Below are 72,089 nucleotides of genomic sequence, written 5' to 3' on the forward strand. Positions count from 1 at the left end.
TTAGGTGGGACAAAGTTGCTAAGCTTCTTAAACTTTGGTGTTCTAGTAACGTTATTGTCTGTCAATTCACTATCAGTTTTATCATGAAATAGCAGTTTAAGCATAAGGTTTCGACAGAAAAGTCTCATGTCTACTACAGTGTCCGTAAAGTTACTGTGTGCACTTGGTATAAAGTTTAGGCCTTTACATAATAATTTCTCATCACATTCAGTCAACAAATATCCTGAGATGTTATGTATCATAGAATCTGCTGGTATCAAAATTTCAGCTGTATCTAATTTACTTTGTTCTTCCACATCTTCTTTATTGTCTGATGTGGTACATACTCTTCTGATAATTTGCGTTTCTGTCTCCCCCTGCTCATAGAGCGTCCCCTTGTTATATTCTTGTCCTTTCGGACTGGGAGGGGAAAAGGGAGCTCACTTACTACTCCTGTAGTGATGGTGATATGTACTTTGTGAGGTAACTTAGAGCTCACTATGCCATCATCTACTGACAACCTCTTATTTATCGGTCCCTTCACAACATGTACTGCTGGATATAAGTTAGTTCTGTCTGCAGTATTATTCACAGTAATAGGCTGACTAACTTCTTTAGTATTTGTATTAATAGAGCTAGATCCACTCTCAATATGTAAAATAGTAATTATATCATCAGTATCATTGGAAGTAGTAGTATTATTAATGTTAGCTATATTTTGTACCCTATTACTAGGCGATACATTGTTATGTACACAGTTAGTAATATCCACAGCTTCACAAGCATTATTAACAACATTAACATTTTCAGAACCAATACTAGGTTCGGAACTCAGTTGTCTAACACTAGTATAGTCATTAGGTTTAATGGTAGCAATATAATGTCCATGTTTAGGCCAAATGAAGACTTGTCCTAAATTAAAATCTCTGTGATCTCTAATTATCTTGCTTCTCTTCTGTTGGAGAAGTTTCCACTCTAAGGCTGATATTCCATCCAACAGGCTTTCAAATAGTGGTTCTATTACAGTACTTGGGAAACAAGAAAAAATTCTCTTCTGTTGTTTCTTAATGTTATTAATGAGTTTTTCCTCTTCAGAGGCAAAAAAGTCAATAAGCAACTCCATGTACTGTTTGCTTACCTCCAAGTTCAGGCGCTGCCACCTTGAAAGCAACTCTGTATAATGTTCCCCCTGATTGGGCATGTTTAATATACGTAATACTCTCGGTACAATTTTTGTGTCCAAACAATAACGAAAATGCAAACGCTGTGTTTGCAAATGTTTCAAATGTGCAAAGTCTTTCTCTAGACTGTCTAACAGGCGTTGTAGCTCATCCAAGTCGGGTGTCGCCGTATCCGCGTCATCAAAGCACTCCAAAGCGCCGAATTGCCAGGAAGTGACTGTTGAACAGACGAGATTCTGTTCAAACCTCTTCTGTAGATGAGCGACTGAGCCCAGGTCTACACCTCGGGGCTCGTAGTCTAGCTCAATATCTACAGTTTCACTCTGACTCTGCATAATAGAAAAAATATTGCAAAAGCTCAGTAGCAAATAAAATAGTCAAAAATGGCTGTATGCAGAGTAAAAATACAAACAAAAGTTATGCGCTAAGCAAACGCTATTCACTGGTAGTAGACTCTGCTCCAAAATCAGCGAGAAAAAATAAAGCTAATAAAACAGGAACAAACCACTCGCTGACAAACAGGATAAACACCCAGTGCTCCAGAAAAACTTGAATAATGTTGATGAAACCAAAAGGAGCAACTAGGCTGATGCAGAGTCACAAATATAGATGAAAGGCAAAATCCTCAGGTTAAAATCCAAATGAAAGGCAAAATCCTCAAGTTAAAATCCAACTTTAATTCCACTGCAGGTCAGATAAGCGCTTTCACTCATTCATTTGAGCTTCATCAGATCATGTAACAAAGACCTTCAAGTACATAGGCTACATTTATACAGTTAAAACATCTCCTATTGGTCTATCAAAAGCTGCTCCTTGTTAAACACACGGAGGAATGTACAGTGAGCCGCAACATGCCTAAGTAACACATTGTGTACATATTATACAGTGAGTCTCAGCATGACTAATTAACATAGTGTGTACATTTTACACAGTGAGCCACAGCATGAGTAAGTAACACAGTGTGTACATATTACACAGTGAGCCTCAGCATGACTAAGTAACACAGTGTGTACATATTAGACAGTGAAGCCGTAGCATGACTAAGTAACACAGTGTGTACATATTACACAGTGAGTCTCAGCATGACTAATTAACATAGTGTGTACATTTTACACAGTGAGCCACAGCATGACTAAGTAACACAGTATGTACATATTACACAGTGAGCCTCAGCATGACTAAGTAACACAGTGTGTACATATTAGACAGTGAAGCCGTAGCATGACTAAGTAACACAGTGTGTACATATTACACAGTGAGACACAGCATGACTAAGTAACAGAGTTTGTACATATTACACAGTGAGCGTCTGCATGACTAAGCAACACAGTGTGTACATATTACACAGTGAACCACAGGATGACAAAGTAACAGAGTTTGTAGTTTGTATATATTACACAGTGAGCCGCAGCATGACTAAGTAATGCATTCTGTACATATTACACATGTGAGGTGCGGTATAACTAACAGAGTGTGTACATATTACACAGTGAGCTGCAGTATGACTAAGTAAGACAGTTTGTACATATTACACATTGAGCAACAGTATGACTAAGTAACACAATGTGTATATATTACATAGTGAGCCACAGCATGACTAAGTGACACAGTGAGTACATATTACTCAGTGAGCTGCAAAATCAGCAACACAGTGTGTACATATTACACAGTGAGCCTCTGCATGACTAAACATGACAGTGTGTACATATTACACAGTGAGTCACAACATGACTAAGAAATGCAGTGTTTACATATTACACAGTGAGCCGCAGCATGACTAAACATGGCAGTGTGTACATATTACACAGTGAGCTGCAGCATGACTAAGAAACACAGTGTGTACATATTACACAGTGAGTCTCAGCATGACTAAGTAACACATTGTGTACATATTGCACAAGTGAGTCTCAACATGACTAAGTAAAACAGTGTGTACAATTTACACAGTGAGCTGCAGTATAACTAAGTAACACAGTGTGTTCATATTACACAGTGATCCACAGTATGACTTAGCAATGCAGTTTGTACATATCACACAGTGATCTGCAGCATGACTAAGTAACACAGTGTGTACATATTACACAGTGAGCCGCAGCATGACTAAGCAACACAGTTTGTACATATTACACAGTGAGCCGCAGCATGACTAAGTAACACATTGTGTACATATTACACAATGAACATCAGCTTGACTAAGCAACAGTGTCTACATATTACACAGTGAGCCTCAGCATGACTAACACATTGTGTACATATTACACAGTGAGCCGCAGCATGACTAAGTAATACAGTGTGCACATATTACACAGTGAGCCGCAGCATGACTAACACATTGTGTACATATTACACAGTGAGCCGCAGCATGACTAAGTAACACAGTGTGCACATATTACACAGTGAGCCTCAGCATGGCTAAATAGCACAGTGTGTACATATTACACAGTGAACCGCAGCATGACTAAGTAACACAGTTTGTACATACTACACAGTGAGCCTCAGCATGACTAAACAACAGTGTCCACATATTACACAGTGAGCCTCAGCATGACTAAGTAACACAGTGTGCACATATTACACAGTGAGCCTCAGCATGACTAAGTAATACAGTGTGTACATAGTACACAGTGAGCCATAGCATGACTAAGTAATACAGTGTGTACATAGTTCATAGGTAGGTACTAAAGTATCGGCCCTCGGGCCTATACGAGCCCATCCAAAAAGGTACCTTGGCTTTTGCCACCCAAGAAAATTATTTTCCTATGCCACTGTCAAGCAGAGCAACAGAGGTGATCCCTGGGGTGAATTTCTTACTTCCCATCCAATCATCAAGATGTTTCTTGAAGAGTACTAAAGAGGAGCTTTGATATAGATAGGTAGTTTATTCCAGAGTATGGGAAGTCTCTGGGACAGGAATCTCTCCCTCCGGCATGTTCTGTTTATTGTGGTGACAAGGTTTAAGTCCCTAGAGCATGTAGCTCGGAGGTATTGGGATTTCTTTAAGTGGAGCATGTCCAACAGCTTTGGGTTTGACATAGCTCTTTGTGTTAGGCAGAGATCGCCTCTGAGTAGGCGATATGCAATGGAGTAAAGCTGGTGTTTTTTGAGATGGTCTGCGTAGGGTATCTGTTTGAGTCCAGTAATCCTCTTTGTAAGGTATTTCTGCAGCCTTTCCAGTTGTTGTAGATGTCTTGTGAGGTACATACCAAAAGGGGTGTTGTACTCTATAATGGGTCCAATGAGTGATGAATAGAGGGGAACAATGACCTCTTTTTTTCTGGATGAGAAACCTTTTGTGATGAGGTGTGCCAAGTAGAAGGATTTCCTGACTACTGTGGCAATGTGATTATCAAAGGAGAGACTACTGCCATCTGTGTCACAAGGTCTCTTATCACACTTTTGGTGATAAGTATACTACCGTCAATGTTGTAGTTCAAGGGTACAGAGTTTTTACCAAAGGGGATGACAATGCACCTTTTGGCATTGAGCTTGAGGCCATGGCTTTGACATCAGACATCTGTCTTGGTGAGGCCCTTTTGTCGGCTGTCCACATTGTTAGGAGTTTCGATTGTGGCTCCTAGTTTGCAGACATCTGCGAACTTCATTAGCCAAAGACCTTCTTTGTTCACCTGTACTTCAGAGAAGTAGATACCAAATAGGAGAGGACCTAGGACTGAACCCTGTGGTACTCCACTTGTCACTGGTCTGAAGTTGGATTTGGAGTCTGCTACTTTCACAGTGTGGGTTCTGTCAGTGAGCCAGTTGGCAACCCATCTTGTGACATAGGGATTTATATCTAGTTTAGTGAGTTTATCTATAATTTGAGACTGGGGGATGGTGTTGAAACCCTTGTCAAGATCTAGATAGGCTGTGTGAACCACCTTACCCTCGTCTATGGCTTTGGTGACTGCTTCAAAGAAGTCTATCAGGGTTTGCAGACCTGATCTGCCTTTTACAAACCTGAACTGGGTGGGGTCCAGGGTTTGGAGATTACCACTGTCTTTATTTATTAGTTCCATAATGTTACATTCCATAGCCTTACAGACCAGGCTCGTCAGGCTAATGGGGTGGTAGTTCCTTGGGTCCATGTTGTCTCCCCCTTGTGGAGTGGGATAAGCCTCAGCATGACTAAGTAACACAGTGTGAACATATTACACAGTGAGCTGCAGAATGAATAAATAACACAGTGTATACATATTACAAAGTGAGCCTCAGCATGACTAAGCAATGCAGTGTGTACATATTACAGAGTAAGCTGCAGCATGATTGAGTAACACAGTTTGTACATATTACACAGTGAGCTGCAATATGACTAAGTAAAACATTGTGTACATATTACAGAGTGAGCCTCAGCATAGCTAAGTAACACAGTGTGTACATATTACACAGTGAGCCACAGCATGACAAAGTAACACAGTATGTGCATATTACACAGTGAGCCTCAGCATGGCTAAGTAACACAGTGTGTACATGTTACATATGTGAGCTGCAGCATGACTAAGTAACACATCGTGTACATTTCACATAGTAATCTGTAGTATGACTAAGTAACAGTGTGTATATGTTACACAATGAGCTGCAGTATAACTAACACAGTGTGTACATATTACGCAGTGAGCCTCAGCATAAGTAACACAGTGTGTATATTACACAGGGGGCCGCAGCATGACTAAGGAAGACAGTGTGTACATATTACAAAGTAGCCACAGTATGACTAAGCAACACAGTGTGTACATATTACACAGTGAGCTGCAGCAAGACAAAGTAACAGAGTGTGTACATATTACACAGTGAGCTGCAGCATGACTAAGAAACACAGTGTGTACATATTACACAGTGTGCCGCAGCCGGACTAATACAGCAGGCCACAGCATGTCTAAGTAGTACAATGAGTACATATTACACATGTGAGCCATAGTATGACTAATACCACACTGTGTACATATTACACAGTGAGCCACAGCATGACTAAGTAACACATTGTGTACATATTACACAGTGAGCTGCAGCATGACTAAGAAACACAGTGTGTACATATTACACAGTGTGCCGCAGCTGGACTAATACAGTGTGCACATATTACACAGCAGGCCACAGCATGTCTAAGTAGTACAATGTGTACATATTACACATGTGAGCCATAGCATGACTAATACCACAGTGTGTACATATTACACAGTGAGCCACAGCATGACTAAGTAACACAATGTGTACATATTACACAGTGAGCTGCAGCATGACTAAGTAACACAGTGTGTACATATTACACAGTGAGCCTCAGCATGTCTAAGTAACACAGTGTGTACTTATTACACAGTGAGTAGCAGCATGACTAAGTAACACAGTTTGTACATATTACACAGTGAGCTGCAGTATGACTGAGTAACAGTGTGTACATATTACACAGTGAACCGCTGCATGTCTAAGCAATGCAATGTGTACATATTACACACTGTTCTTCAGCATGAATAAGTACACAGTGTGTACATAATTACACAATGAGCCACAGCCTGACTAATACAGAGTGCACATATTACACAGTAGGCCACAGCATGTCTAAGTAGTACAATGTGTACATATTACACATGTCAGCAGTAGCATGACTGATACCACTGTGTGTACATATTACACAGTGAGCCACAGCATGACTAAGTAACACAGTGTGTACATATTACACAGTGAGCCAAAGTATGACTAAGTAACAGTGTGTACACTGTCAATCCGCCTGTGTGGGACCTCATCATCCCTGTGTCTTTGGCCAGTTTCTACACTCACTGGAGCCAAAGTTGCCACACTTTCCTGTTCAATGTCCCCACCCTCTGACTGTCCAATATCTCTGCCCCCCTTTGACAGGGTATGTGTGGACATACTGACTGTGTGTGATGCCAATGGAATTAGAAGAAGGATACCTACCTCTGGGACATATTCAACCCCCATCACCCCTACCTGTTCCTCACTGTTGCCACCATCATCATCAGAGTCCAAAGAAACACTGACATCAGGTTGTGTTGGGGACAGAGACCAAACCACCCCTGCTCACCTGTGATAAGAAAGAGAAAAAGTGGTACATGAATACCTGCACTACTGTATATGAAAAATCTACAATTACTCATAATAACAAAGACCCAAAACTTGATCAGCGGTCAAAATTTTCCTCTCCACTTTCATCCAAAATGGTCTTCCTCAGAAAAAAATACACATTCAGCTCAAGACCTTTATAACAATCACTTCAAGTAACTCAAGTAAAACATGACCAGTACAATTTACCTTTTAATTAAGCAATATGACAGTATTCTTGATAAAGTGACACATAAAAACTCAGTACACCTATCTTAACAAATATATTAAAATCCATGTTTCACTGCCTAATTTAATGTTATTTCAAACTTTTGTATTTTAAAAGGTGTTTTAAAGTAAATGCCTCATTTAAACCAGGTGGCTTATATTTTTTTAACTGTCACTACCAAAGTGTTTCTATTTGTTCAGCTACACTCCTGTGATTACCCCCTCTAAGATCCTTATGTATCTGTTCCAGAATAGAATATAAAACATTCCACCCTGTTTACACATGACATTATGTTTAAATAGGGAATTATTCTGGCCCTTAACTTTAAAAGAATATAAATATTCCTTAACAAGACAGTTCCATGCTTACCAGGAGCAGGACCATGACCTTGGCCTCTACCTGACAGACCTGTGAAAAGTTGAGAGTGAGGTAATGTCAGCACCAGTGCATGTTGCAGCAAAACAAGATAATACAGCCATACATCTCACAATTACAGTACCTACTGTGTCTGTACTGTACTGCATATCTCTCCTCTCATACATCTATCCTTGTTTATTTATGTTAATGTAGAGTACTTTGTAATACTTTGTAATACTTGCAATACGTTGTAATATATTGTGGACCTTTTCTCCCTGGGCCTCCACTGAAAATGGGTTTCTGCCCCAGTAGACTTTCCCATTCAACAAATGTCAATAAATAAATATCTATCTATCTATATATGGTTCTCCTTCAGAAGGTCGAATGGCTAAAATCTTGAAATGCATATGGTCGAGACCATATGCTCAAAATTTCAGAAGCTCGACCTTCTGAATGGGGATCGGCATACAGCACAGAACAGGAGATTTCCCTTTCTGCGCTGTAGTGTGATTGCGGAGTTGGAATAAATAAGTAGCGGGGGTGTGGGGGTGCAGGGGAGGCTTGCCCCCTGCAGAAACACTGTTTTGTGTTTTTTTTTTTTTTTTTTTTTACTTTCCTTTCAGAAGGTTGTGCTTCTGAAATTCGAGCATATGGCTTCAGCCATATGAATTTCGAGATTTCAGCCATTCGACCTTCTGAAGGGGAACTATATATATATATATATATATATATATATATATATATATACATATATATATATATATATATATATATATATATATATATATATATATATATATATATATATATATTATACATATATATATATATATATATATATATATATATATATATATATATAGGTTCATAGGTAGGTACTAGGCTATCTGCCCGAAGGCATTTATAAGCCTAGCCAGAATGTGTTGGCTTTCACCGCTCCCTTAGATTAGTTCCCTCTGCCTCTGTCCATCAGAGCCACTGAAGTGATCCCCGAGGTAAACTTTCTGTTTCCCATCCACTCGTCAAGGTTCTCTTGAAGAGTGCTAGCGATGAGCTCTGCCTAATGTAGATTGGAATCTTGTTACAAAGCATGGGATGTCTCTGGGACAGGAATCTATCCCTCCAGCACGTCCTATTTATTATTGTGATGAGGTTTAGATCCCTAGAACATGTGGCTCGAGGGGATAAGGTTTTCTTTAGGTGGAGCATCTCCATCATTTCTGGGTTGGACATGGCCTTGTATGTCAGGCAGAGATTACCTTTGAGCAGGCGGTATGCAACTGAGTACAGCTGGAGTTTCTTCAGTCGAGTTGCATAGGGCATCTGTTTGAGGCCAATGATCCTCTTGGTGAGGTACTTCTGTGGTCTTTCCAGCTGTTGCAGGTGTCTTGTAAGGTACATCCCAAATGGGGCATTGTACTCTATGATGGGTCTGATGAGTGTTGAGTAGAGGGGCACAATGACCTCTTTTGAACTGGATGCAAACACTTTTGTGATTAGGCGGGCCACATAGAAGGATTTTCTAACCACTTTGGCAATGTGATTATCACAGGAGAGATTACTACCTACTTGGGTCCCCAGATCCCTTATTATGTTTTCCGTATTTAGGGGACTACCACCTATGTGGTAGTTTGTGGGTACTTTGTTATTTCCAAAGGGAATAACTATGCACTTTTTGGCATTTAGCTTGAGGCCATGTTCTGTAGTTTTTGTGTCAGTAGGTAGGTGGTCAACTATTTTCTTTCCCAGGGAAAAAAATTGCTGAAGAGATCCTTTGGTGAAGTTAACCTTCGATTAAGAGGGTTTGACAAATAGCGATTCGGTAAATAGGGTCTTCAATAAAGTGATATAAACACAGTACCAACATGGGAAAAAGGGTAAATTCCTTCATCCCCACTGCACCACAATCTCAGTCAGAATTGTTCGGTGAACTAAATTGTTGACCATATGGGTTTTGACAATATGGTTCGTCGATCAAATGAAGGGAACTCATATTTGACTATACTTAAATTAATCAAATATGAATACAGTCATCATGATATAGGCAACAAAAAAGGTCTAAACCAAAATGGTCAAGATAAACTAAACACATTCAAAAAAAAATCAACCCCCCAGCCACCCCTCACCCCTTGCTTATTAAATATGCCCACTCTAAGTTTGCATCACAGTGGGGAAAGGGCATATGCCCTTTACTGCTATAGTACCAATTTTGTTGATATTGTGTGTTTGAGAACTTTTTTATCGAGTATTATCATGTATTCATATTAGCTTAATTTAAGTAAATGTGTGTGTGTGTGTGTGTGTGTGTGTGTGTGTGTGTGTGTGTGTGTGTGTGTGTGTGTGTGTGTGTGTGTGTGTGTGTGTGTGTGTGTGTGTGTGTGTCAGGCAGTATAACTAGCTTCTCTCGATTTGGCTTCAGCAGTAACATACACATTATACATATTTTAAAATATTACTTCTTTTCTAACAGTTCCACACTTTCTGTCTACAATGGTGCTGTACCAAAATATGTATAACATTTGTTTAATGTTCATTTTTTTACATAAGAGGGTTTTAAACTTTTATAGATAATTTTGTATTGGCAAAGTTAAGCTAATAAATTCACAACTTCATGTTTAGAGGAACTGTTTCATAATAAAGTGTCAGACTATGTTTATTTATTTGCTAAATGTGTACATGAAGTGGTCATTATGGACCCTCTCAGCTTAGACCCATGTCACTTGGCAGTATATATTCACCTTTTACACTAAGTTATCAGCTAGCATGTTTTAAGGAGGTGGGAAGAAACTGTAATATTTGTTGAAACCCATGCAGTCAGAGTGAAAAAAAGAAGTTATGTCTTACCATAACATTCCATCTGTGTTGTCAATCTTCAACAATCCTTGACAGTGGGTTTAGTTCCAAACCTCAGAACTGAAGCAGCTGTTTACTTTGATTGTGCCCTCCAAACTCTCCAGCCAGACTCTACCCATAATGCTCCTCTCAGAGATTACCCCAGATCAAGTTTGCCAAGAAGTGGCAGTCATACATGAAACATTATGGTTAAAGGATAGGAATATCAACTGAGACCAGATATAAGTCCTTAAAAGGATACTAGCCAAGAACTAAATTTGGTTTACTAAGAGTCTTATGATGGGGGAAGGAGGGAGGGGATGTCAAGGATTGGAGACGATTGGCAAAACAGATGAAACATTATGGTAAGACATAACTTCTTTATCTGATGTTGTCAATTTTCGCCCAATCCTTAACAGTTGGACAGAGTCCCCAGCTACTTTAGCCTCAGGAGGTTTCATGGAAGAATATTCCTAAGCACCATAGACTCAAAAGATGCTCGTCCCCTTGAGACCTGATCCAATTTGTAATGAGTGATAAAGGTATGATGAGAAGACCAAGTGGCTGCACAAATGTCTTCTAAAGAAGCTCTAGCATGAAAGAATGCAGACATAGCTACTGCTCTTGTAGAATGGGTTTGAACTGGTTTTGGAAGTTGGAGTACTTTAGAATGATAAATGAATGTGATGCAGTGTCTAAGTCATTTAGCTAAGGTAACCTTCAAAACTGGATTACATAGATGGAAAGAAGAAAATGCCACAAATAGTTGGTTCAATTTTCTAAAATCTTTAGTCCTGTGGAGATAAAAATGTAATTGTCTATGCACATCAAGTAAGTGGAGGGCATACTTTCCTTTGTTGGAAAAAATTGGGAAAAAGACTGGTAACTGTAGAGTCTGATTAATATTAGTTTCAGAGACAACCTTAGGCAAGAAAGATTGATTAGTTCAAAGTGCAACTCTGTCTCTATGAAAAATTAGGGGGGGTTTCAATAATAGGGCTTGAAGCTCTGAGACTCTTCTGGCAGAAGTGATAGCCACCAAAAATAAAGTTTTCCAAGACAGATGTTTTAAGTCACAAGTTTCTGATCTCTCAAAGGGGGTCATAACAAGGTCCTGAAGAACTACAATTAGATCTCAAGGGGGAAGACGTTCCTTAAATAGAGGAGTTAGCATTAGGAGACCTTTTAAGAATACTTTACAAAGTTTGTGCGATATTAGAGAAGCACCATCCAGTCCTATATGAAAGTATGAAATTGCCGCTAGGTTAACTTTAATTGATGAAGAGGAAACCAACTGCTAAAGTGAAGCCAGGAAATCTAACACTTTGTGGATAGGATGGAAACAAGGATCTATCTATTTATCAAGAGCCCATCTAGCAAGTTTTTCCCATTTACATTGATATAATTTCCTTGTAGAAGATTTGTGATGAGCTACAATAATTTGTTGGACAGGTGAAGAAAGAGAAGAATGCTTGGCAATCATGGGAATTGGAGAAGCCAAGCAGTGAGCTTGAGATGTTGAAGACTTGGATGCACCATGCCTTCTGGGTGAGACAGCAGATCTGGAGCTGGGTCCAGAATCCATGGTTTCTGAATTTTTCATCATTTTGGCTTTCTTTAGGAACTGTGAAATGAAGGGAATTGGAGGAAAGGCATAGAGAAGACCAGGGCCAATCATGGAAAAGAGTATCTCTGGGTGACTCTTTTGAGGGGGGACTAAAGCAAAGCAACTTCTGCACTTGTTGTTTACAGGAGAGGCAAAAAGATCGCAGCAAGGTTGGCCCCAGTGGTGAAAAATGTTGCTTGCCACTGCTGGATTGAGAGACCACTCATGAGGCAAGAGAATGGTTCTGCTCAATTTGCCTGCTATCACATTAGAGCTCCCCAGAATGTGCATTGCTGTAAGAAAGTGGTTGTAAGAAATCGCTCATTGCTAAAGTTTGAGTGCTTCTCAACACAGTGGGTAAGATTTGGTTCCCTTTTGTTTGTATATGTAGCAAACTATGACATGTTGTCCATCTGAATCGCTAATGTCCCTAGAAGAAGGACATTTTGGAATGCTTGCAACATTAATAGCACTGCCCTCATCTCTAGGACATTGATGTGCAAGTTGTCGTCCAATTTGGACTACTTGCCTTTGACTATCCTTCAGAAATTACACCCCCCATCTGGGAAGCATCTGTGGTCACTATGGCTTGGGGTGGGGAAGAATGAATGGGCAACCCAAGAGAATCTGGTTGGAGTGTAGCCACCACAGCACATCCTGTTTGCAGTGACTGGTAATCATAATTAACTGAGAAATTAGTTGGTGCATGAGTAACCATTGGGATGCTAGTAGCAGATACAATATTCACATGTGATATCTCGCCAAGGAAACTAGAGTGATTGCTGCTGCCATGGAGCCTAATGTTTGAAGAACTAGTTTTGCTGGGACCTTGTTGTTCCACAGCTATTAACAAACCTGGGATCTGATGCATTGTAGCCTTTCTGGAATGAGAGATGCAATTCCTGAAAAAATGTTTAAGTGGGCTCCAATGAAATCCAGCTGTTGAGATGGATGAAGTGGGGACTTTACAAAAGTTATAGTTATTCCTAGAGGTATACAGAGGTGTATGATGTAATTGCTTGCCTGTTCTAACTGACACCTGGCGGTAGCAGTGAGGAGCCAGTCATCGAGGTATGGAAATACTCAAAATCCTTGCAGTCTTAGATGAGCTGCTACCACTGCTATGCATTTGGTGAACACCCTGGAGGCTGTGGTGAGTCCAAAGGGCAGCACTTTGAATTGGAAATGACTGGCTCCCAGCCAGAAGTGTAAGAACCTCCTGGAGCTCTTTTCCATTTTTATGTGATAATAAGCATCATGGAGGTCGATAGAGCACATCCACTCATCTTTTTCCTAGAGTGGAAGTGCTGACTGAGCTGTGACTATCCGGAACTTGGTTTGTTGAACTGCCTTGTTGAACTGGATGAGATCTAAGATGGGTCTCCAGTCCCTTGTTTTCTTGGGCACTAAAAAGAATCATGAGTAAAATCCAGATCCGTTCTGGTCTGCTGGGACCTTTTGGATGACTCTTTTGCAGTCTTTGAATTTCTAGTACTGCTGCTTCCCTGAGACTGGGTGGCACATCCAGGAGATTTTTTTCTGGGGTTGTGAGGGTAGTGATAGAGGGATTTTGGTAACCTCTGGATATAATTCCCTGCACCCATTTGTCCATCATTAACTTTTACCAGGCAGATTGACAAATGCACAGAGGTGGGCAACCAGGCCCCTATTTTGGGTTGCTGGTAGGGAGTACCAGAGAAAGACTCTATGGATCCCTGGTTTTGTGGTCCATTTCTGCCTCTAAGGCAGCATCCTCCATTGTTTCCCCATCTGCCCAAGGGATAGTCTTGGCCTCATGAATCCTGGAAAGGCCCTTTGGATTTTTTAAACCGTGGTTTCCCCCTCCTCTGCTTCCCAGAGTACGGCTTCTGAGGAGTGGAGAAACATATGCCTAAGGCAGAAAAGGTCTTGCCATCCTTTTCACATCAGGTTATGGTATCTTTTCTTTGTTAGATCCGTCAAATGGAACATTGATGAATGATGCTTTAAATGGCTCCACAAAGTCACACAAGTGCATCCAGGAATGCCTTCTGACGCCTATGCCTGAACCCACTTCCCTAGTCATCCCTTCAGCTGCATGAACAATGAGCCTCATGGATGAGTTAGAAATTGCTTCAACGGTTACAAGCTGAGAAGTAACTTTGTCCCATAGCTCTTCAGTTACTGCTCCTGAGAGGATATCCAAGAGCTCTTTGATCAGATCCCTCTGTAACCTGTTAAACTGCACCATGTAATTCAAGGACCTGAGAGCGAAGGTCACTGAAGCATCAACCAACTTCCCAAATCTATCCAAAATCCTAGACTCCTTGTTAGGAGGATGGAATGTAGGACTTTCCTTGGCAAGTTCCTTTTTGGTGGCTGCTGCTATCACCATGGCATCAACTAGAATTCCTTTGGCCCAATGTGGTTCATCCTTAGGAGTTGACAATATATGATCTGGTCTCTTGGTGATTGGCTCTACGGTATGGGCATGTTCCACACCCACTGCGTGATCAGTTTAATGAGATTGTCAACAGGTGGAGAGATCTAAGAAGTAGAGGGTTGAGCTCAAAAACCCTCCAGTTATACTGATTCTTCCAAGGAAGGCTGGGTGGAGGACCAGCCACCCCTCTATTTCAGGGTTTCTAGGATGTCCCCAAAGGAAACATTATGAGTGTGTGATCTGGGGGAACCTTCCCCTTCATCAAAATCAGTATCTTCAGTGAAAGGCTCCTGGGGGGAGTCTAAGTGCTTCCTCTTGCACTTTATTTTCACATGCACTTCCTCAAATGGATGATCTGGAGAAGTATCCAAAGAGGAGACCACTAAAGTAGGTGTTACCTGGGATTTTTGTGCCCTCTGTCCTAGGGATGGGACTGATGGTAGCTCAGGTTGAGGAGATGCAGAAATCTGTCCCGACAGGGATAGCAATGACTATGAGTCTCCAATAGACAAGTCCTTCTCCATAATCTGTAAGACTGGCCACCCCATAGAGGGATGGGAGCCCAGAACCAATAAAGACTCCTTTGAAAATGGGTCACACACTGCACCGAGGAGGCAGCCTCCAAAACAGAAGCCTGGGTCAATGCTGCAAAGGCTGAGGCACTGCGGGACATGGCAGCTCAGAAGGAGCAGAAACAGTACCATGCACCTTAGAACCGACCAGAGAGTCTTGACCCCAGGAGGTCTCTGGTGCTGAAAGCTCAGAGGAACTCAAGGCAATTCTCAGAACCAAAGACAAAAATGCTACAGGAACCGAGATAGTCAAAGCCAGGAGAGTCAGAATCAAGGGCTCCAAAGGATCAGCAAGAGTTGTAGGAGGAGGATATGGGGGTGACATAGGAAGAATGGTTCCAAAGTCAGTATGGCTGAGAACCGAGGACAATTCCCTCGCTGTCAGCAGCTTATCCACCAGTTTCATAATATCTGCCTCTGAGAGACTCTTAGTAGATCAAACTGATGCAGTGTAAGGAGATCTCACTGCCATAAAGGGACTTGGGGATCTGTCTTTAAATGGGTCTATGGATGGAGAATAAGATGTTCTTGGGAGCAGAGGCAGTCCTAATTACTTCAGTACCGATGCATCAGTAGGTGCCGAAGAAGTAGCTGTCAGCTCCGAGGCCAGTTTAGAATTAGTTCCAGACAAACCCTCTGGTGCCGATGAACTCTTCAGTACCGAGGTCGATTTAGCCATCTTTCTTGATGGTTCTGAGGACCTTGGAACTGAGGAAGGCCTTTCCTTTGAAGCAGGAGATGAAGATGAACAAGAAGTGTTAGTTTCAGCCCTGGACTCAGAAATGGCCTTGTCAAATCCAGATTTGAGTATTCCCTTTAAGATTAATTTATTTTAACTTTCAGTCAATGTTCAGGTTGAAAACCAGTGACAAATAGAATAGTTTTCTTGGAGATGAATCTTCCCAAGACAATATACGCATAGGGTATGCCCATCAGAGTTAGGCATTTTGCCCTCACATTTCTGCCTCCTCTTAAACCCAGAGGTGCCTTTAGAAGATTTAGTAGGAGAAGGGTTTTGTTATTTCTGCTGTTCAGTCATAATGACAGATAGAAAACTGTCACACAATCATGCGATAAAACAAAGTGGAAAAGAATACTAATAGAATTTTTTTTTTAATGGATAGTGAAAGGGAATACCAACAATGTATATGAGAGTACCTTAAAAAAAGGTAAAAAAAAAGAAAAGGTACCAATGATGGTACTCAACAGTCTACTAACGGTAGAAAGAAGAATATAGCTACGCTAAGTAAGAGAGGAGCGGGTACATAATATAGAGAGGTATAAATAGATTTTAAAGAGAAAAATCAGTTTTTAAAGAAAACAAAACAGCTTGTTGATAAAACAAAACTCACAAATATAGCCCAGGCTCAAGAGAAGGAAACAAATGTGTCTGGTCTGCGAACCGGCAAACATGATCTGAGGTAATCTCTGAAAGGCGCATTATGGGTAGAGCCAGGCTTGAGAGTTTGGAGGGTGTTAGCTGAAGTAAACGGCTGACTCAGTTTCAAGGTTCGGAACCGAACCCGCTGTCAGGGATTGGGTGAAGACTGACATCAGATCATACAATTTCAACACAGACCAGAGGTTATGGAGATGTTAACAGTGAGTCACTGTGCTGCCCTGTAAATGAAAATTTAACCTTTAAAATAAACCTGTCTGTTATCTTTAGCAAATTCGCACAGGTTTTGCATATGTTGTGAATTTTACTTTTTGCCTGTTCTTTTTCTATATTGTTTCTCCTACTGCATGATAAACTTGCAACCCACTTCATTTTTGTTTATAACCCCACTGTCTCTGTGTTTGCATTCCTAACTGGCATTTGCATCTCTCATCTTAGCACCACTCACTTTGCATGCAGAGTTAAATCATTCGCTGCCTTTCTCGCTCTGCTCAGTAAAACAGTTCTGACAAGCCATTTACATTAAAATGGGAAGTAAATAAGCAGAAAAGTGGCAGAGAGAGGTATAAAGTGCAACAGACTCCTGTGGTGCTGAATGCTATTTATGTGCCTTTTTATTCAATGTTGTTAAGTGTGTTAAATCCTTCTCAGCAGACCCTTTTGCAAAGGAGACCCGACAGAAAATCTCCTGAGATGCTATATAGAAGCATAAATAAATCTCTACAGGTTGTATCATTCAAGTAATACAGAAAAAATCTGATAAAATGTTTAATGTAAGTTATAAGGATCGTTATAACTTCTCTTTGTATTAGGGTTTACTCTGTTATCTCCCTTGCGTTATATCTATATCTATATCAATCTATCTGTACATATGTATATATATTTATGTATGTGTATGTGTGTGTCCATACTGTACTGGTTCTCAGTAGATTGGAGTATAAAATAATGTAAACACAAAGAAATACTTTTAAATAAAACATTTTTTTAAAGAAAGGAGATATGATTCAGGTAATAGAACCAATTATGTAATCAACTGGTGTATAAAAGAAAGAGTAATAACCCTACCAAAGCACAGACGTTGGCCTAATATAAAGGGGAAAGGTTGTCTTGCTTACTGGTTTTGTGTTTTCACCTGCAGTAAGGAAGACTTGTTGGCGATTATTCTAAGACTTTAGACTGGAGAGACACTAGAGGAGAAGAACTGTATAGTATGACCTTTAAATCTGAACAGTCTGGACCTTTGGTAAAGCATTTGTTAAATGCTGGTAACAGCTGGACAGTATCAGCTATAGACATGCTCTTTTATATGTGTGGAAAAATGCCTATATAGTTAAGTTTTGTACCACTAATCGTAACAATGTTATATCTGTGCAAAATGTAACCAGTATCAAGTATGCGACCATCAATGTTTCACATATAGAATGTAATGAAATGGGATGCAAGAGTGGTGGAGCCAAACTGTGCTCTTGTGTTGCAGCAATGTTAGTTAAGTGTAATGTCTTAACTGATGGGAGGCACATGCGGGGACTACTAAATTCAGGAAGTATGCTCAGACTTATAAAGGTACAGTATGCATGTATGTATGTAAGAGGAAGACCCACTACTGTAAAGCAATTGAAGCAGTGAGGAAGACCCCGTACTGTAAAGTGATTGAGGCAGTGAGGAAGACCCCCTACTGTAAAGCGATTGAAGCAGCAGTATGAATTAATGGAACCAGAAAGCAATATCTCATTACTTATCTAAAAACACAAACTGTGTTTGGGAAGTTACTTCACCTTTTTTGCTACAGTTCCCAGTTTAACACATGATATGATAATAACGACAGGTTTTTCCTACTTTAAGGATTTATGGATGCAAGGGAAAGAAGGTATTCCTTTTTATAGACTGCCTCATCATTGGAGAGAGAACTAATGAGTGCATAAGTGTACAAATACATCTTATCTTACCTACAAAAAAGGCAAGGAGTAAACACCAGATGCAAAAATAATAGTATATGATTCCAACAAAAACTAAGAAATTGTGTTAGAAGGTCCCAAAAGGTAAACATATGCACCATTTATAGAGAGATATATCAGCCCATATGTATGGCAGTATAGCCTGCAAGAACAGAAACAGAAGAAGAAAAGAAATTACATTGTAAAATGTTGCAAAACAGAAGTGTTGACAAGCAAGTAATAGAAGTGACTAGAGCCAGTGAAGTGGAATGAATCACAAAGAGAGTAACTTAGGAAGTGCAGAAAATATGCAGCCTGAGCAAACATCTAAACTTTTTGCAAGGCTAAAAAAAGCCCCAGAAGTAGAGAAGTCTAAGCAAAAGGGGAGTGTTGGAAAGGAGGAACTTATTAACAAAAAAGCCTTCACTGTTGTATCAGAGGTGGAGGTAGTACTGTGTAATGTTAGTCAGAATAAGACTCAAGGGAAGGTTCTAGGCAAAAGGTATCTGCAAGTAAGGGAAAAAGTAAAACTGATGATAACTTTTTTTCTGAGATACTTTATGCAGAGAGCAAGGAAAATATATTTAGAAGAAAAATATAGTGAGTAGTGGGTGGTGCTAACTCAGCCTGAGACATAGGGAGAGTAACCTACAGAAGAAAACAAAAAGGACATGTCGCCAACTTTCCAAACAGTCCAGAGCCTCTGGTCACTATATTTGGCCAAGATACTGCTGAAGCTCTACCACAAGGGCTACCACCCAAACCTTTTCACTGAGAATTTTGTTGTAAAAATGTAAGGAAATTTAACTTGAAGAACCTTGCTGTGTATTACCTTCATCTAGTCAAATATGTGCCTGCCTGTGCTGGAAATTACTTTTTAATACACACCCCCAACACAGTTGTCCTTGCACTTTAAGGACCATTTACTGTGTTGACCACTATCCTTTCCTTGACCTATAGTTTACAGTGAATATATCAGTTAGTTAGTCTTTCTGGCTGGCAGGTTTCTGCATTCAGGAAATGAAAGAAAACCTGTTCTGTGTCTTACCTCTCTGCTAATTGTCTGTATGGGTCTATATTAGATCACCGAATGCTTAAAAAAGTAAACGGTGATTGATCGAACTTATGTAAGCGAAAGCTTACAATCTCGAACTGTCAGAACAGCGATTTTTTTCCTAGGGAAAAAAATCACTGTTCCAAAACACATACACACAACACAAATACACAAAACAAACAGCAATCCACACACATACACCTAAAATCTGACACCCAACCCTGCACTAAACTATACACACACCACTAACTATCCACTTACCTTAACCCAAACTCTAATCCTAAGGTCTATCACTATCACACGCTCACCTCACCCGCTCCCTAACCCTAACTCACCTAACCTGCTCTATCCCTCATGTCCACACAATCGCACACATACCTATCCCGCGCCCTAACCCTAACTCACCTAACCCGCCCTAACACTCACATCCACACAATTGCACACTTATCTGAACCCGACCTGTAACTTTCTACCACAGCACTGAAAATACCGAAGAAACAGAAATGGACAACCAAATTCTTTCCCTAGGAAAAAATTCAGGTTTCTGTTGCTTTGATATTTTAAGCTTTAACTTACATAAGTTCAATCAACCACTGTTCGCTTTTTTAAGCATTCGGTGATCTAATATAGACCCGTTTGTATTAGTTATAAACTGATTACTGTCTGTTACAATTTGACCTGAGGTGGGAGGGTCACTGGAGTAGAATGTGTTGCTAAATACCCCCTCACTGTTCTCTCCTCTTTCAATCACCAACTTTTCATGCAGTGTAGGTATGTGGTTCAAAACCTACCTATCTAATAGATATCATTCAGTAAAACAGTCCACCCTCTCTCCATACCTCCCAGCCACCACCAGAGTACCACACAGCTCAATCCTTGGTCCTCTTCTCTTTAACATTCTCACCAACACCCTGTACACATCCACACATATAGGCCTCCCTAATACAGTATGTAGGTGTCTTCACACTCATTTCCACATCTGACAATGTGGCACATCTCCAACAAATTACTCAGGACATTGTAACTCACATCCCATGCTCAATCCTAAAAAAATACAACTTCTGCTTTTTTCCCCAAATATCTCTCCCATTAAAAAACAAAATGTAATGTCTTTTGTCTTGATAATACAACCATTGAAGTCACTTCTCATAGAAAATTAGTAGGGATAATATTGAATGATAATCTTAAATTTGACCTGCATATGCAAAATTGTACAAGGAAAACTCAACAAAACTAGGGATGCTTTATAGAACCAAAAACTTTCTGACTGACACATCTACAACTGTACTTGCCACTACTTATCTCCACTGTACACGTCTTTATGCTGCTCTTATCCTTATTAACTTCTAGGCATTACGAAAATCAAAACTTGAACAATGCTATAACAAAGTTGCTAAATTTGCAGCACATACCCTTTTCCAAACACACTACTGTACACCACTAAAAAGCCTAACTTGGTTAGAGCTACTCCATCAACTGACATTCACAGCTTCTTACCACCTATAAAATTATCAGGAATACATCTGCTTGTCCAGCACAGAACATTCTACACAACTATGTTTCTAGTTGGTCATTACAATCCAATGACCAACAACTCCTGTCTGTTCACAAACCTATCTAATGTGCTGGGCATTGAATGTACTCGTTTCATGTTGCTAAGGCCTGGAATTCCTTTTCTCTATCCATCAGGTCAATACCCTTCTTCCAATCTTTCGAAACCACTCTGAAAGACTTCCTAGCCAAAAGCTGGCTCTGTTCTTGCTGAAGACCAGGATAAGCTGTAGGCCTGTAGCCCTAACTGTGGGTGAATGCCTGTCCGTATCTTAGATCCCCTTACCCTTCCTCCTTCTCATACATCTTTACTACTATCAGTCTCTCTCTCCCTTGGCTTTTTTTCTAAATATACCATATGCCTGCTTTCCTCTTACTTCATATTACAATTTCTACAATTTATATTATACTAGCTTACCTTTAATTTCTCTATAAACTGGCTACAATTTCTCTATTTAATCTTTGTCATATAACTTGTATCTTTCTTAACCAATGTTTTCATATTATGTCTAATTTGGCATAATTATTTAAACTGTATTTGTTTTTTGTATTATTTTTAAAGACTGTAAAATAATTATTCTTAAAATATTTTGTAATGCTACAGAGCTTTTCTCCCCAGGCCTCCACTGAAAATGGGTTCCTACCCAGTTGGACTCTCCTGTTAATCAAATGTCAATAAATAAATAAATAAATACATACATACATACATACATACATAAATATACTGAGAGACAAGATAATCGTGAACAAAGCTATGGTGATATTCCTGTTAAGACAAAATACAGACATCAAAAGAAAATTAATAGGACGTTATGCATCAGGTTTATACAAAAAAAAACCAAGAAACAAAAATAACTTAATTCTAAAAGGCACTGGTATAAGCTGACTTTCTTGTCGAATGGATAGTCACTGAGACCCCAGCATAGTGACTGTGTTCCTAGGACAGGAGGCAGTGCATTATACGTAGGAAACCGATAGTTGACTGGTCAGTGTTTAAGCCAGAAGTACTTTAACAAAGCACATAGGAAGGTGTTATTTTATGGAGAGCAAAGGGAGATTTAGCTGGAGCATTTGTTGAAGAACCAGAGCAAAATATTGCCACTATTTACCACACTCTGAGTTACAAAATTATTTATTGTAAAGGATACGTAAGAACTGACAGAAAGTAATATGCCAAATTTTAATGCTCAAACCTTTAAGTAACCTAGTGATAAGGTTAGCACGTAGTCATGCATTAACATGTAGGATTTGATGAAACCTCTGTTGCATGGTTTAACAGCTATTTTGGTAAGAGATCACAGCATGGAAAATGGCACAAAGACCATCCCCTTTCCTCCTACTCTCCGCAGGTGTCCCCACGGTCCATTCTTCATCCCATTCCTTTCAACATCTTCATTAATAACTTCAGAGATGCCTCCAAATTAGCCACAATAATTCAGTTCATACATGACTCCACCCTCATGTGTAACACCCAAAACCTTAATAATCTGCAACAACTCATTCAAGAATCTTCCTCATCCATTGAAGCCAGGCTAACCAACTCACAGCTTTTCTTAACCCCAAAAATGCAAACTCATTCTCTTTACCCCAAGACACCTCTCAGCCCAGAAACCTTCCTTTGATATTCTCTCAGCAAATAACACTAAACTTGAAATCGTCCCACATACTAAGCTGCTTGGCATCTACATTGATAATAGCTTAAAATCTGACTGCTACATCCAACAAACAGTAAAGAAAATGAGTTCCCTACAGCGAGTCTAATATTCCCTCACTGACTAAACCAGAAAACACATAGCCACTACCCTATTGTTACCAACGCTTCTCTACTCATCCCCTATTTTCATCAATGTTCACGGCTTTCAGCTCTCAAAGTAAAATAATGGTATCAAAAAGTAGCAAAGTTTGCAGTAAATCACCCAAACAAATCTCATCACTGCCTAGCATTCAAACAACTAAACTGGCTTGAAATACGCCACTTACTATCTTATTCCTGTCTTGTGACTAATGATAACTTCATCTATAAATCTACAAACTGTCCCTCTGTGTCAACTCTAATCCAGCCACACAAACCAAATAGATCACTTTGCTTAATCCAGGGTTTGTGGGTAGGGTTGGTGGGTGGCCTAATGGTTAAGGTGTTTGCCTTACAAACACAAGGTGCAGGGTTTGAGTCTCACAAGGGATAATTGGCTAGGCTTAAAATGGCTCACAAGGGCAGTTAGCCTAGTACTAATCTATGATCCTATGAACCTATGAACCAAATGCTACTTTGCGATGTCAGTAAATCCAACAATCCAGCTGGTGATAGTGTATCTAAAACTATGTCACCAAAACATGGAACATCATACGGTCTCTAAAAATAGAACAGTATTTCAAACATTGGAAAGAGAAGCTACAGTCACACCTGAAGAATTTCTGTGTCTGCCCCTGCCCTTGCCCTGGATAAGTACCCCTAGGCTAAGCCATAATTCCTCACTTCTTCCTTCAACTACTTTCCCTTCATCTGTTTCTCACACCTCTTGTTCTCTCTACTCTTACCCACTCACCATAATTGGCTACTACCGTCCCACTTTCCAACTCACTTCATCTTTCTTGCATTCACCTATAAAATATTGTTTTCTCTCCTTCTCCGCCTATTTCACACTTTCGGTCACTCGGTCACTTCTACTCCTTTTACTTTTTTAATCTGTCCTAATTCTAGTACAATAGCAGCTGACTAGCAAAAAAAAACTAAAGCTTAAAGGATGCTGCATTTATGCAACTATGTCTACTTTGAGTCTTTATTTTGCAATTGCTTACAGACGTATACAGTGTTACTGGACCACTGAAAATGATGTCTGTATATTGAATTATACTATCTTCTCCCTTTGCTCAAAACAATAACCAGTGTCCGTGCTTTATTGTACTATCTGCAATGACTCCATTACTATGTAGATTTTACAAAACATTATTGAATGACTTTTCTATATAGTGTATAAATGTTTACAAAATGTTTTTATTCACCAGACTATGTATACACTTGAAAAATGCTGTTTTTTCCTACACTATGTATAATTCTATAATATGTATCATTTGGAGTGTTTCTCCCTAGGCCTGTGCTGAAAAGGGGACTCTGTACCAAGATGGACTTTTCTGGTCAACAAATGCAATAATTAACTAAATAAATAAACACCTGAATGAATGATCAAGACTAAATCTGATGCTAGCATGGCTTTACTGGCCAGAAATGATGACGGGAGTTGAGAACTTTGTGCTGATATCCCAAATTGAAAAGACCATCACCTAGGTTTTAAGAATTCTTGGACTCTAACCATACCTGAATTTTCTACTGACCATGCCTTCAGACATCTAACCATACATGAATTTTCTACAAATCATGCCTTTAGAACTCTAACCATACCAGGGTTTTCTACTTACCATACCATCAGACATCTATTCATACTTTTTTTTTTTTTACTGGCCATGCCTTCAGACATCTCACCATACCTGAGTTTTCTAATGACCATGCCTTCAGACATCTTACCAAACCTGAATCTTCTGTTGACCATGCCTTTAGACATCTAACCATACCTGGATGTTCTACTGACCATACCTTCAGACATTTAACCATACCTGGATTTTCTACTGACCATACCTTCAGAGATTTAAACATACCTGGATTTTCTACTGACCATACCTTCAGACATCTAACCATATCTGGATTTTCTACTACCATGCCTTTAGACATCTAACCATATCTGGATGTTCTACTGACCATGCCTTCAGACATCTAACCATATCAAGATTTTCTACTGACCTTGCCCTCAGACATCTAACTATACTTGGGTTTTCTACTGACCATGCCTTCAGACATCTAACCATGCCTGGATTTTCTATGGACCATGCCTTCAGACATCTAACCATACCTGGATTTTCTAGTGACCATGCCTTCAGACATCTAACCATACCTGGATTTTCTACTGACCATGCCTTCAGACATTTAACCATACCTGGATTTTCTACTGACCAAGCCTTCAGACATCTAACCATTCCTGGATTTTCTACTGACCAAGCCTTCAGACACTTAACCATACCTGGATTTTATACTGACCATGCCTTCAGACATCTAACCATACTTTGGCCAACTATCAGTTTCTAGCCTGTTACAGGATACCCTCTATCTCCTGAAAATCATGAAGGATTTCTAAATGTTTTTGATGGACTACAAGAGATCCATCTTTATGGAGGCCTTCAGACATCTTACCAAACCTGAATCTTCTATTGACCATGCCTTTAGACATCTAACCATACCTGGATGTTCTACTGACCATACCTTCAGACATTTAACCATACCTGGATTTTCTACTGATCATACCTTCAGACATTTAACCATATCTGGATTTTCTACTACCATGCCTTTAGACATCTAACCATATCTGGATTTTCTACTGACCATGCCTTCAGAAATCTAACTATACATGGATTTTCTACTAACCAAGCTTTTAGACATCCTACCATACCTGGATTTTCTACTGGCCATCCCTTCAAATATCTTACCATACCTGGATTTCCTAATGACCATGCCTTCAGACATCTAACCATACCTGGATTTTCTACTGACCATGCCTTCAGACATCTAACCATATCAAGATTTTCTACTGACCTTGCCCTCACACATCTAACTATACTTGGGTTTTCTACTGACCATGCCTTCAGACATCTAACCATGCCTGGATTTTTTATCGACCATGCCTTCAGACATCTAGCCATACCTGGATTTTCTACTGACCTGCCTTCAGACATCTAACCATACCTGGATTTTCTACTTACCAAGCCTTCAGACATCTAACCATACCTGGATTTTCTACTGACCAAGCCTTCAGACACCTAACCATACCTGGATTTTATACTGACCATGCCTTCAGACATCTAACCATACTTGGGCCAACTATCAGTTTCTAGCCTGTTACAGGATACCCTCTATCTCCTGAAAATCATGAAGGATTTCTAAATGTTTTTGATGGACTACAAGACATCCATCTTTATGGAGTCTATACCTATCGCTTGATAAACTGTAGTACCTATATCTCCTATGCAGAATATGAGCAAAAGTTCTTAGATTTAATTAAAAAATCTCCTTGAAATAGATTAACAAACCTATTACATGTGATATAGAAATGTATACCTAGTTTATAGATAAACTCACTAAACTAGGTATAAATCCCTATGTCACAAGATGGGTTGCCAACTGGCTCACTGACAGAACCCACACTGTGAAAGTCGCAGACTCCAAAACTGACTTCAAACCAGTGACAAGTGGAGTACCACAGGGTTCAGTCCTGGATCCTCTCCTGTTTGGTATCTACTTCTCTGAAATACAGGCTAACACAGAAGGTCTTTGGCTAACAAAGTTCGCAGATGACTGCAAACTAGGAGCCATAATCGAAACTCCTAAAGATGTGGACATCCTAAAAAGGACATCACTGAGACAGATGCCTGGTGTCAAAGCCATGGCCTCAAACTGAACGCCAAAAAGTGCATTGTCATCCCCTTTGGCAAAAATTCTGTACTCATGAACTACCACATAGGTGGTAGTCTACTTAACACTGAAAGCATGATAAGAGACCTTGGGACACAGGTGGACAGTAGTCTCTCCTTTGATAATCACATCGCCAAAGTAGTCAGGAAATCCTTCTACGTGGCACACCTCATCACAAAAGGTTTCTCATCCAGGAAAAAAGAGGTCATTGTTTCCCTCTACTCGTCACTCATCTTGTGATGTAGGGATTTATACCTAGGTTAGTGAGTTTAGCTATAATTCCAGAATGGGGGATGGTGTCAAAAGCCTTGGCGAGGTCAAGATAGGCTGTGTAAACTACCTTACCCTCATCCACGGCTTTGGTGACTGCCTCAAAGAAGTCGATCGGGTTCAGGAGGCATGATCTGCCTTTCACAAACCCAAACTGGATGGGATCCAGAGTTTGGAGGTTACCAATGTCTTTGTTTATGAGTTCCATGACGATACGTTCCATGGCCTTGCAGACCAGGCTCATCAGGCTAATAGGTCGATAGTTCCCGGGATCAGTAGTGGCTCCCCCTTTGTGGAGTGGGATAACTGTTGCTCTGCGCCATTCAGTGGGCACAAAGCCTGATGCGATGCTATTATTGAACATGGTGCTTAAATGGGGAGCCAGTTCGTTCTGAAGTTCATGTAAAACACAGCCTGGGATGTTGTCCAGTCCCATGGATGCTGTGTTTTTGGCTTTAGAGAGTGCATCTTTTACCTGCGTAGTTGTGATTACAGGGACTCTGCATTCTTCCTATATAGATATGGGCCCTTTAGGTGGTGAGAGGGGGGTAAAGTTAGCACTGAACCTATCTGCCAGGATGTTGACAATATCAGTTGGTTCTGTAATTTTCGTGCCTTTGTGCTGCAACTCAGAGCAGATCTGGGTGTTGCCATCTAGATTCTTGAAATAACTATAGAATGCTTTGTGGTTGTCTTTGGATTTAGTGGCGATTTTGTTTTCATAGCTAGCTTTGGAGGATCTTATAAGGGATCTCAGCTTCTTACTGAAGCTGACCAGGGAGCTCCTCCACTCATGGGATTTTACTCTCTTTTGCAACAGTTTCTTCCTTCTGTTGTACAGTTTGTTTATGGCAGGGGACCACCAGATTGGCTTCCTTTTTTTGGAGGATAGCGTCTTGGTTCTGTTTGGGATAGCACGATCCATGCACTCGTAAGTACTTATAGAGTGCATTTGTGTAGGATTCAGCAGTTGTAACTGTATTGTCCATCTGCATGGGCGTCATGAAGTTCACCATTTCTGTCTTAAGAAACATGAAGTTGGCTTTGGAGAAATTTTTACTGTGGTTTCCTTAATGGGGGAGTGGGTACGCAATGTGGATATCAAGGGTGATAAGCTGATGGTCGGATCAGACAAACAAGGAGTTGACGTCAGGTGTGGAACACCGGTCACTCATGTTGGTAATGACTAGGTCTAGGATATTGTTGCCCCTGGTGGGGGTGTGGATAAGTTGATCTAGGCCATTGGAGTTTATGAATTACAGAAAGCGCTGAGCTAAGGAGTTGGTACATGAGAAGTTTTGCCAGTTAATGGTGGGGTAGTTGAAGTTACCCATTATTAAGGTGTTTGGTTGAACCTTAATATTTTCCAGTACATCAAGAAAAGAGGAGTGGGAATCATGGGGCATGGTGAGGGATCTGTAGCAAGCTACAATTTGGATTGCAGTTTTTCCCAGAGTTAGTTGCACTTGGATAACCTCGGATGCATTATGCTGAGCAACTAGCCTGGAGGTGTGGATATCCTTAATGAATATGGACACACCTCTGCCTTTGGTGTTTCGGTCCAGGTTACATGGCCGAAAAGTGTGGTATGAGTTATAGCCTGGTAGTGCAGGGGTGCTCTCTGGAGCCTTGAACCAGGTCTCAGTCACGGCACAGATATCGATATTCTCCATTTTAAGGAGTGCCTCGAGTGAGTGCATTTTGAGATTTAGACTTCTAGCATTGAGTAGCATTACCCACAGTTTTTGCTTGCCTGTTCCTGTTATGGTGGTAAATTTGTTATTTGAACCTTGCCTAAAAAAGGCACTATAGGGGCAGCAAGAGCCTTAGCCAGTATCCGGAATCCCAGCGGCGACTGGTGCAGGCCATCTGTGGCAAAGCATCGTGGTCTGTTGACCATGTCATCCCAAGCAGACAGATACTGGATACCCTTAGAATGACACCAGAAGCTTAGCCAATAGTTGAAGTCAATCATGTTGTCCTTGTACTGCGGTATCATTCTGGGCAATGGCAGAATGCTACTCAGGGCTAGGGTCATACTTGCCTGGGATGCAAGATCGGAGAGCTCTTCCATGTCTCTTTTCATGTAGTCCAGGGAGGTACATCTCAGGTCATTCACACCAACATGGACAATGACAGAGTCATATTTGTACTTGTTGTGGAGTGACCTGAGTGCATGGTTTATGTGGTGGATCCTGGCACCCGACAGGCAGATGACAGTAACCTTCTCCTTGTTTAGCCTGGTGAGTGGGACATCAGTGTGCCTGACTATAGAGTCACCTATGACTAGTGTGTTGGGTACATTGTTTTGCCTTATTGGCTGTGGTTGAGTGGCACACTGAGTCGGTGGGCTATGTGTCATTTGGGTTGTGTTGGGGGATGGAGGTTGCTTGTGTTTCTGCTTTGGAGGTCTCTGCTGCTTAGACAGATTATTATTGATAGCCTCCGTGAATGTTTTTGTGTTACTATGTGTGGATTTTGGTGGTGTAGATTTAGTGAGACTATGCAATGAGTGTGGTGTGGTGCAAATGTTTACCTTCTCCTCATGACTGTCAAGTTCAGTCTTGGTTGGAGAGAGATTTACCTCCAGTTTGGCTAGATAAGTGCATCTCTCACAGGTTGTAGTGTTGGGTGGTAGGAGGAGAGGGTTGTCTGTGTGCATGAGGCAATTTCTACATTGCCTCAAGATGTCCAGATTCATCAGATAGACAAGAGAGAACACTGGGAGCTGACCCCTGGACATGCCTGAATAAAAAATTATTTTCCTCTAGATAAGTGAGGAAAGTGAGTACAAAAACTGTTTTCCTCTAGGTAATGAGGAAGGCTGAGTGCTATACTAATTAGTAGCTTATTTAGTGCTTCTTACAAGTTCTGAACAAGTGCTGAGCATGAATAAGCAAATTTAAGTGCTAAAACTAAGAATCTGCATCTGCACTAGACAAGTTACAGGACAGAAACAAGTGCAAATGCAGGCTTTCAAATCACAAAGGTGAGAGAGATGGAAGATTGCCCAAATGGTCAATAACTACAATTTCTGGGCCAGAACCACTCCTTATGTGGTAGACAGGTTACCTAGTGCTTACCACTCCCACTGATAAGCTAGAAGGCTTCCCTCCAACACAGAAAGGCTTGGGGGGCTCAGAAGCTTACATACAGCCCTGGATACAGCAAATCTGTATCTGGAACACTAGTTTCAGGAAAGGTAAGAAACAGGCTTACAGTTTTTTTTTTTTACAGAAAAGTAGCAAAAACAGTAGTAAAAACAATTCACATGCAGTGCAAGCTGGCACACTTGAGTATGTAGCAATATTAGACCAAACACAATTTAAAAAATGCAATTAAATTAAAAAGGACTAAAAGCAAGTGCAGAAAGAGTTTATTAGGTAGAATGTGGTAAAGAGATGGGACTGGGGGAGTGCCCCTGATCAAATCTACAGTAGGGCGGGCAACTGCAAAAGCCACCAAATTTAAACTACAAACCAAAAATAGGGTGGGTGAGTCAGACAAAACAGTTTCAACAGAGATCTAAGCAACAACTAACAGTACAAACTTGAAAACCAAAAACATATACTCAGCTCTGTATATTTACAGATCAGTCTCTCAGAACAGTGAGACAACAGTTTGAACAGAGATCTAAGCAACAATTAACAAACTCTATAACCAAAATAATATGCTCAGCTCTGTACTAAATATACTCAGCTCTAAACTATTTAACCCGAGTTTAGCTACTGGGTTTGTCCTTGAGGTTTGAGCACTGCAGTAGTGATGCCACTCCAAATGGGCAGTGCCACCACTGACCATGGGAGTTATAGGCCCATCAGCCTGACAAAATTTATTTGCAAACCATAGAATATATTATAAATTGCCTGATAAAATATGATATTAAATATCTCATCAGGCTAGACCTGCAGTTGTTTGACCTTGCCAAGGGTAGATCCTGCCAAATGAATCTGGTTAACTTAGGCTGTTGACAGTGGACATTGACCTGGGCAAGGCTTTTGATACCATCCCCATACTGGCATAGTTAGAAGTCTTAATACATTACAAATAGAGCACAAATGTTGTAGTTTAGATATCAAATTGGATACAAGACAAAACTCACATAGCGCAGTTAGCTAATGCTTATTCAAAGTCCTGCAGGGCTTAGTGCTGGAATTTCTTTTGTTGTCCAGACCATGAACCAAGACTTTTGGCTAACCAAGTTTGCAGATGTCAGTAAATTGGAAATCATTGTTAAGTCTTCACCTGGTACCAAAAAGTCCTTCAGCAAGAACTTACACTTCTGCGTACCTGGTGTACTAAAAATGAGCTGATATTAAATGCTAAAAAGTGGAATATTGTCAAATTTGACAAACAACCCCTAGCCCCAGCATTCAAAATAAAAAAACACCTCACTCAAAATGAGAATGGCGTTAAAGACCTTTGAACTTGGGTTGATAATTTACTCTCCTTTGAACATCAGGTAACATCAGCAGTCAGAAGGTCCTTCAGCTTAGCACTGCCAGTTGTCAAATGAATACCACCAAGAGCTTTATATTCAGCACTGATAAGGCCAATTATTGAATACAATGCTCTGTTTTGATGTCCCTCACTGGACATATCAAACAAGTAGAAACATAACAGAGGTTCTTAAGTCAGATCACTAACTACCAGGAAAGACTTGAAGTACTTTCCCTTTATTCAGTAGCTCTTTGTCTTGCCATCCATGCCATTTGGGTCCCAGTGGTTTTGTCTCTTTAGTATTTCCACAAAACAAATAAACCCACAAGTATTAGAACTAGGAATCAGCATTTTCATCAGCAATTAAATAACACTTGGTGGAGAGAGAGGTGTGGTCGTTATGCAGAACCTGACCACTCCTTTAATGTTATGTTATGATAACTGATAGCCAAAGAATTTTTCTCTTCAAAAGAAAGGACATCAACAATTGTGCTGATGCTGTGAGGATACCCTTCCCTAAAAAATAAGGCATCATTTACATTCTTTGTCAAATGACTAAATACAAACTGTTTCCCTTAGTAAATGTATACACATGAGCATTGACGTTGCTCAAGAAAAAGAAAAAAATAGTAGGTTTCCTATGGGCAGACTGTCGACAGAAACATTTTAACTGCATTTGCAGATACTTCTGAGTTACTTAAATAATTTCCAAGAAGTTTATAACCCAAGCAATTTGACATAGCTTCTTCTGCCAGATAACATTCCAAAAAGTTCAAATATCCATTCCAGACAAAAAAAAGAAGGAAAAAGGTCAGCAATGCAATCTTTTGCAGTCAGAAATATTCCAAAGTCCAAATAACGTTCCCAGTCAAGAAGAAGAAAATGACCAACAGCGGATCTGACGCTGTGTACTGACAGAGGTTAGAGTTGCCTGAAACACAAAGACTCTCTTTCCTTTTAAACGATCTGAAGAATGCTCACAGCATGGTTCCATAATTTAGTCCTATTGTTGACAAAATAGTTAACATGGCAAACATAACTAGTCTGACATCATTAAAAGAAAACAGCTCTTTGCTCTACATATATAATGAATTACAGCTATTAATCCAAGACAATATGCATAAACTAACACTAATATTCAAATAATGCACAGTCACCTGTGGTCGTCAGCTTGGAGTAGTGATCAGCAGAATGAGCCCAGATACACAAAGCATCAGGAAAGGTGGGCAGTGTGGTTCACGTTCAAAGATGCACTGGGGAGTCCGTGAATGTAGGAGAACCTCACAGAAAAAAAAATCAATCATTTTGATTGAGAGGTGTCACTTGATGTTTTGATTGCCTGTGGAGGATACCTTTTCAGCACTTTTTCAAGGAGGTGCACCGGTTATAGCTTGCTAGGAGGAGGGTTATCTATCAGAACTGTTAGTAATATTATAACAAATCCTCTCATGATTAATTTAAAATGATAAGTTGTTATATATTTAGATTACTAGAAATGCAAAGTGAAAGTCAAAGATACGGTAAATTAAAAACTATCTTACATTGAAATATAACTAATATAATTAATAAAATGAACAGATGTCTTCCTCCAAGTGAATCACCTCCTAATTGTTGGGTTATACCTAGAACAATGCCATTAAGTAAATACCTTTGTTTATTTGATATTTATTTACTGGGAAAGTCTGACAGGGTTAATATCCCATTTTAATTGGGGGACAGTGGAGAAAAGTGCCACATTTACATAATATGGTTACAGCTAATAAAAATGTGATTACAAGACCTACTACAAAAGAACAACATATTAAACTAAGTAAAAAAAATCACAAATTCAGTTCATATAGTGTGAAATATAGAGATGCAGGGTGAAAAAATCATATTGTCAATAGCTAAAGAATTCACAAGTTGCAGCTTATAAAGGTGACATTATACACACTGAGTGCACACTTTGGAACAGAGATGCTAGATATGATAGCCTAGGCAAAATTATACTTGCCCTTTAGATAAAAATTATATGTTCAGAGAGAAGGAATTAATAAGAAGTATGTTAGGGAGTGAAATGAGGCATTGGTCCAGCCTGTGGTAGTGCAGCGTTGGAGTCGAGTCTTATTTAGATGGTCTTTTGGTCAAAGTTTGATGTTGGAGAGGTTACAGGTAGATGTAATTTGAAGAGGGATAGAAGTCTTTTTTGTAGCAAATGAGTAGGAGTAAACACGTTGGACAGAGGACTTATGGGTTTGTACATGCTGAGAAGATGCTCACTGATTACACTGATCTATTAGGTTGGTAAGAATGGAGAACAGGAATAAAGCTGGTTACCTATCAGCTTTGTAAATAATGTTACATGTGGAGATAAGCTATGTGCAATCTATGAGGTGGGGTAGTTAAAGCCAATTCAATACCTTAAGGGTAGCACACTGATGAATGTGGTATTTCTTGTTGGTGGCACATTTTACAACCTTATTATAACATGTCTTCAGCTTATTTTTAATTGTAGTCTGAAGGTTGGTTAGGATAAGTGCATTGTATAAGAGAAATGGGAGGAGGTGGTTAGTGGCAAGAGTGTTTTGGTGGTGTTACTAACAATGTTTTTATGTCTTCAGGAAAATGAAAGAGTGCCAATAGCTGTGGCATTGCTCTCAATAAGCAGCAAACCTTTAATTAAAAAAAAAAAAAAACAGAACAAATAACATCCAAGATACAAGCCAAGTAGGGTAAGCACCTTTGTCTATAGATGCACACGCGTGTGCGCGCGCGCACACACACACACACACATACACACATATACATGCAAATGTGTGTGTCTGTGTGTGCATGTGTGTGTGAAAGAGAGACAGAGATAAATGGGCAATGTTAGAAGAGCATCTAAATGCACTACACAGATATGGCCGTTTGAAGTTACGGTAGAATTCAGGTCAGAATGGCTTTTTTAAATTAAAAGTAGTGTTACATTTTGCAGTGTTGCAATCCTGGGGACTAATGCTGTTGACTTGCTGTGTTTCAATATGTTCTACACACTGATCTTTTCAATATTTTATGTTGCAGACATACATTCAGCTAGGTTTTCGATGTTTGGTGTTTCTACAACCAGTCTTTTGGTATTAGGGATTTAGCAGTGCTCTCTTTGAACTGTTAGGTATTAAATAAGAAGTCCATTTGTTAATCCCACTCCTGCTATGTTCCTTGTTACTGCTACTGCAACTTCAGGCCTGCGTTATTTCTCTGGAGTGCATTTTGGGGTTTCAGAGGGTACTTACAAGAATTACAGATTGTTAACTTGTATGTTTTTGTATTGTATGTTGTCTGATAAACTTGTTTTACTTTACAGACTGTGTACAGAACATTTGAATTGTTTGATTTATTGGATTATGTTCCGTGATATTTTATTGTTTAATGTCTAAAACTTTATGACTGATGCTTTTCTCACTGAAAATAGATGGAGACGTCTCACAGTCTCACATGGTTTTGCTTTCTGCAAAGAATGGTGGATCCTAAATGAGGATGTGTGTAGATGAACATGCCTGGAGTATAAACTATGGTATCCGTGCATGCTAGAGTTTCTGAAATGACTACTAAACACAGAAAAATTAAAAAGGAAAAAGTGCACTAGAGCATTTCTGGAATGATATAAGATATGAGATATGAAATCTGAACAAAAGCAGGTAGTCAGGTAGTGGCTTTGTATTTTTTTAAAGAACCATTGAAAATGTGCACAGCTGTGCACAGCAGTGATATTGGTAGACATGGTAATTCTTTACTCAGTCGGTGATATTAGCGTTAATTATTTATTGTGAGAAAAGTAGTTTCATTAATTGCTGCAGTAGTGCAGTCAAAATATTATAAGCCAAAGAGTGAAGACAATGGTGTAACTCCATGGGTCAGTTAGGTTTTGTTGTAAACAAACATATAATCAGATGCAAGGCACCATGGTCCTGATGTGTTTTGATGACAATTTAATATCTGACATTTCAGCACGAGGAGAAAAGCAAACTGAGGTTTAATATTTTATACTGAGTTTTTTTGATGTTCTGGTCATGGAAACTCTACCAGCATTAGTGATATGTTTTGGCATTTGTCTTATGGGGCATTAGGGCACTGGTCTTCTGACAGTCGGACTTATCCACACTGCAACCGGCTGCAATTTGTGAAGAAATTTCCAGGTCATTGAGCTTCACTCTAAGACTTATGGGTTATCAGACAGTCAGATCTCCTTCTGAGATCTGGACACAAAGAAATGGATCTGGACAATGAAGCAGAACTAGTACGATGCACCATAAGAAATCAAAAATCTTACCTGCTTCACTCATGTCATCAGGAGATCGCGCCTCTAGTACCATTTCTGGGTTAATAATACAATTTACACTGTGTGACATTTCAGCTAAGTCCAAGGACGGAAGAAAAGTAAAAGTAACAAAAAATAGTGACCAGCTGTCCAGCCTACTTGTTAATTACTTTTATCTATCAGTGCTCCCCCAGACAATGGATGCCTGTGTGTGATGTGGTAAAAAGAGATGTCCTTCTATGATAAAATCTGATATTTTAATTTTATTGCTGTATAACACTTGTTGCCTTTTTCAATACAATGTGTTACTGAAATATGAGACATATGATCATTTGTTGTGCCTATCATCACTATTTTACAGAAGTATTCAATTAACCCACTATGTTTCAGCAGTGCGAAGGATGCATAGCTGATTAGGAGGTGATCGTTTTTTCTCTGAAGGACACTGCAAGACACCATTAGAGTCATCGCTGAATAAGTAAGTTATTCACACAGCAGCATGTAAGCCCAGCTGTCTTTCCTTCATTTACTGGAAACTGCCTCTAGGGAACTAAAGGATGTACAAGCTAGTCTATCTTAAAAGTCTATCTAAACAGGACTATTGAGGCAGAGAAAATTGATCAGTGAAAATTCAGCTTCCAGTCACATAGGGCCAGTGAGTGGCATCATTTCAATGTATCCTCTTAGGCAGTGTCTTGAAACAATACAAACAGCACATTGTGGGAGCTAAGTGGGAGTGAGCAGGAACCAACTGTCACTTATTCTGGGCATGCTGCTGAATTCGTAATATTCCCTTGGGCCCAAAGGAGGACCAACTTTAAACATTTTCTGGTATTTTGTCAGCTGTTGTTTTATAGTGCAATGTCACTTCATTCCTTTTTCCCCTGGACACACGCGCACACACACACACACACACACACACACACACACACACACACACACACACACACACACACACACACACACACACACACACACACACACACACACACACACACACACACACACACACACACACACACATACACACACACACACACACACACACACACACACACACACACACACACACACACACACACACACACACGCACACACACACACACACACACACACACACACACACACACACACACACACACACACACACACACATGCACACACACACACGCACACATACACACACACACATACACACACACACACACACACACACACACACACACACACACACACACACACACACACACACACACACACACACACACAATCATTTCTCACAGGTGCCTCCTAGTTGATTATGCTCTAATAAATAATGTGCATTACATCTAAAGAATTGCTAAATTCCAGATTTAAAAGGCAAATAATTTGAAAAAAACAGCTATTTTTTTTTAATTCTGTTGCTTCTTTTAAAGTGTCTTGTCTACAAATTGGCTCTTCACGTTTTCTTATGCTAGTTGAAATTTACTAATTTTAATGCCTCTGCTCTGATTTCATGTTGTCATTTTTTCTGCATTTTCTTTTTCAACATTTAGCTTTTATTCTTCAAGTCATACAAAGTACTAATTACAGCACTATGTGTATTAATGTGAGGCAAACTACACCCCGTGTATGACTGTAAGGAAACGCCATTTCATTTCCTCTCTCTCAGTGGCTACGCTGCTACTGTCTAACTGAAAGCCTATTATTTAATTCCATACCCCTCCTGCTCCTAGACTCAGATCTTTTGCACAGCAATTATCCATACTATGGTTATAACTAATCCCACAAAATGTTTAGGATACTCTCAGGCTTGGTAAACTCTGAGAAACGTCAAAGTTTGATCATGCAAAGTGTGCAAACTATACTGAAAAATCATGAAAAATCAACTGATTAAAAAATCTCTGTATCCTACTGTGTCTTGAAGCAAGGCTGTTCTTGACTGAAACCTAAATGTACTCACTTATTTAAACCCTGCTGTGTCTGCTTTCTGTCTTTTTGTACATTATTTTACTGTGACAGGCAAGCTGCAAGGTCAATATCTACCTACAAAAATTAGTGTTCCAACCCTGTGAAGTTTATTGCAATGCTTCTTGTCACTTTATTAGAAAGCTTAAAATAGCAGCAATGTTTCAGCACAAAACTCTCTAATGGATTACATTGTAGTTTGGCCCAGCAGGTTATGGCTATGAACTGTTAATGAGCTTTGCCTTATTAGCAGTGAGCTCAATTCCAAACAATGTAACCATGAACAAGTCCCTTTATCATGCAGTGCTCCTTGGTTTTGCATAAAGAGGCAGTTGTTCTTAATAAGTTGCTAGATTAAAAATATGCCAGAATAAATGACATTAACGTTTAGTAAAAACATCAAAATCAGGGTTGTAAACTTAGTTATCAAAGTCAGCCTGTAATTATGTAGCAAACAGTTTTAAGCAAGAAGACACAGCACAAGTGCAAATCATGTTGCCATGAAGGAGTATCTATTTGAAATGATCACATCAAATACTTTATCAAGCTCCTCACATATCAAACATATACAGTATTTATTATCTGCCTTGAAACTGTATGCCCTTTTATATCTGTGTTGCATTAAAAGTATCAAATCTTAGGTTCATAGGTTAGTACTAAGCTAACTGCCCTTGCAAGCCATTTTAAGCCTAGCCAATTATCCCTTGTGAGACTCAAACCCTGCACCTGGTGTTTGTAAGGCAAACACCTTAACCATTAGGCCACACCCCCCCCTTAATCTGGATATTAAATGTCCATTTTAGTTATTGTATGTATTTATTTATTGGCATTTGTTTACCGGTAAAGTCCACTGGGCCAAGCAGAGCCCATTTTCAGTGGAGGCCCGGCAATATTTTTGTATATGCAAAAAAAAAAAATTGCGTCTTAGTTTAAATATCTCAACTAGATGCAAAACTACACTAGATGAAAGAGTTTCTCTCAGTTGGGACCTGATACCTGGAATCAATTACCCAGACAAGCCAAAAAAAAACAGGAATCCATAAAAGACTTTAAGAAAATATTTAAAACATCTTTCTGAATCCACCTGCAATTGCTTTAGAGACAATGGCTAATTATCAGTAAAGAAACAGGCCCATATTTTATTATATTCATGATTCTGTCATAATAAGTTTCCAATTACCATTCCTCTGATGATAAATGCCAAACTATAAATATCAAATAAAACTGTTGGAAAAAACAGCTTGTCAGAAAGCCCTATGCTGTAAGCATCATTAAGTGACCCTTTACATAAGAGACGGACTACCTGGGATTTCCAAAGTGTATACATTATAGTAGTTAGCAGACCTAATGTGCACAGAACACCATCCACAAGAGGGAGGGGAGACACTAGTCCTCACCAATGATCCTACTACTTGTGCATTTAATGTAATGGTTAGCTGTCATATTGCTGTTCTTTCTGCATCACATGATACAGAATATGAATGGCACAGTGGTTGTACACAGAATCCAATAAAGTATTGCAGTAACAAAGTCTGTTCTACACCTGGATTGGACATCCATCTTGTAATGATTTGAGGAGATGTAAAGTAATGACCATATGGTGCAATGACCATTTGGCAGCCTCACAGCAATATGAGCAGATACATTCCTGAAGAGGACCGCAGTGAGAACTGTTGACCTGTTGGACTGACCCCTAACCTCCCTATATAATCTCTTGCTGTCCTTGTGAAATAGAAAACAATGAAGCTGACTAACTACCAGGAGGGATCTCTTTCCTTCATTCACAAAAGAAGTAATCAACTGATCATTCTTCCTTCTGAGTTTGCCTCATTATACATAATACATTAGAGATCTCTGCACAGGCCTGCAAAGAATTCCTTCACCACTCTGTTCCTATTTGGAGTAAAAAATGCAGATAATTACATAGGAAAAATACTAGGAAAGTTATCATGGGACCCATAAGATGCCTAGCCACATACACCTTTAAACAGACACAGTTAAGACTTCTTATCATCTTTTTCAAGCACTCAGTAGCGATTACTGCCCAAACTGAGCAGGGTTGTACATGACAACTGTGGTTTAAATTTGTGTCTGCCTATCCAGTCATCAAGACTAGCTTTAAAGGTGATCAAGGTTGTACTTTATTTGATATAGACTGGTAACTTATTAAACAGGCTGGGATTATGTTGAGTTATGGACCTGTCTCCAGCAAGTCGTGTTTATGTTTTGGTGTAGATTTAGGTACCTAGTACAAGTGTTTGTGCAGCTGCTGATTTTGCAAACACACAGAAGGTTATTTAGGATTAGGTCTTTCATGGCATTCACCTTGGAGCAGCTTGAATGTTACTGAATCTAAGGAGAGTTCTGCTAATCTATGGAGCTAGCATTTAGGGCCTTTAATTTTCTTGGTAAATTCAATGATGGGTTTGATAAGTAAAGAGCACAGTGGAAGGATGACATCTATGGATTTTTAAGATATTCTGTTGGAAATTAACCAGGCCAGATAGAAGGATTTCCTGACTTTAGGGGACACATAATGATCAAATTAGAGAGATGTGTCCACTTAAGTACCTAGGACTCTTACTATAAGGCTTGATGAGGGGTACCATTTATAACATACAAGGTGAGAACAACTTTTTTTGCTAAATGCTACTATGCTTTTGCTGAAGATGTTTAGTCTTAGTGGATGAGGAGATAATAGTGCATAGTTTTCTAGTCATTAGCAAACTTGTTCAACATTTCTAGGATATTGGATTGTATGTCTGCAAAAAAAAAAAAAAAAGATTAAATAGGAGATTGCTCAGCACTGATGTCTGAGGTACCCCACTAATTGTAATTTTATGTTCAGAGGGGGTACCAACAATCTGGGATCTGTCTGATAGCCAGTTTTCAATGCAGTGGACATCATACAGATTTACATTAAGTTTATCTCTTTTTCAACAATATCAACATGGTAGATAGTGTCAGTAGCTTTGGCTGGATAAAGACAAGCTATGTGCACTTATAGACCTCTGTCTGAAGCCTTTGTAACATTTTCAAAGCAGCTTACTATATTCAGGAAATAGTAGCTGCCCTTCATAAAAACAAACTGATTGCTATCTATATCAGTTAAGTTGCTTGTGTTTCCATAAATAAGTCCTGCTATGATACATTGCATGACTTTACATACAAGACAGGTAAGGCTAATGGGCCTGTGACTGCCTGTATATATAGAGGGACCACCCTTCTGTAGGGGACTCACAGTGGTTGTTCTTTAGGTATCAAGCACAAACCCAGTGGATAGGCTGAGGTTGAACACAACCTCCAGATTGGCTTTTTCCCTGAGGAGTGGAGGACAGCAACGGTCATCTCTCTGCATAGAGGGGGGGCCATCAACAGACACAGGAAATTACAAACCCATAAGTTTGACTAATCTCATATGCAATGTCATGGAAAGAATAATAATGGACCTGATAAACAATGACATAGGAAGTCTCCAGTCACTGACCCAATCCAGTTTATCTTCCTCAAGGGCAGGTCATGCCTGCTCAGTCTAGTGGACTTCTCTGAGAAAGTCACAAGGGCCATGGATGAGAGTAAACAGTGCATACTGCCAAACGTGACTCTGGCTAACCAAGTTTATTGATAACTGCAATGTGGGGGCAATCATCAAATCCCCCAACAATGTAGATATTCTTCAGTGGGGTTTGACTCAGACAAATGATTGGTGCCAGAGCCATGGCCTAAAACTAAATGCAAAAAAAAATAAAAAAGAAAAATTATACCATTTGGGAAGTCACATACCCCTGCAAATTACAATATTGGCAGCACACCCAGAGCAGCAGACTCAGCAGTGAAAGATTTGGGTAGACAGTTATACAGTAGCTTGAACTTTAACCACCGTGTGTCCACAGTGGTCAGGAAGTCCTTCTATGTGGCACAGTTTATAAGTAAAGGCATGGCATCAGGTCCAAAGGAGTTATATTCCCATGGTACTCGACCTTCGTCAGACCAATAATCATGTACAATGGACCTGTCAGCATGCACATGACCAAGCAGTTGCAACAACTGGAACAGCCTCAGAGGTTCTTTACAAAAATTAATACAGGGTATAAAAATGTCCTGTGTGGATTAACTAAAAGCCCTATTCCTTTACTCTGTCTCCTACCAACTATTAAAGGGTGCTTAGGTTCATAGATAGATTACTATTAGGCTAACTGCCCTTGTGAGCCATTTTAAGCCTATCCAATTATCCCATTTGACAATCAAACCCTGCACCTTGTGCTTGTAAGGCAAGTACCTTAATCATTATGCCAAATCTAAACCCCATAAACTACAAGACATTCTCAAATCCAGCCTAATGGAACCATTACACATTCTCAAGACAAACTACACAAGGATTACCTGATTCCTGGATCTAAACCTGGTCTGTGATATGAACAAAACATGCTGGAGAGACAAATATGTGTCTCAGAGATTACCCCTTCTCTGGAACAGAAACCACATAAAGCAGAGCCCTTCCCTGACCTTCTTCAAATGTAGTTTGGATCAATAGATGGGGAACCATGACTTCACTCTTGGGGTGGTGCCTATGTCCATTTTTGACAAGGACAGTCTGCAAAATACTCAGAGGCATAAGCACATACCTAAGCTATCCCCTAGCCCTTAGGGATTGAAAATTGGGTAAAATCAGGGTAATAATGGCTAGGCTTGTAAGGGCTCTTTTGCTATTAATCTAGTAATCTCCTATGAACCTGTTAACAGTTTCCGTAGAGACTCAGAAATTACATACTTGCCACTGATAAGAATGCAGCCTGGTACGTTGTCTGGCCCTATGAAGGTATTATTTTTAGTCTCTGGCTGCGATTTTAAGACTTGTTCCAAGGTGATTTCAAGGGAGACTATATTTTCATAGATAATGGGGACAACACTGCATTTAGGTGGAGTAAAGGTAGCCCTATATGTGCTGCTACAATGTTGGCTACATACATTACACTTGAATATGTGATATTATTATAGCTTTATAGATGAGCTCAGTCCATTGTTAGATGCTGTTCCTTAACTTCCTGACAGCACTGAAGAAAGATTTATAGTTTCCTTTGGGTATCTGTAGTGACGTTATGTTCATAGTATGCAATAGAATTTCATATAGTGCTCTTACGTTCCTTGCTGGCATGTTTTGGTGGGGTCATGAGATAAGGGGATAGATATTTCTTTGAATTTTTTATCCTTTCTCTTCTTTTGTTAAATTGTTAATTAATGGTTGTTCCACCAGAGATGTTTGTTCCTGAATCCAGCATTATATTTTGGGCAGAGGGGTAATGCCTTTTCTATGCAGCTATTTAGGTGCTGGCAAAAGTCAGAGCTATGTGCAGCAACCCTTTCAGCTGCATCCATTTGAAGGGTTTTTTTTGGGGAATTCTGCATTGTCTTCAACAAGCAGTATGAGATTTTCCATGGTGAGGTCCCTAAAGATGGCCTTATTTGCTAATGATATGGTACCACTAGGCCTAACAGAGAAGATGACTGACTTGTGGCCAGATTTAACAAGGTATGAGGAGATCCAAGATAGGTACATGCAGGAGCTGGGTTAGTAAGGATCAGGTCAGGAATACTAGAGCCTCTAGTAGGTAGTTTTATCTTACACGTTAGTGCCTTGGCATTAACAGCATTCAGGAAACACTGTGCATATCCTTTTTAGAGATGTAGTCATCTCAACAATGCTGGGGTAATAGAAATCCCCTAGCAGGGAGGAATTTGATTTTATATTTAACCCCTCAATGGTGTTATGGTAATTTCCATGATCTTTGTGAGGATGTTGATGGAAATAATGTAGCTAGAATTTTTTTTTTGTAGTTAGCAATGAAGTAATAGTTGGTTTTGTCAAGGGTGATTTGGATCTCCAGGATCTCCAAGTAAAGATTTTGGACAAGTTGATGTGAGGTGGTGGCATTTCTGACAAATACAGATACCCCTTGTTGTTATGCAAGTGCTTAAAGGCATGATAGGCTCCATACCCTAGGAGAGAGGAACTGCTGTCACTGCATCGAAAACACATCTCAGTAACTACACCAATATGAATGCATTCAAGTTGGAGGGTGGCCTAATGTTCTGGAACTTTCTATTCAGACTCCTAGCACTGAGTAGTGCTACCATGATGTTGTGCGACTTTGTTATATAGGAATGCATATTAGAGGGTGTTATCCTAAATAAAGTCAATATGGGGGCTGTAAAGACTTTAGCCAGTCTGCAGAAGCTCTGGTGTAAGAGGAAGTCTTATTTACTGTCTTAGCCAAGGCCAACACATAGTGGGTTTCCTTAGAATGACACCAAGTACTTAGCCAATTGTTAAAGCAAATTATGTTGTCTAGGCATCATCCATGTGGAAAGTAAGACACTTGTCAAGACCAGTATCTTTCCTGCCTGCAGCACAAGTTCCATCATGTTTCACTGCATGTCCTTCCAGGTTAAATACCTCATGTCATTCACTCCGATATGAGCACCCACACGATTATAGTCAAAGACCCCATGCTAAAGGATAATGCTGTCCAAGCTGCTAAATCCTTTACTAATGCATTCTAAGGGCACCTACAAGAATACATAGATCATGTTATCCTAAGCAAAACCAAGACTCACTCCTCCAAGAAAAGGAAACCAGTCTGGTGGACCCCTGCCATAAACAAGCTATACAACAGAAGGAGGAAACTAGTACAGAAAAGAGTAAAATCCCAAGAAGTGAAGACATCCCTGATCAGTATCAGCACAAAACTATGATCCCTCATAAAATCATCCAAGGCGAGCTTCGAAAGAAAAATTGCCAAGGACTCCAAAGATAACCACAAGGCATTCTTTAGCTATGTCAAGAATCTAAGTGGCAATGCTCAGATCTGCTCAGAGTTAGTGCAGAATGGCACAAAATACACTGAACTGACTGATATCTACAACATCCTGGAAGACAGGTTCAGGGCAAAATTCACTGCCCTCTCACCCCCAAAAGGGCCCATAACCATACCAGAAGAATGTAGAGCCCCTGAAATCACAGACACTCAAGTTAAAACAGCCCTCTGCAAAGCCAAAAACACAGTATCAATGGGACTGGATGGTGTCCCAGGCTGCATCCTAATGAGCTCAAAGATGAACTAACCCCTCACCTAAACACACTGTTCAAACTCAGCCTCTCCACAGGCTAAATACCCATAGAGTGGTGCACAGCAATGGTTATTCCACTCCACAAAGGTGGAACCACAACAGACCCTGGGTACTATCACCCAATAAGCCTGACTAGCATGGTCAACAAGGCTATGGAGCGCATCATCATGGAACTCATTAACAGAGATGTTGGAAACCTCCAGACACTAGACTCTACCCAGTTCAGCTTTGTTATGGGCAGATCATGCCTCCTAAACCTGGTGGACATCTTTGAGACAGTTAGCAAGGCTATAGATGAGGGAAAGGTGGTCCACACAGCCTACCTAGACCTCAAAAAGGCCTTCAACACCATTTCCCATTCTGGTATTATAGACAAGCTCACCAGTCTGAACATAAACCCCTACATCACAAGATGGGTTGCCAACTGGCTCACGAACAGAACCCACATAGTAAGAGTTGCGGGAGCTAGGTCTGACTCTAAACCAGTTAAAAGTAGCATTCTCCAGGGCTCAGCCCTAGGACCCCTCCTGTTCGGCATATACTTCTCAGAGGTACAGACAAGCACAGGAGGACTACAGCTGACCATGTTCGCAGACGACTGCAAACTAGGGGCTATAATTGACTCTCCAGCTGACACAGACATCCTCCGAAAGGGTCTCACTAAAACGGATACCTGGTGTCAAAATCATGACCTCAAGCTAAATGCCAAAAAGTGCATAGTCATCCGCTTTGGAAAAAACAAAGTACCCACAAACTACCACATAGGTGTTAGTCCCCTAAATACAGAAGACGTAATAAGGGATCTGGGGACCCAAGTAGATAGTAATCTCTCCTTTGATAATCACATTGCCAAAGTGGTTAGAAAATCCTTCTTTGTGGCCAACCTAATCACAAAAGGGTTCACATCCAGATCAAAAGAGGTCATTGTGCCCCTCTACACATCACTCATCAGACCCATCATAGAGTACAATGCCCCATTTGGGATGTGCCTTACAAGACACCTGCAACAGCTGGAAAGACCACAGAAGTACCTCACTAAGAGGATCACTGGCCTCAAACAGATGCCTTATGCAGCTCGACTGAAGAAACTTCAGCTGTACTCGGTTGCATACCGCCTGCCCAGAGGTGATCTCTGCCTGACATACAAGGCCATGTCCAACCCAGAATTGATGGACATGCTCCACCTAAAGGAAACCATATTCCCTCGAGTCACATGCTCTAGAGATTTAAACCTCACCGCAATAATAAATAGGACGTGCTGGAGGGATAGATTCCTGTCCCAGAGACTTCCCATGCTTTGGAACAAGATCCCAATCTACATTAGGCAGAGCTCCTCGCTAACACTCTTCAAGAGAAACCTTGACGAGTGGATGGGAAACAGAAAGTTTACCCCGGGATCACTTCAGTGGATCTGCTGGACAGGGAACTAATGTAAGGAGGCAGGGAAAGCCAACACATTCTGGCTTGGCTTATAAATGCCTTCAGGCAGATAGCCTAGTACCTACCTATGAACCTACGAACCTAAACAAAAACAGAAACAATGGTCTTCACGGGTCATACACCCAAAAGCTTGAACCCAGGAAAGTTGCACCCTTCAGCCTGAAGTAAGGTCAACCTGTAAAACAAAATTAAGCTAACTGTATGTTGTTAAACTGAGCCCTCAGACTGAAATGGAACACTTTCTTCTCCCTACTGGGAGAGTTGCTTCTCAATGAAATGTCTTATTGAGGACTTTCCTATTAATGTATGATTCAGAAAAAATAACCAACCAGATTTCAACTAGACTTTCAGTGGAATAACATTCACAATCATATTAATCTTACATGTGGAAGCCCATCAAAAACCCTACCTTTAACACACCTTACTAGTGAGAATCTATTAGTTACCCCAGCTAAGAAAATTATCTGCAGTAATGTAGTTTAAATATAAGCAAACTGATAGAAAGGTGATAGTTGTATTTATAACCTGAGACCTAGTTTACTCTTTGAAGGGATGTGCAATGGAATTCAGCTTGTGAAGAAATGAGAGAGAGAGAGGCATTAATTATACTGAAACTGATGCACTTTGTTAAATAAAACCTGAATGGCAGAACACAGGATGATAATATTAAAAAAAAAAAAAAAAAAAACAGGATCCCTTTGCCACACCCTATTCCTGTTTCCAAGGATCCACCTAAGTAACAAGTTTTGTTTAGACCACAGGAATGAGCTTGTACTTTGTAGTTACCTTTTTAATGACACCATGGATGCAGTTAACATTGTATCAAAAATGTATTTCATAGTCACTGGCTTAATCAATAGACAACGTTGCTTATGAATCCAGCTCCACGTAGGATTCGTTCTGACCACCTCTCAGCAGACATATAATTTTTGCAATCATTGTCGGTTATTATGTAATTCTAAACAGTGTCTCTTTAATACAGTTTTTGCATTTCTCACCTCATCTTATTCATTTTATTTATTTAACATTTGTTTATTTTATTTAGGTTATGAGCTGTTTTAAGAGACATTTCTTATGCTACAAGGTCTGATTCCCTCAGCCTCCATTTGCACACTGTGTGAGTCTAAGTATGTCACTTAACAAGACAGTGTTTCCCACCTAAATGTGAAAAAGCTCCACGTGGATCAGTAATCCTCCATGGTTAAAAAATAATGCTTTGCATCACTTCTACCACCTCACTGATCACCCTTTCTTGATAGGTTCTTTGTTCCTTCGTAGAGTTTTTATCTTGCAGCTAATAAGCATGATTGTATGTCATCTTATAACAATTACATGCACACCTGTGTGTGTTTACTTTACATTTTATTAGTCATGAACTCAGATGCATCTTACTGTAAGTCAATAACTCTTCCTGCACTTGTCTCCATGCTTGCACATTATTTAATCTCTTCTCTTGTTTTAAAACATCCTTTCATAGCGATCTTTTCTGCATCTTCTCACCATTCATTCCGCGCTGCAGTTTGTCTCTTAATGCCTGACCTAATCCGTATCCAAACTCTAATTGCTCTCATAATCAACTATGAATGGCTTCTAAATCCATTGAACTGTAGTGCTAAAATATCATTGTTCAGGTCCACTGTTCATACTTTGTACACAATTCGTATAAGGATATAACCAAGTACTTAAGCTTAGAGTAGATCTAGAAGAAAGTGTGACACAAAAACAGATTAAATGGACTATGACAAACTTTTTTATAATTACAGGTCATGCGGTTTTTATTGCATTAATACTAAAGAAAAGCTTGAATGTATCTCCTAGCTTTCTGCTACATAAGTCATATTTAGAGTAATAAACTGGCTATGGCTTATTATCCATCATTAAACCTCTGCACTTCTAACAGACAAACATATAAATATGAAACATCAACACCAGTTCCGTCCTGAACAAAATAAAATAAAATTTAATTTTATTTAACCCATGCTTATGCTAAAATCCCTGATGCCTTGTTTAAACTGTCTGTGAGGGGAACAGTCACAATTTTCAACACTATCATTACTTATGCATCATTCACTAGTTATCATCGACTGCGCATCATTCACTAGTTATCATCGACTGCGCATCATTCACTAGTTATCATCGACTGCGCATCATTCACTAGTTAGTTATTCCCATTCCTGCAAGTTTTAAAGGCATATCACACTTCTTAAGATATATTCATTCATACCACTCAACCTCTTAGAGCAAGAAATCTAGACAAAGACATAAAAAATGGGACAAAGGTCCAACAATAGAGACAATTTTTAAAATATTGCTTTTACAAACTTATAAAGTTGTTAAAATAGTGGGTTTTGCATTAGCATTTATTTTCTGAAGGGTATGAAGCCTGAAACACAAATGTCTGTCATTATTTTTTAACTTCAATCTTTAATGATTTGCCATTAATTTGCCAGAAACTACAATTTTATGAAAAAAGGACCAAAAAATAAGTGGAAAAAATCTGGGCATTCTGTGAAAATCTGTACACTTGAGAGGTAGGACTCGTTCTTTTCTATTACTGTAAAAACATGTCGATTAATTTCAATACTCAATAGTAACAGCTGAAAGGGTTTGGCATTTTGTGCAAAATAGCTTTATTTCTCCAAAAGCTATTGCTTCCCTTCCACGCTGAAAGAATCTGGTCTATTCAGTTGTATCATAAAATTAACATATTTCACATCATGTTTAATTTCCACAAAATGACTTGCCAATGAGCTATACAAATGCTGAGTGGAGACAATGTACTTTATTTTATCTATTAACCAGCTAAACCCACTGGATACAACTGGCCGTTTTCATGGATGACCTGACCTTGCTCAGAGAGGGAATCAAACACTGGCATTAGGACACACTTTATAGGTTTGTTCCTCTGCAGTAACTGCCAGTAAGATAGGACTCAAGGTTAGGTATCCTCATCTAGAACTACAGTACACACAGGCTGTCTGGATCCATGGCTCAGCAGGGTGGTGCCCTGCTTGCAACCCAGGTGACCAGGATTAGATCACTGTATGTGACTCTGGAGGAAACAGCCAAGAAGGGGGTGGAGTGAAAGAGTGTTGTTTGCTCGCATCTCCAGGGGTCAAGAAGAGCTAAACACTCTTAGGGACAAACTATGTGATATAAATTCTCTGATAGAGACTGGGGAAACCATCACTAAGTGCTGTTGGTGAAGAGTCAAGTCTCCTTGAAGGGAATGTCCCTCACAGAAGTGAGGGGACTGACACCATCAGCAGCCCAATGCATGATTCGACCTGGTGCTTTACCTGGTCTGTTTGGGTAGTAGGACCTTCTGTAAAGCATCAGGTGGGATCATGCAATATGCTGCTGATGGTGTCAGTCCCCTCAATTCTGTGAGGGACATTCTCTTCAAGGAGGCCTGACTCTTTACCAACAGCACTTACTAACTATCCCCCCATTGGACCACACCCCCACCCACTACCTTTCTATCAACAGCCCCATCTGACACAGAGGTACACCACACCACACCCCTCCAGGAGCTTTAACTATTTATTTTACATTTGTTAACTGGGAAAGTTTGACTGGACACAGTTCCTTTTTCAGCGAGGTCTGAGGAGCAAAGCTCCAATAAAGTACAAATCCAAAATACAAAAATGCAAATTAAATATACACAATCATATAAGAAAGAAGAAAACACAGGATTCACAAATGTGTTTAGAATATGCAACAGTGACAATTGCAGACTAAACAGAAGTTAACAAATCTATAGGGGGTATCTAGTTTGATAGCAAAACAAGAGAATATATAATGAATGCAGTTCTTTAGTTAAAAACTTTTGACATTAAACATCATCCTGAGTAAATTACAATTTAGTGAAAACAGAAAGCTATTACCCTGTAGATGTAGTTGATGTTAACAGTTTGATATTTTATTTTATTTTTAAAGACAATAATTTTCAGAGAGACTTAAGAAGGTCTATCCAGGAGTGTTACAGGAACATAGCTAGGTGTCTGCTAAGTGAGACCTTAGGAATTTTTTAACTGCCCATGACAAAGCTCAAAGCCTTATCTTTGCACAACAGGACCTAGCTGAAGAACATCTGTGTAAACCAATGAAAAGACTTTGGCAGGAAATAATTAATGCCATAGATAGAATATAGAGCCATCCTCCCCTAGAATCCCCACTCCCATTGTGACAAGGAATGTCAGAAATCCTATGAACACCTGATCTTCAGACTCAGGACCTGCAGTAGGTTCTCCTCCCATAGGTTTGGACTTCCGGCTTGAATTCAGGCCAAATGGGACAGGATCTGTGGTTTGTCTTGCATTTACCTGACCACAAACCCCAACATTTAAGACAGGATCCCCCACAGGCTGAGCACTGGTGGCCTGGGTATCAGATCTGGGATCTCCTACAGGCAAAGCACTAGTGGCCTGGGTATCAGTTCTGGGATCCCCCACTGGTAGAGCACTGGTGGCCTGGGTATCAGATCTGGGATGCTCCACTGGCAGAGCACTGGTGGCCTGGGTATCAGATCTGGGGTCCCCCACAGGCAGAGCACTGGTGGCCTGGGTATCAGATCTGGGATCCCCCACAGGCAGAGCAATGGTGGCCTGGTTATCAGATCTGGTAAGCAGATGATTTGGCATAAGGAAATGCGAGATTAACCATCACTGTATACTATGTACTTGGAATGCACTAAAGATAAAACTAGACCCTTGAGATTAACTCAGTTAAGCACCACAGGGACATAATTAGGTTTTTTTCAAACAGATCCTCTACAGTAGGTTTTGTACATTGGTCGTAAAGGCAAAAAGACCTACTGACCTGCTCCAGGCAATGCTGGCTTATGAGTGATGGCACTCACCCATCACAGGTTTTAACTTGATAGGAATTGTATTTTTTATTGTTGATGTTTTGACTGTTACAGCTTTCCTTTCTACTCTGGTTTCACTAATCTGAAGAAGCTCTCATCCAGGAGTGAAAGTGTCTACTTTATTCATACTTTTCTAGGAGTGTCACTAAAACATTTAAAATTTATCAGCTGCTCCCACCAACCTCATTTGAAAAGTTGGGGGCCTACAAAGGACCACACTGGCAGCAACCTCATTATTAGCCACTGAACTGCGTTATGACACAAGAATACTAACTGGGTCTTTCAACTAGTTAACTCGGGCCCCTTAAAATGGGGACACTTATTTTACTATATTATTCAATCCACTTTAATTTCAGATGTATTGATTATATAGATAGAAGATACTGGACACCTAATAAAAGTGGGTACCCTTGATTCACTGATTATGTCCACTCCAACACACATGTTGTTCCCACGAACCTGCAAAAATAAGGATATTTCAACAGCTAAGAAATTTTTGGTAAAACAGACTTTTAAAACTAGAAACATTTTTTTCATTTTTATAATCACATTGTAAATGAGTCTTTTTCCTTAACAAGGAGATGAAGATGAAGTCTAACCTATCTGTGAGTCCAATTCTAATTAGAGACTTGGCCTCTCCTCCAATCAGCTGGCCCAATTATTAGCCAATCCAAGAATCTTATTCTAATCAGGGACTTGGCCTCGCCTCCAATCAACAGACCTGACTAATAGCCAGTCCATGACTCTTATTCTAATTATGGACTTGGTGTCCCATCCAACCAGTGGGGCCGGACTATTAGCCAATTAGGAATGATATTCAATCATAAAGGATGTTCTCCACTTCACCCTGTTGTTAATGGTTATTTAAACAACTCGAATTGTACTGGTTTATCAGGAGGAAATGTACCTGATGAAGTCTGATAGATGAAAATGCTCATTACTTTGAATAAACTGGACAACATAAAGGTCAAATAATGAGTACTTTATGTTTTGATTATTTAATTTTGAGAGTGAGTACATTCCACTCTGGTTAGCTGCCTGCCTGCAAAATACCTACAGGAATACATCTGTGGATTACTTCAAACATAAAGGCTTTTCTTCATTTTTAATTGTTGGTTCCAGGGAAAACTAGCTACTCCACCCAGTTTGGAGAACATAGAAGGGGACAGAAAGAAAAAAAAAAGCTTGTCAGATACCCTTCATAAGGGATGCCAGCAACAACCTGCTCACCAGTCTGCAGGACATCAAAGGCAGATGGAAGAAGTACTTCCATCAGCTTCTGAATGAAGAAAACCCGCTGAAGCTATACTACCCTAGACACAAACTACGATGAGAGAAGAAGAGGAGCCCACAATAGAAGAAGTAATGACAGCATTAAGGAAAATGAAGCAGCAGGTCAGATGAGGTCACAGCATATATGATATAGATGCTTGTTGAGATAAAGAAGAAATGGCTTCTAAGAGTAATCATAGCAATGTGGAGAGGAAGCTGTAACCCAGATGACTGGAGAATAAACATACTAGTGCCATTATACAAGAACAAAGAGACATTCACAACTGTGGGCAGTACAGAGGTATCAAACTCCTGTCACACTGCATGAAAGTTCTGGAGAGTGTGATTGATAAACAGATATACAGAGTAGAAGAAAGTAAAATGGGAGATGAGCAGTTCATATTCAGATTAGGATGCAGCGTAAGTGACTCAATGTTTACATTATGACAGATAGTTGAGAAGAAGATGGAGAGATGAGGAAAGAGCCCAAACGGGCATCCCTATACTTGGAGAAAGCGCATGAGAAGTTTCTAAGAAAAGTTGATTTGGGAAGTTCTGAAGTAGTTTTAAGTTAAACAAACATTGGTAGAATTAGTGCAGGCTATGTCCAAGGGCCCAAATTCCTCAGGTACAAACAGTGTTCAGTATCACACAGGGGTTCCCAGAGGGAGTAGGTATACACCAACTTTCAGCGCTGAGCCCACTGCTGTTCATATTGTTGATGGACTATATTAGCAAAGAAGTCAGAGGGCACAGATCAAAAAAGTTGCTGTATGCAGACAATATGGCATTACAGGCAGACTGTAAGCAAGAACTTCAGCAAAGGCTAGAGGAATGCAATGCAAAACTGAAGTCACATGGAATTAAACTGACTACAGATAAGACACTTGTAATGGCAGCAAAAGCCAGTGTTCAGAAGAAGGTGAGAATTGAGATAGAAGAGAAGACAGTGGAACAGGTCAACAGCTTCAAGTATCTGGAAGGGGTGGTTGAGGAGAAGGGAAATCTGAGTGAAGAGGTCAAAGCTAGAATCAGAGGGGCTGCAGCCAACTGGTATAGAGTGTCAAGGGTAGACAGGAGAATGTCAAAGAATCTGAAATTAAAGTGTACAACACAGTGATACAACCAGTACTACTGTATGGTACAGAAACCTGGGTAATAAAGGCAAAGCAGATGAGGAAGCTAGAGGTGATGGCACTTAAGTGCCTTAGACGGGTGGTAGGATGCACATTGTGGGATGGATGAAGAAATGAGACATAAGAGCATAGCTCCAATTGCAGAAAACGTCAAACAGAACAGACTATGATGGTTCAGCATGATTAGAAAAACAGAAGACTATCTGGTGAATATTTGAGACAGACAGGAAGAAGGCAAGAGGAAGGAAGGTGTTCAGTAAAAAGGTGCATGCATTGTGTAAGAGAAGACCTGTGACAGTCAGGCATGAGTTTTGAAGGAGATAGGAGAGTGGCATTGACAAGAAAGAGATGGTGACAGTTGACACAAAAGCCTGACCCCATGTCGAAAATGGGGAAAAGGGGGGTTGATGATAATGATGAAGATGATAAAGGGATCTACTCCACAACAGGTGGCCTGCATTTATTTACTTTGTTCTTGTACACTGACCCAAGAGATCATATTCACTCTTCATCTGGGATATGTCTTTCTTTCCATACTTCCTTTGGGACCATGTCTCCCATAACTCTCGCTACATCCTGATCCTATCTGCTGTAACCTCATCTGAGCCAGGCACATTCTTTGACTTCAATATCCTCAGTGCCATTATTGCTTCTTCTAGGGTGGGCTATTATTATTATTATTTTATTATATGCTGTATCTGGGGCAATACAAGTTCTGTGGAGATTTCTTCATACAACAGTTGCTGGAAGTATTCCTTCCATCTGTCTTTGATATCAAGTGGATTGGTGAGCAGGTTGTTGCTGCCATCCTTTATGAAGAGTGTCTGGTGATTGTATTCTTTATCTTTCTTTCTTTCTTTGCCTTTTGACCTGATAGAGTTTATTTGTGCTATCTACTGATCCACTTTTCAGAAACTATTTGAGAGCCTGTTATGCCTTGTTCTTTGCTGCTCAGACTGCTTTCTTTGCTTTTCTGTAAGCCAACTAGTATTCCTTACAGCTTTCCTTATGTACTTTATTGCCATACCTGGCTCAGATGGATATCTGTTCTATAGTCCTCACATGTGCTGTTTTGATGCACTGCCATTCTTCTACAACTCCAACTATTTCCTCTTCTTCCTGATGTGATAGAGCACAAGCATAAGTCATGTATCACAATTCATAGTGCAAGTCTTGAATCACCATTGATTTAACATGTCTCATGTCACCTTTATTACTATCACTCAGGTGTCACCACTGATATCACAAGTCTTGTGTGGTCACTGACCAGGGCCACCTGTCTTATAACACCAATGATATCACCAGTCATGTATTATTGTTAGCACTGCCTTTCACATATCACCAAAGATAGAATATGTATCACACTGATAGTACCTACCATATATCTCCACTGATAGAACCAGTCATGTATCCACAAGGATAATGGTCATGTGTCACGGATAACAGCAGTGAAATTACAGTTCATGTATCAACACTAACACTGCAAGTGTCACATGCCTACTGATAGTACTACTTATGTCTCACCAGTGATACCACCAACCGTAAGTCATCACTGTTACTGCAGGTTGTGTATCACCACTGACATCACTGGTCAAGTATCACCACCAATACTACCTGTCAGATATCACCAATGATATTGCCAGTCACGTATCACCATTGATATGTCATGTATCACTACCAGCACTGCCAGACATACATTAACATTGATACCACCAGTCATGAGTCATGTATCAGCACTGACTCTACAGGCCATATATCACCACTGTGAAGGCTTGAATCACCAATGATAGTGGCAGTCACTTATCACCATTGATATGTCATGTATCACTACCAGTACTCCCAGTCATATAGTAACAGTACTACTGTTGCCCATATATAAACATGCTCAGCACTGGTTATTTTTTAACAATAATTCTACCAGTCATGTATTACGTCAATATCACCAGTCGTGAATCAGCATAGACACCACTGGCCATGTGTGAATATCAATTCCACTGGTCTTGTATTACACCAATGTTACTTGTCATGTTTCACCACTGACAAAACCAGTTACGTATAACTACAGACATCACCAACCTTATATCACCACTGACATTATGTATGATGTATCAGCACTGACAACACCTGTCATGTATCACCATTTCTTCCTCTGGTAATATATAAACACTGATACTACAGGTCTTGGATAACAAGTAATGCCACAGGCATGTACCACCAGTGAAAACAGTAGCCATGTATCATTGACATTACCAGCCATGTAGCATAACAAATACCACCAATCATGTTACAACACTGATACCACAAGTCATATAGCATCATTGATATCACCAGTCATGAAGCATCACTGATATCACCAGTCATGTAGCATCACTGATGCAACCAGTCATTTAGCATCATTGATACCACCAGACATGTAGCATCACTGATATCACCAGTCATGTAACGTCACTGATACCACCAGTCATGTAGCATCACTGATACCACCAGTCATGTAGCATCACTGATATCACCAGTCATGTAGCATCATTGATACTACCAGTCATGTAGTGTCACTGATACCACCACTCTGGTAGCATCACTGATATCACCAGTCATGTAGCATCACTGATATCAACAGTCATGTAGCATCACTGATATCACCAGTCATGTAGAATTACTGATACCAGCAATCATGTTGCAACACTGATGTCACCATTCAAGTAGCATCCCTGATACCATCAGTCATCTAGCATCCCAGATACCACCAGTCAGTAGCATCACTGATATCAACAGTCATGTAGCATCACTGATATCACCAGCCATGTAGCATCACTGATATCACCAGTCATGCAGAGTTACTGATATTACCATGCATGTACCACCACTGATATCAACAGTCATGTAGCTTCGCTGATACCACGTTATGTAGCATCACTGATAGCACCAGTCACATAGCAGCCCTGTTGTCAGCAGTCAAGCAGCATCCCTGATACCATCAGTCATGTAGCATTACTTATATCACCAGTGATGTAGCATCACTGATACCACCAGTCATGTAGCATCATTGATACCACCAGTCATGTAGCACCACTGATATCACCAGCCATGTAGTGTCACTGATACCACCAATTATGTTGCAACACTGATACCACCAATCATGTTGCAACACTGATACCACCAGTCATGTAGCATCACTGATATCACCAGTCATGTTGCATCACAGATACCACCAGATATGTAGCATTACTGATATCACAGTCATGTAACATCACTGATACCACCAGTCATGTAGCGTCACTGATATCACCAATCATGCAGCATCACTGATACCACCAGTCATATAGCATCATTTAAATCACCAGTCATGTAGCTTCACTGACATCACCAGTCATGAAGCATCACAGATATCATCAGTCATGTAGTATCACTGATACCACCAGTCATGTAGCATCACTGATACCACCAGTCATGTAGCATCAATATCACCAGTCATGTAGCATCACTGATATCAACAATCATGTAAAATCACTGATATCACCAGTCATGTAGAATCACTGATACCACCAATCATGTTGCAACACTGATACCACCAGTCATGTAGCATCACTGATATCACCAGTCATGTATCATCACTGATACCATCAATCGTGTTGCAATACTATCACTAATCATGTAGCATCATTGATATCACCAGTCATGTAGTGTCATTGATACCACCAATCATGTAACAACACTGATACAACCAGTCATGTAGCATCACTGATAGCAGCAGTCATTTACCATGGCTGATACCACCAATTATGTAGCATCACTGATATCACCAATCATGCAGCATCACTGATACCACCAGTCATATAGCATCATTTAAATCACCAGTCATGTAGCTTCACTGACATCACCAGTCATGAAGCATCACAGATATCATCAGTCATGTAGTATCACTGATACCACCAGTCATGTAGCGTCACTGATACCACCAGTCATGTAGCATCAATATCACCAGTCATGTAGCATCACTGATATCAACAATCATGTAAAATCACTGATATCACCAGTCATGTAGAATCACTGATACCACCAATCATGTTGCAACAATGATACCACCAGTCATGTAGCATCACTGATATCACCAGTCATGTATCATCACTGATACCATCAATCGTGTTGCAATACTATCACTAATCATGTAGCATCATTGATATCACCAGCCATGTAGTGTCATTGATACCACCAATCATGTAACTACACTGATACAACCAGTCATGTAGCATCACTGATAGCAGCAGTCATTTACCATGGCTGATACCACCAATTATGTAGCATCACTGATATCACCAGTCATGTAGCATCACTGATACCACTAGTCATATAGCATCATTGATACAGCCAGTCATGTAGCATTACTGATACCATCAATCATGTTGCAACACTGATACCACCAGTCAAGTAGCATCACTGTTATCACCGGTCATGTAGCATCACTGATACCAGTAATCATGTAACATCACTGATACCATGTATTATGTAGCATCACTGATATCAGCAGTCATGTACCATGGCTAATACCACCAGTTATGTAGCATCACTGATATCACCAGTCATGTAATGCCACTGATAACACTTGCTTTGTATAACTGATACTACCAGTAATGTATTACAACAGAAAGTGCTGAGCCTGTTTTACCACTGTCACTTATGGTTTTGTATCATCACTACCACTACATAATAAAAATTAGCCAGTATATGAAAACCCAAAGGCTGAAACATGCTGGCCAGTACTAGCAAAGAGGATGGATATATGGGGTTATTGATCATTTTTATCCATGCAGAGACACACTGGACCCCGAGTGACACCACTGTATTAGCTAATTATTGAAGACAATCATTTTCTACTTTAAATTATGCTTCAGTCTTGGTAATGGTAGATTGCTGATGGATGCCAGGTCTACTAAGGTATGCATAGAGATCTCAATAATGTGTCTCTGCATCTCTTCCAGGGTGGAAGGCCAAAGATCCTTCATCCTTCACATACACATGAGTAACTACAATGTGTACTAGGATGTGGACCAACACAGGGACCTAAGTGTCCTGGTGACAACCCTAATCCTTACAAGAGAGAGGCATGTGTCACCTATTCCTTAGCCAACCTGTTAAATGTTTATATATCTTACAATGGAGTCACCAGTGTCTAAGATAAGAACTTACTTCAATTTTATGGGATCTTAAGAGTTCAGGCTTGCAGTACAGGTAACTCTCAGTGACAGCTGGTATGTGTTCATTTGTGAGTATGGTGTCAGTATTTGTGCTATGTTATTTATATAAGCTTGTGGGACGTGTAGGAGGCCTCAGTGACATAGTCATGTATTTGTTTTACTATTTCAGTATATCCAGGAGTGATATTTTAGTGCTGAGGTAATGTGGCATGATTGTAGTGCTGTTTACTGACAGTAGGTTGGATGGAGAGAGGAGCCTCCAATTTAGATAAATACATACATATCCACAGGTGTCACCAGTATGTGGGTAACTGTGTATTTGTTCATTACCCGCTGTCTCTCATTAGATTTTGCATGATACAAATCTGGGACTAGTTGAACTAGTTCAAGTCCTAGTTACAGTCCTGTTTGACATTTTCAGAGTGCGAAAAATACCCTACCCAGGTAACAAAGTTAATCAAACCAAGTACCTTTCTTATGGATGACTTTAACTATATGCAGATAAACTGCCAAACACAAACTAACAACAAAAATAAGGTCAGAGATTTATGGACTTTGTAAATGCCAGTAAATGTTATCATATTCTCCTCCTACCCATCAGAGATGTTCATGGGTTCATAGGTTCATAGGTGTGTACCAGGCTAATCGCCCTCGAGCCTTTACAAGCCTAGCCCATAAAAATGCCCTGGCATTGTGCCTCCCGACATTAGTTCCCAGTGCCTCTATCAAGTAGAGCCACTGGAGTGATCCCCAGGCTGAACTTTCTATTACACATCCACTCATCAAGATTTCTGTTGGAGGGACAGCAAAGTGCTCTGCTTGACATGTATGGGAAGTCTATTTCAGAGCATGGGCAGTCTCTGGGTGAGGAACCTGTTCCTCCAGCATGTTCTGTTGATTGTGGTAATGAGGCTGAGGTCTCTGAAGAGTGTGGTGTGGAGGAATTGGGATTTCTTTAGATGTAGCATTTTTAACAGAGCTGGGTCAGACATGGCTTTGTATGTCAAACAAAGATCACCTCTAAGTAGGCGATATGAGACAGAGAATAGCTGGAGTCTTTTGAGTCTGTCCATGTAGGACATGTGTTTAATGCCTGGGATCCTCTTCATGAGGTACTTCTGTGGCCTCTCCTGCTGTCGCAGGTGTCTAGTGAGGTACATGCCAAATGGGACATTATACTCAGTGATTGGTCTAATGAAGGAAGAGTAGAGAGAGAGAGAGACGATGACCTCTTTCCTCCTGGATGCAAAACCCTTGGTAATGAGATGTGCCACATAGAAGGACTTTCTGACCACAGTGGCAATGTGATGGTTAAAGGAGAGGTTGCTGTCAACCTTCACCCCCAGATCTCTTATAACACCTTCAGTGTTCAGTGGGCTCCCATCAATGTGGTAATTAATGGGAACTAAGTTTTTGCCAAAGGGAATGATGGCACATTTTTTGGCATTAAGCTTAAGGCTATGGTTTCGGCACATTTTTTGGCATTAAGCTTAAGACCGTGATTTTGACACTAGTCATTGGTCTCAGTGAGGCCTTTCTGTAGGATGTCTGCATCATTTGAGGAGTTAATAATGGTTCCCAGCTTGCAATCATCTGTGAACTTGGTTAGCCAGAGTCCCTTTGTGTTGACCTGGACTTCTGAGAAGTAGATGCCAAACAGGAGAAGACTCAGGACCAATCCCTGTGGGACTCCACTCATGACTGGTTAGCAGTCTGACTTGGAGTCTACTACTTTCACACTGTGTGTTCTATCTGTGAGCCAGTTTGCAACTCACTTAGTAATATAGGGGTTGATGCCTAGTTTGGTGAGTTCATCAATAATTCCAGAGTAAGGAATGGTATCAAAGGCCTTGGCCAGATCGAGGTAGGCTGTATGCACTGCCTTACCTTCATCCACAGGCCTGTTGATGTTGATCTTGTCATCACAAGCTTTTTTCAAGTTACATTTATTTATTTCAGTTTTATGACTGGGGATGTCCACTGGGCCACAAAGAGCCTGTTTTCAGTGGAGGCCCAGGGAGAAACGCTCCAATGAACAGTTACAGAGAAACTATATATATATATATATATATATATATATATATATATACACATATTCAGTTTAGTCAGTGAAAGTTACAGCATGCAGTACAAACTTTGGTGTGTTAAAACAGAATACAGTACAATAAAATAAAATGAATGCATTATACATATTTTGCTAAAGACAGATAAGAATAAGTGTGGACACCAGACTGAGCAGGAGAGAGACTGTGGTCCAGAACCTTTTTGGGTTGTTTAAGTGGGTATTTGAAGTTTGAGGTAGTATTGTTTACGATCTCTGATTATAAGTTTTTTTTTTACAAAATTATGAAGTTGTTTGAATAGTAATAGGTAGTTGGGTAGTTTAGTTTTTTGGTAAAGTTTCCAGGTTTTATCTCTTTGTAGCATGGTAAGGTTGGTTTCTTTGTAGAGGCAGGCATTAACTTTGATTCATTTAGTTCTTATGGGAGCATGGTTGTTGAGAGTATTTATGAATGTGTCATTGAAGTAGAAAGTGGCACTGTCGAGGGTCAGGGTTATTAGGGGGTACCAGTCAATAAGCTTTAGACATTTGGTGAAAGTCTGAGGGGTGAAATGGGAGAGATTGCATGTGTGTATGTAATGGTGTTGTTCTGAAGAAGGCAGGGGTGGCGATCCACAAAAGCAGGAAGGTGGTCACTGAGAGAGTCTGGGAGGATTCCTGTGTTTGAGATATGGTTGGGATGGGATGTAAGTATCCAGTCAATGATAGTGCCAGAGGACCCATCTTTGATTGGTCTAGCTAAAACTATATAGGAGAAGAAGTACCACCCGTCACATGCCACAAGTGACATCACGAGAAAATGTTCATGGCCATCACCAAAAAATGTTCACTTCATCATGATGAAAGGGATTTCAAACTAATAAGTACATTTCTCAAACATACCAATAGTTAATTAACTATGTGACAGGTAGTATCATTTGTGACACATAACTGGTGGTACCAGTGGCATCAGTGTTGATACATGACAGGAGGTATCAGTGACGATTTATAGCTGGATGTATCAGTGGTGAGAAATGTCTGCCATGGTGATTGTTGATATATGATTAATGGCATCAATGGTGATAGATGGTTGGTAGTACCAGTAGTGACACGTGACTAGTGGCATCAGTTGTGATACATGATTGGTAGTACCAGTTATCACAAATAACTGATGGTATCAGTGGCAATAAGTGACTGGTGTATCGATGTTGATACATGACTGATAGCGTCAATAGTGATTATAATTATTATTATTAATAATAGTGACCATTAGTATCAGTAGTGACACGTGACTAGTGGCATCAGTAGTGATACAGGACCAGTGGTATTGCCTTGTCTTCTGATAAGACTTGAGCCTTCAACAACTGCTACAAGTGCTGCTTGGCTCTCTAGTGGTGATTTGAAACAAAGAAACAAGGAACGTCATTTAACTTCTTTTTTGTGTATGAACTGACAGAGCTTTTTTCTGTATTACCTGTTCCTGTTGTATTTTTTTCCTGTTTTGAATAACCTGTTTTTCCTAATGATTTTGTTCTATGTGAGAGATAGGAAATGAAGTAGGCTTCCTATTAAGCTGAAAAGAGTTCTTATACGCATCTGTGCAAGCACAACTTGGACCAGTGGATGGGAGATCATAAACTTACCTGGCAATTATGTCTCTGAGAGAGAGGTACCTTGTAAATGCTTGAATACTCATGTCTGAGTTATATATCCCCCACAAAAACTAAGGGAACAAAACCTGCATAATGTTTTTGGGATGCATGGCTAGGCTTAAAAAGTCCCACTAGAATTGATAGTCTAGTAATCTCCTATGGTCCGATGATAAGTGGTAATACATAAATTTAAGAGTGTAATTAATTCAAAAGACATCCATAAGACCATCTTCTACTATATTAGGAAGCTTAGAAGTAACCAAAAAGTCTGTACTGAACTTATTTTCAGTGGTACTCTCTTCTCTGAATGAAAAGCCATTTCTACTATTCCTGTGGACAAATTATCTTTCATCTTTACTTTACCCACCTTTTCCTCTGCCCTTCCATTCCCCCTTGCACTCCCCTTCTGAGATCTGTTTGGACTAAGTTCTTGTGGTGCTTTCCAAAATGAAAAAGACACTGCTTCTGTGTGTCCTGACATTATCAGTGGATGACTGCTGAAAAGTATGAAGTCCTATCTAGCAAACCCGCTCTAGCAACACTTATGTCTGGGTCCCTCCACTGGTTACATCCCTGATTTGTGAAGCTGCTGTAGTACCCATGCATAAATGTGGTCCTTCTAATGACCCTTGGAATTACACACCTATTAGTCTCACTAGTTTTATTTGTAAGGCTATGAAATATATGATAGCTAAACTAATAAACAATGATGTAGGTGACTTTATATCCTTAGATGTATACCAGTTCAGCTTTGTAAAGAGCAGTTCGTACTTCCTCAGCCTGACTGTGTTCTTTGTAAGGGTTCCTCCGAACATGGATAAGGGGCATACAATCGGCCATACAGTCCAAACTGCTTATATGGACTGTGGCAAGGCTGGGATAATTGACAAACTCTCCCAACACAATATTAACTTATTAATAATATGATGGACAGGTAACTCTGACAGAACCCATACCACTAAGGTCAGAGATATTTGCATTGTACAGAAAAATGTCACCAGTGATGTCCCACAAGGCTCTGTCCTGGCACCCCTTCTTTTTGATATATATCTCTATTACATGAAAGAATATATCAAGGAATGATGGCAAATAAAGTTTATCAGTGATTACAAACTGGGGATAGTTACCAAATCCCATTCTGATACTTAAATTATCCATCAAGGGCTGGACCAAACAAAGACTTAGCATATTAACCATGGGCTTACCCTCAACACCAAGAAATACAGCATAGTTTGCTTTGGTAAATATGGCATCACTTGCTATTTACCAGATATATATATATATATATATATATATATATATATATATATATATATATATATATATATAAAACATTCAGCTTAAATATGACACAGTCATCAGGGACTAGGGTGCATATGTTGGTAACAGACTCACCTTTGACCATCACATCTCTGTGGTAGTTATAAAATCCTTCTACCATGCATGAGTTATCCTTTGTGGTATCCATCTCTGACTAGAATCATCACTGAATGTATCATACCCTTCATCATGTACCTCACTAAACATCTAAACTAGCTTTACACCTAAGTATTTCCATACTGAGAATATCTCACATCTCAGTATTCAATGTAATGATAGGCTAAAAGTCCTCTCCCTCTACTCAGTGTCATATAGATTCCTGAGGGGTGATCTCTGGTGAGCCTTATATACCATGAATGTCCCTGTACTCTTTGAAATCCTTCACCTAAACAAAACCTGTGGTAAACCAAACACTTGCTCTGCAGACCAAAACCTCCTCTACCAGATAAACAAGACCAGCTGGTATGACAGATAGTTAATGCAATTTATCCCCATTTCTAGAATAGTCTGTCTTTATTTATCATGTAGAATGCTTCCCTTGCACCCCTTAAATCCAGTCTGGAAGACTGGATGGGTGAATTCAAATTGTTAACAGGGATATGTGGAGAAAGTCTATTTAATGGGGTCAGTTGTTTAGTCTCCCATCATCATTATTTGATGTGGTTCACCTTCTTCATGGTCTCCTTGGCTGTAAGCTTAGTAAAAACCTTCGTACTTATTTTATTTATTTATTTATTTTACATTTGTTGACTGGGATAGTGCGACTGGATATATGTCCATTTTCAGCGGAGGCCTGGGGAGAAAAGCTCCAGATAACACAGACAGAACATAACATATATGAGTCAAACATATTTACAAAGCCCTCTAGTAGGTACTGACAATATAGACAGTGTGTAATAGTATAGAAAAACAACAGGTTACAGCAAGCTATTATGAACAAGAGGTGCATACAATATTAATTTAAATAAGGCATTGAATAAGTAGTGATTAATCTGGGTTAGTACAGGGACAAAGCCAGTGCTCTTTAAAATACTGTTTGAGGCCTTTTTTTTTGAGACTTAAAGAAGGTACCAGGGGAAGGTTAGATGGAAGTGAATTCCAAGTTTTACCAATGACACTGGCAAACAGGGAGTCGCCGTCTGAGTTAATGGCTTTGTGGGTTTGCACCAACAATTTATTGAATGATCGTAGTTGCCTTGAATTACTCTATGGCTTTATGATATTTTTGAGTGCAGAAGTATTTTCAGGGTGGTACAGAGTTTTGTCTGCTACTATAAGCTGATTGAACAGAAGTTCTAGCCACCCAAGAAGACTCAGGTTTTGACAATGATGTGTCCTATATGTTGAGCTTATGGCAAATCTGGCGATATGGTCGTAACAGTGAGAGAGCTTACTAAGTTCAGTTTTGCTCAAATTGGAGAGTATAAGGGAGGCATATAGAAGGGTAGAGAGTAGGTGTGAGCAGGCAATTCCAGTCCTAACTAATGGAGTTAGAAAAGGTTTGCTTCTATATAATGAGCCAAGCTTTTGAGTAATGGTTTTTATAGTTTTATTGATATGCAGAACAAATTTGAGATTATTGTCCACTATTACTCCTAAAAGCTTAGTATGGTCATCTGGAGATGTAGAGGTACTGTTCTGGAGAGATGGAGGTACCGTTCTGGAGTGATAGAGGTACCGTTCTGGAGTGATAGAGGTACCGTTCTGGAGAGATAGAGGTACCGTTGTTGGATGTTATGGAGAAGGAAAATAGGGTGAATCTACTGGGGGGCTAAAGAGGAGCAGTTTAGTTTTGTTGGGATTTAACAACAGACAGTGATTTGGCAGCCAATTTTCAACTGTGTTAAATGTGTTTTGTGTTAAGGTTTGCAGGTGTAAAGGGGAGGAGGCTGTACAGATCAGGGTAGAATCGTCTGCATATTGAATGCAGGTTGCATCAGGGATGGCAGTATGAAGATTGTTGATGAAGATAGAAGAGTAGAGGACCTAGAATAGAGCCCTGAGGGACACCAAGGGTGAGGACCTAGAATAGAGCCCTGAGGGACACCAAGGGTGAGAGGTAGCAGGGTGGACAGTTTGCCCTGCCATAATACAGCCTGTTGTCTGCCATTCAGATAGGATAGAAACCACTAAATAACACGGTTATCTAGGGAGATGGATTTTAGGGAATGGATGTATAATTTGTGATTGACCATATCAAAGGCCTTCGACAGGTCTAGAAATAGGGCTGAAGATAGCCTGTTGTTGTTCCTATTTTGGAATTTGGTATTTGTAAAAGAAAGGAGGGTGGAGGTGGTGTTGTGATGTGGTCTAAAGCCATGTTGAGAGTTGGCAAGCAGGCCATTCAGAATGAGATAGTCCATAAGTTGCTTATGAACGCACTTCTCCATTAATTTGGCTAGTGGTGAGAGAATGGCAATGGGTCTGTAGCTGGACAGTTCTGTTGAACTTTCACCTTTGTGGAGTGGGATAACATGGGATATTTACAGATTGGGGAGATAGTTCCATCAGTTAGTGTTCTATTGATTAGGAGAATGATGGGGAATGATATGGCATCAGCAGCTTTTTGTAGGTATGCTGCAGGAAGGCGGTCAGCAGAAAGGGTGGTTGGTTTTAGTTTTTTGATAAGAGATCGGATAAAAGTGGTAGAGACAGGTTGGAAGTTAAAGGGGGGATGAGAAGTGGGTGTGTTAGTGGTAGAATTAGAGTGGGTGGGAGTACGTTGGTTAGCTAAGGACTGAATAGTTTCAGTGAAAAAGTTATTAAAGGCAGTGGCAACAGTTTCTGGGGATTTATGGGTGTAGTTTGATGGGGTTGGGGTAGTAGATTGTCCTTGATGAAGACGTCGGTTAATACGTGCTGAAAACATTTGGGGATTATTTTGGTGTTTAAATTGGAGGTTCTAGTAGTATTTCTTTTTTGTCTAGCAAAATGAGTTTTTTGTATCATTTCTAAGTTGACAATATCTCACTTGGTCGAGGGGGGCTTTAGTTGTTCGCCATTTGGTCCAGGCTATATTTCTAAGTTTGATTTTTATCTTAGTTTCCTTTGTGAGCCATGGAGCAGTATTAGATTTAGTCTTTATAGTACGTGCAGGAGCATGGGAGTCAAGGATGCCCAGGAATTTATTGTTAAAGAAAGTTACGGCTTCTTCATCTAGTGGTAGATTTTTTAAGATTGACCAGTTGACCGATTTAAGTTAGTTTAGGAAGTTAGTAGGATTGAAGTTTTTATTATTTCTGATTGTTTTGTATGTAGTGGGTTTCTGCCTTATGCTTAATAATATAAGTTAGCGAATGATCACTTCGGTCATTGGGGAGAGTCCCAGCTGTATACAAGATTGGGTGGTTATTGATAAGTACCCAATCTAAGATACGTTCCCTGTTGGTGGGTTTACTAATCCTAGTGGGAGAGGTTATTATTTGTGTGAACCTAAACAGATTTATATCAGTGACAGGGGGATTCAGCTGAGCAGGTGCACCAGTAAACCATGTACACCATGCCCCAGCTCTGATCATACCTCATTCAATGTCAAACCAGCTGAAAGGATAGCGAATAATCACATTTCCGTCTTCTATGAGTTGGTGTGACCTTGGAGATGGTACATTTAGAGGTCAAGGGTGACCATGGGTAGGTATAGCCTATCGGCAAAAAACATAACATTCTAGATCATTAATGTTACAATAAACCATGGCAGTAGAATATGTCATGAGAATACAGGAATCAGGAAAACATGCATTCAGACTTGCATAGTAATTGTTGTACAAGTGACCTTTGATCTAATTTTTAATTTTTTATCTTACAGTGTATGTGTATTCTGACTATTGACTGTTTGGCAAAGTAAACCCCTGTTCACTGTGCTGGAAACCGCAGTGCAATGTTGTACACCCAGTATTAGTAAAACAATTTAAATTCCATTATCTAAACAAAATTAGAGTGAGAATTTCAGATGCGATGCAATGCTTGCTTTATGAGAGTAGCCTAATTTGCATTTACTATAATTTTATCATAAAACACTAGGTCATAGATTGGGAATTATGACTTTGGCTATCCCCTCCAGCAAATAAATTTCAATTGAAAAGAATTAAGTTTGCCAGTGCGAAAGTGTTATGTATGTTAGCTCAAAATAGCATCACCTGAATATTTCATTTCTAAAAACAAGGTTTCAATTTAGCATTTATGACCATCAATTACCAGACTAGAAAAACTAATAAGGCATATGTGTAGCTGATTAAATTATTACAAGAAATGAGAGGCATTTGTATGAGATGCTGCTGATTAATTGTGTTCCACTTAACATCCACCCCAGGAAGGTCATACTTCCTCTCTTAAGCCAGCATATCAAGAAAATGATTACATTTTCTGCATCATATACGTCCATTCATTTGTAAATAAACTGTAGATTGTGTGTCTGTGTAGAGAGAACTCCTTGTACAGGCTTGTACGATTATTTTGATGCAAGTAGAATGTAGATTACAATGAGCTAACAGAGTGAAGTGCTGTGATGAGAATTTAACAAAATGAACATTAAGAAGCCATGTTTTGTAAAACAAATACTGCATTAAGTCATACCAGATTCCAGAAAATGAATAAATGCAATTTAGCCTTGGAAAAACAAAGGCCTTGCTGGAAAAAAGCTCCTGTCCCCATGCAGCTCTGAATAGGGTGAAGCAGATTTCAGAGAAATAATTTCTTCATGAATGCATAAACAGAGAACGAAGATGGAGTATGCAATACTGAGACTAAAGAATAAACAGCAATGGAGTATACAGAGAAAGTCATGTTCATGCATATTTGGAGTGCCAAAGAATCTGAGAACATTACATATGCTTTGAAGGTACAGACACGTGTGTAAGTGTTAGTATAGGAATTCAGTCTCCATTAACTTCGGGCATATTACTGCTATATTGCGATATAAAATAAATATCTGCATCTGCTGATGTGTAAGTAAACAAAGCAACTGCTCATTATAAGGACATGTGTCATATCATGAAATTTTATACAAAGCAAAAGCTATGTTAGGTCTGCTGAACAAAATTTATTCAGTAACCAAACTCTTACCCCCATGTCCACTCTCATGTTGTGTATATGCATATGTGTGTGTGTCTGTGTATGAGTGATGTAGATATCTGTGTGCGTGTGTGCGTGCGTGTTCGTGCGTGTGCGTGTGCGTGCGTGCGTGCATGTGTGTGTGTCTGTTTGTGTGTATATATATATATATATATATATATATATATATATATATATATATATGAGTTTATGATAAGAAATTGATGTAGGAAAGTATCAAAACACAGGAGATTGATACTGGCACATCAAGAACATTCACCAATAAATAAATAAATAAATAAATAAATGACCAAAATTGTAGCTGATTGCAGGAGAGAGAAACAATTTTATTTGCAAAAGGTTAAAGAACACTACCTTTAACATCAGACACAGTTTGTGAATAGAAGTAGTATTAAGGAAACAGACTTTCACAGGATAAGTTGTAGGATTAGGGTCAGAGTTAGGGCAAGGTCTAGCACACATTAGTAAGGAATGGCAGGAGAGCTCTGTAACTGCTATAGCACTCCCCAGTGTCTGCTGACCCTAACCCATTCCCCAACCTCAACTCCCTACCTTACTTTGCAAAGTTTCCCTCGTACTACCACTAAACAAGATACTTGTACACACATCACATACTTCAGTATACATGCACAATGTTAAATCTGTCCCCTTTACTACCCTTACTCTAACCCTAACCTGCAAATACTCACACACACACTTCCACCCTTAATGACAGTATTTTCAGTATATCTGAAAGTTTTAGTGTTGAAACGAACCCCACATACCATAGCTACAAGCTCTCGGCCTTTCTCCTTTCAATACCTCCAGCATCAGCAAGGAATGCTTTTGGCCATGTTCCACAGCACTAAACTCTGTCAGCACACAGCAGTTGATTACTCAGTCCTGAAATGTAAGACATTCCAAAATACTGCTTGCACGTTGGAACTTCTTAGTAGTCAGATTTTTATTATGATTTTTGGATTATTTTAGAAAATTAAAACTGACATAATTTATAAAGGAACTAATCTATCATTTTTTTCAAATTTTTCTTGGTTTTCTAATTATTACTGTATCCAGTCCTGAAGGACCACATGTGCAGCACTGTGAACAGTGGCAGAACTGTACAGATGTTACTTTTATGAAGTTTCATGCCTTCATAGGCCCCTTATAAGCCTAGCCATGCAATCCAAATGTCACCCATAAATTTGATTTATATAGCGAGTGATTTACAGACTGCCTTTGGCCATCAGTGACATAAGTACGAGATCAGAGGTGAATTTCTGATTACTCATCCATTGCTCCAAGTTGCACTTAAGAAGGGACAGGGAGGACCTCTCCTTCACACATATAGGGAGTCTGTTCTAGAAAATGGAAATTCTCTGAGAAGCATATCTGTCTGTCGTCTGACATGTCCTATTTATGTTGCATGCAAAATTTATTATTTTTATTTTAGTAGCTCTGATGCTGTTGGTTTTGTAAGGTTCATCAAAACAGAATCCAGGCATGCCTTGTATGCCAGGCAAAGATCACCTCTCAGAAGTCTTCAGGATACTGAGTAAAGAGACAGGACTTTGAGGCAATCGATTTGGGACATTGTGTTTACTCCTTGTATTCTTTTTGCAAAGAACCTTTGTGGATGTTCCAGTTCCTCCATGTGTCTTGTCAGTTGTAAATGGAAGGAGGCATTATACTCTATCATGGGTCTGTTGAAGGCCAAGTACAGTGGTATGATGACCTCTATGGACCAGGATGTCATGCCCTTGTTATGAGCAACATAGAATAATTTCCGTACAACCTTGGACACATGTTGGTCGAAGGCTAGGTTACTATCTACATTGATCCCTAGACCCATGACTAGTGAATTTAATTTTTAGGGGTATTTTATAGATGACATAGTTCCCCACGATGGAAGGCTTCTTAAAAGGTACTATAATTTTTTTTCTTTGTATTGAGTTTTAAGCTATGGTTTTGGCACCAAGTGTTTGTCTGTGTTAGACCTTCATAAAGGGTAACCTCATTTTGTGGGGATTCAGTGACTCTTCCCAGTTTGCAATCATATGGGAAATTGGTTAGCCAGAGGCCTTTGACACTGGATTGGACATCTGTGAGGTAGATGCCAAAGAGGAGTGGGCCAAGCAGAGAGCTCTGGGAAACTCCACTGGCTGCTGTCCTCTTTGTGGAAGTGACCTCAACAATTCTAACCTCTTAGGTTCTATCAGTAAGCCAGCTACTAATTCACTGTCTTATAAAGGGTTTATACCTACTTCTGTAAGTTTGTTGACAATGCCCAGGTGGAGTATTGTATTAAATGCTTTAGCTAGATCTAAGTAGGCAGTATGCACCATTTCCACCCATCCATTACCTTAGTGACTTTTTCAAAGAAGTCCTTTAGATTCAGTAAGCATGACCTTCCTTTGACAAAGACAAATTGGGATGGATCCAGTGTTTGGAGGTCTTCTATGTCCTTGTTGTTAATTTCTGTGATAATTCTTTCCAGGCTTTGCAAATAGGACTAGTCAGCCTAATGGGTCTGTAGTTTCTAGGATATCTTGATGGTTCTCCCTTATGAAAGGGGATGACAATCACTGTCCTTCATTCACCTGATGCCAAGTCTGTTTTAGGACTATAGTTAATGACTCCCAAGGGTCCTGATATGTCATATTTTAGACTATTGAGGAGGCGTCTTGAGATGTTATCAGGCCCCACTGAGGCCACGTTCTTGGCTTTAGTGAATGCAGCCTGTACATGCTCTCTAGTTGTAATTGGTGGGGTGATGTTTGGGGGCATTTTTTGAGGGATTGTTGGGGGTGAGAGAGAGGTAAATTTGGAAATGGATTTGCCCACTAAAAGGATAAGTATATCACAAGGTTCATTAAATGAGGCACCATTATCCACAGCTCAGCACAATGCTGTGTGTTACCTTGTTGTTTCTGACATAGCTGTAGAAGGCCTTATGGTTATCCTTCACATGGGAGGCTAACTTATTCTCAAAGTTGACTTTGCTTGACCTATTTAGCCCTCTTAGTTGTCTTTTTACTTTGATGATGGAGTTTTATCTTTGTGGTAATTACCCTTTCTGATTTTTGTCATATTTTTTTTTCTTTTTGTTGTATATCCTGTTTAATGTGTGATGTCAACAGGGTGGTTTGTTTCTGTGCTTACTTCTGCTAAGTACAGCAGCCTCTGTGTAGCCATTGACATGATTATACAGAGTTTCTGAGAGCAATTCAGTACAGGGTGCTAATTTCATAGGGTTTGGAAGGGCACTGAATTTTGCTTTGGGACATTAACTCATAGGTTCATAGGTAGGTACTAGGCTATCGGCCCAAGGGCCTAAGTAAGCCTAGCCAACAAGGTTCCCTGGC

The sequence above is a fragment of the Protopterus annectens genome, chromosome 6.part0 (genome assembly GCF_019279795.1).
Source record: "Protopterus annectens isolate FY-2018-M chromosome 6.part0, PAN1.0, whole genome shotgun sequence".
Lineage (NCBI taxonomy): Eukaryota > Metazoa > Chordata > Ceratodontiformes > Protopteridae > Protopterus > Protopterus annectens.